Source organism: Pinus tabuliformis, chromosome J (assembly GCF_031772625.1).
Source record: "Pinus tabuliformis cultivar Carrire ecotype Pingquan chromosome J, CPIR1, whole genome shotgun sequence".
Lineage (NCBI taxonomy): Eukaryota > Viridiplantae > Streptophyta > Pinopsida > Pinales > Pinaceae > Pinus > Pinus tabuliformis.
Window position 1 is genome coordinate 1,500,172,518 of NC_142295.1, and position 72,089 is coordinate 1,500,244,606.

Sequence of the window (72,089 nt, forward strand, 5' to 3'; positions counted from 1 at the left end):
TTGATGTCAATGAATTGCTGTTTTTATACTTGACTGCCCCTTTTCTTGTTTGACCGGAGGAGCCTGACCTCTCCTCCCATAGTCATGTCATGTCCCTCGTTGGGATGGGGCGGGATCTGGCCGAAAAGTTCTCCACTGGGTGGGCCTTGCCCATGGCTTTGCCTTACTGCTATGTCCTCCTACTTGGGAGTCATTAGTCTCTGTCTTTCTCACCCCTGAGAAATGATGAGGTGTGGGGGGGTCTCTCTCTCTCTTTTCCTTGTCACATCCTCCTTTTGTGGTGTTTGGAGGACTGATGTGTCTATATTGGTGTCTGTCCTGGGAGGCACATTTGTTTGAGGTGCTGCTCACTGTGTATTGCCAGGTTGATCTGTCCCCTTTTCCTGCTGCAAGGTTGTTCACTGGACTGTGACTTTTCTTGTTGCTGCCCCCAGTTCCTGCTGTTCCCATTATTTCTTGATGCTGTTAGCATCAGTGTGTCCACTTGTTCCTCTGTCAATACAGGTGGCTGTTCCACCTGTTTACCTTTGTCTTTGCTTGCTGCGCTGGATGTTTCTCAGTTCTATTGTGCTTGCTGTGCTGTGCTGCTGAAGATACCAGCAGCTGTTCCACTTTGCTTTCTGTAGGAGTGGAGGGCGACCTGTGCACAGTTTCAAGTCAGTTTCCTTTTGTACATTCCTGGCTTCTTCTCAAGCAATTTCTACCTCAGTGAGTTGTTCTATTAGTGTACCCTCTTCTCCAATTAGTGCATTGTGCACTTTTCTTTTTATTTCCGTTGTCTTTTTATGTGCATAGTTGCCCAGTCTGTATCTAATTCTCCTGAGGGAAATACTATGATTGGGTCATAAGGAATCCACTCAAAACTGGTCTGCAATCTGAGGCCTTCAGCATGCTGTGTGCCTCTTTCCATCCTTCCTCTTTCTTGTTATACAGGAAGGGAACTAGCTGACTTCTTACCTTCAATTGTGACTTCTTGTTTCTACTCTGAAAGTGAAGGTAATCTGAGTTCCCAAACTGCCTGAAATACTCCAGGGCGCAAAAAGCCTCATGGGGACATACCTTGGCTCAATCTAAATGGGTTCAATTCACAGCCATATATCCTAATGACTGTGTGGTTTCTGGTAGAAGTACCAGTTGCCAATATTGTAGGATTTGTCAGATGTAGAATCCTCCTCATTTCATCGGTTAATCTAGGAGGAGGAGTACCTTGCAGAACTGTTAGGGCCGGATGAACAAATATAGATCAATGAAACTCACAGTATGTATAGGGTGATACTGAGGTAAAATGAAACACAGAGGTCCAGAAAACAACTGATCTTGGGCTTCCTTGGGCATTGAGTGGCCTCAAAGGAACTGAGAAGGTAGCTGGCTGATAGAAAAGAAATAAATGATAGATATATGAGGAGTACCTAAACAGTCTCTCCCTTTTCAAATTCATGAACTGATCATGGAATTTTCTCTGCTATGTAAGTTGCATAATCATATTGCACAACTGGAGGCTTACTTAGGGGCAATAATGGACAGCATTGCCATTATACTTTCATCTACATCTTCCAGCCCCTGAACCCTAGGACATAGCTAATTAGGTCCACCAGCATTCTGCCCAACTCATTCAGACAATGGTACCCAATAGGAGGGGTTCTGACTGTTTCAGCGCCTGATATGACAAACAGTTGGTTGATTTTGATAATCTGGTCACTGGACAGCTTGATCCCTGTGTTAATCAGATTCTGCATGGACAGAGGGGTCAATTTCTTGGCTGTATTGAAGTGCAGCATCTGGTTTATGCTCTCTGGGGTGATCTGGAACAGGACTAGGCCTGTGGGGCTTATGACTGCCCTTTGGCTGGGGTCATAGCATTCCTGGCAGCTGTAAATGAGCTCTGGCATTGGATTGACTTGGGAAGGGTTGTTTTATGGGCAAATTTGACTCCCAAATCCCCAAGATATTTCTGCTCACTGAGGTGCTGGGCTCTTAGTTCATTCAGCATTAACACATTATACTTGGTTCCCATGGGAAACCAATCCAGCATTTGGTAGTCCATGTCTCCCAGGGGCTTTCCATGCTAGCTCTTGGTGAGGTGCATTGATGGGCTTAATGTTTAGTGCAATAGGGGTCTCCATAGCTGTTCAGGTTACCAAATTGCAAATAGACAGGTGGAATGGTGAAAACACAGTCTGGAGACAGTCTTCTGTGGAAACAGTTGAGGTTTTGAGTATTCAAGGGGAATTCTCTCAGTAGCAATTGAAATACTACTGGAGTCTAGTGATAGGACCTCTCTGTGGTGTGACTGAACTCTCTAACAGGGTGAATATGTCTATTAGCAATTCTGCAGGGAAAACGCAGAATTACAGAGGTTTAATGGGAATTGCAGGTTTTTTAGGGCTCTGCCAGTGTTTCTTGGCCCTCACAGTGACAATGCTGGATGAATGAAGGGGAATGAACGGTGTAAATCTAGTCTTTGTGGTTCTATTATCCCTGTGAGCAATTTTGAGCTTAATGAAGGTCGTTATGGAGGGCGAAATGGTCTAAATACCTGTAATTCGACGAGCAGAGGTTGAGACACAGGTGCACAGGTGCTTTCTGAGGAGGTCGCCCGGGCTAATCGACTGGTTGGCGAAAATTCGAGCTCAAACGTGGTCAAGCAGAGCGCTCAGTAAAAAACACAGTGAAAATGGTAAAAAACACGGGGAAAATTTGGTAAATATGGGTCATTTTACCATTTGGCGCTTTTTTCTGCTGACGTCAGCATGACGTCATTGGTGGGTCATGGTGAGGTGACGTCAGCTGACGTCATCGGGCGACGTGGCAGTGGGCGACTGGTCAAAGGGTGAGGCGTGGAGGTGAAGCCAGTCAGCAGTGAGGTGGGCCAATAACATAAGCGGGTACGGGCAGGCAACGACGTGGCGGTGAATTAGCGGGGGTAGGTGGCGGTTAACGTGTAACGGTCACGGTTAAGGCCTTAACCGTCGCAGTCTCCCGGGGCGGTTAAGGTACGGCGCGGAGGATGTCAGAGCGGGCTCCGAGATGGTTTAACGCCCGACGCGTGGAGGAGGCGTGACAAGGCGCAACGTCACTTCCCCGGAAGTTAACGTGCAGTCACGGGAGGCGCTCCGATATTGCTGTAAGCCGTCGGATCTGGTGGGCTTGATCCGACGGCTGGCGGAGGGTAACATGCGCCTTTGATATTATGGGCGGAAAAAATCAAAATTTGTGGGTTTTATGTGGGTTTTTTCAAATGTTTTGATTAAACCACAATGCGGTAGGATTGGGAAACGTGCCAGAGGCGGGCATTTGACCTTTGCAAAGGTTTTATAGGCAAAATGGGTTTGGAAAGTGGGTTTTAGCAATGCAGAGGTGATTTGAAGGCAAATTGTCTTGCAGCAAAAGGCAAATGGGTGGAATAGGTTCACCAAAGTGGCCAGATGCCATTTGGCCCCCTTTTAAAAATACACGGCTATTATGCCTAGGGGAGGGAATATAGATAAGATTTGGGGTTTTATACACCTTAGTGTTAATAATATTAGGGGTGGGGTAAGATAAGGGAGGTTATATAGTAGAATTAGGAGTTAATATGAATGAAGGAGGGAATTTAGAAAGGGGTGTTAGTGATGGAGTAGAGAGGGAAAGAGAGGAAGTTAGTGATGCTCTTTGCTGTAATTTCATGAACTTCACCACTTTGCTTGCTGACAGATTGATTGCCTTGGCAAGAGACCTATTGATACTTGTGTAATGGTGATCATATTCTTTCTGCAACCACAACTGCCTACCCAACTATTTTGCCTAGCATTTTTTGTTTCTTCTTGGAGGGGCACTTGAACTTGCAACCCTCAATTGCCTTTTCTTTTCTTTGGCTTTTTCCTCTTTTTCTCTATCTACTTCTACCCTTATGTCCTCCAAGGTCCCAGATTAAACTTTTGGGAACCTTTGCTTCTCTACCTGAGCTACTTGTCTGCCAAGATTAAGCTGTTTGGACAGACCTCTTTCTCTATTCTACAACTCAAAATTGAAACATGGCATGATCCAGATTAGACTGTTGAATCATCCACAAAAATTGAAATAAGGTCCTCAATACTTGAAACACTTACCCAGCTCTTGCTTTCTAGGAAATATGGGATCTTTGGGATACCAAAGCAGAGCATATTTGGCTTTTCTCTTGCCAATCATGAAATATGAAACCTATTACTATAGGTATCCAACAGTGGCTCCACATGGGGATGGTTTTTCTTTTGAAAGACCAAGAACAGCAGGTCAGATTGCCTTGTTGCATGACTGCCCATCTTTGTCTTTAAAATCTGCTGCATATAATCTGTCAAAATAGTGTGCTTCTTTCTTGGAGAACCTCTGATTCTATCTGCCTGTTGCTGCTAGGTGCAGCATTTGGGAAAACCTCTTTATACAATTTAAATCACAAGAGAATATGTACAATTGCATATATACAATGAACCTCTGAATTTCTATCATAGTGAACAGTCAAAATAGTGCTTGAGCATCCTGCCATTGACAGGACCTTCATCCAGCTCAGTTATAGTCAAGCTTTTTAGGAAGTAGGTGTTATTACCTTGTACTGCTTGGACAGCAAATGGTCCTTTCCATAAAGAATCAAACTTCCCATGTTTTCCTTTCTCTTCTCTTCTTGCATCCCACTTTAAAACTTTGTCCCCCACATTGAAATCTTCAGCTTTAGTTCTTCTGTCAAAGGCCTTTTTTAGTTTCTCTTGTAGTATCTGCACTCTGCTGAAAACTTGTTCTCTGGTCTGCTGTAGACAAATTATCTGGTTAATCCTTCTTTGCATGTCATTTGGCTCTGCTTGGCTTTCTTGTAGAAGTTTCATAACTGGCACTCCTAGTGATGAAGGAAATCTGGCCTCTAATCCATAGACTAACTCATATGGGCTGGTCCCAATTGATCTTTTGGTGGTTAATCTGTCTGCCCATAAAGCATTTACTAGTTTCTTATGCCAGTTCTTTTTGTTCTCTTCCAGCACTTTCTTTATGATGTTTATCAGGCTTTTGTTTGATGATTCAGCGAGACCATTTCCTTGAGGATAGTAAGCTGTAGAATGGCCCAAAGTAATGTGAAATTTATGGCAAAAGTTTACCATCTTCTTGGATCTGAAGGCAGCAGCATTGTCTGTTATTATCTTGTCTGGGCAGCCAAATCTAGCCAGTATATTGTTCTCCAAAAATTGAATGATTACTGAATCATTTGCTTGTCTGCATGGGGCAGCTTCAATCCACTTGGTGAAGTAGTCTGTTGCTGTTAGAATCCATCTGTGTTGTCCTGAAGATGAGGGGTGAATTTCTCCAATGAAATCCAAGCCCCATTGTTGAAAAGGTCTCTCTGTTGCAATGGGCCTCAAAGGGAGTGGCAGCAATTGTCTTTTGCCTTCAAACAGTTGGCACTTGTGGCATGATGTTGTGAATTTCTTCATATCTGAGAACATAGTGGGCCAGTAATAACCAGCCCTTAATATCTTGTCCACAGTGGACTTCCAGTACAAATGTCCACCACAGTCTCCAGCATGGAATTCTTGCATAATATTGTCAGTTTCACTCTCAAGAAGACAGTGCAGCAAAATACCTTCATGGTTTTTCCAGAGTAGATTCTCATCTATCACACAAAATTTAGATGTTTTCATTTTTAGGAACCTAGACTTAGTTCTGGACAGTCCTGGGGGAGCACACAGGTTTTGTAACACATAACAGATATCAGAGTACCAGGGAGATTGTTCAAAGGCTACATTGATCTTTGGAGTCGCCAGCTCTGTTTCACTGTCCATTTGGTTGATATCTAAAGCTTGGAAATTTGCTTCTGTCATTAACTTGGCCAAACCTTGCCCTTTTATCAGCTTTGTAGGCTTTATTTCAATGTCAAATTCAAGTATGTTTGCAATCCATTTTCCTCTCCTTCCCTCTAAGTTTTCTTGTGTGAGAATGTTTTTGACAATAGGACTTGGTACATAAGCTACAACATGGGAGTAAAGGATGTAAATCCTAAAGTCTTTGATGGCTTTGATCAAGGCATAGGCTTGTTTCTCCATTATTTGGTACTTTAGGGGGGCATCCTAAGAGCTCTGCTGAAAAAAGCAATGGGCTTTTCATTCCCTTGGTCATCTTTCTGTAATAAAACAGCAGCAATAGTGTGTTGGGAGGCAAAGGAGAAAATGATGAAGTCTCTGTCAAACTGAGGGTTAGTTAACACTGGGGTTTGAGTCAAGGCCAATTTTATACTTTCAAAAGCTTGTTTTGCTTCAACAGTCCATTTGACCTTTGAATCTTTCTTTAGCATATTGTTTAATAATCTGATTAACTCTGCTAAATTTGGGATAAACCTTCTCAAAAAGTTGATTTTTCCCAAGAATCCTTGCAGCTCTTTGACATTCCTTGGGTGAGGCATTTGTAGGATAGCTTGTATCCTATCTGGATCAATTCTTATGCCATCTTTCGAAATGATGTGTCCTAGAAGTTTCCCTTCTTCTAAGCCAAATAAAGACTTCTTGGGGTTTAAGGAAATACCATATTTCCTGCATGTTATGAAGATTTGTCTCAGATGTTTCAAGTGTTCTTGGTCAGATTTTGAAAAGGGTGTAAGATCATCTAAGTAAATGACCAAGAAATCATGAATTTCCTTTGCAAAAGCAATGTCCATTGCTCTCTGAAATGTTGCCCCTGCATTTTTCAATCCAAAGGGCATCTTCACATACTTGAAAGTACCCCATGGGGTAGTAAATGCAGTCTTGTCTTGATCATCAGGGTGTACCAGGATTTGATTGAAACCTGAGAAGCCATCCAACAATGATATTCTTGAGGCTCCTACTACTCTTTGAAGGATGTGGTCCATTTTGGGTAAGGGATAATTGTCTTTGAGTGACACTAGGTTCAAATTCCTTAAGTCTACACAAAGTCTAATCTCACCAGTTTTCTTTCTTGTAGGGACCAAATTTGAAATCCACTCAGAAAACCTGATTGGTGCTATGATCCCAGCTTTGAACATTTTTTGTAATTCCTTTTCAATGGAAGGAAGAAGCACAGGATTGATTCTTCTCAATTTCTGTTTGAATGGTTTTTGATCAGGCTTGAGGGGAATGGTGTGCTGGATAACAGAGGTATCATAAGACTTCAAGTCTTCATAACCCCAGGCAAAGACATCTTGGAACTCTTTAAAGAGATCAACATATTTGGGTTTTTGATCAGGGGGCAAAGCAGCAGGTAGCTTTATTATTTTAGGCTTGTCAGTGGTACCAATGTTACATTCTTCAATTGTTGCATCTAATGGCTGCATCTTTGGTTTCCTGGGGACATCATTTGAGTCAAAAATGTCCTCTAGTGGGGTAAGGCCTGCTGGAAGAAGATTGTCTTTGAGTTGTATGATTTCATCTTCAGCGTTGCTCAGCTCTTCACAGTCAATTTGGTGAATTTGCTGAATGTTTTCTTTGTTGAAAATGGTTGGACTGAGTAGTTGTTTTGCTGTCCTAGGTGACATTGGGTGGGCAGACTGTTGAAACTGTAATTGTGATTGACTTGCTCCATCAACTATTTGAGATTGACTTGCTGTCTCAAGGTCAATATTTAATCCTGTAAACTCTTGTTGCAAGGTTAAAAAGTTGTTTATTTGCCTGTCATTCTCAAATACTTGCCACTCTTTGACATTGTTTGGAATAGAAGGCCTATATTTGACCTCTGCTGTGAAACAATTGTTGGGTTGTAGTGGGAATTTGAAGGTGCTGGCAAATGTTGCCAAGCTGTGAGCATGGAGATTGCGGCCCCTTGGAATCTTCGTGAGAACAAACTCGGAGAAAGTTTCTAGTATTTCAATTACAGCAGACCTATAGGACCTTAATCTTTTGTCATTGGTGACAAAATCCCCTTTTACTTGTTGAATTACTAGATCAGAGTCCCCCATGATTGAGAGGCTATGTGCTTGTAATGATTTTGCAATCTTGAGGCCTAGTAGCAGAGCTTCATATTCTGCCATATTGTTAGTGCATTTAAAGTTCAATCTATAAGCCCGGCCTTGTGCACAGGCTTTCTCTTTGTTATGTATCCATACTCCAGCTCCTGCCCCTAACTTGTTAACTGAGCCATCAAACTCTAGGACCCACAGACTATCTTGCTGGTCAGGAGATTTTAAATTCTTTTCATGGGATGGCCATGTGAGCATGAGTTGAGGTTTCTTTTCCCATTTGTCTCCTAGGATAATTTCATCATTTGTTTGACAATTTTTGACAACTAGAGAAGGGTTAATGGGTATTGTTGGGCTGATTGAAATTTGGCAGGTGCCACTTGTTTGATCGATGTTTTGTTCTTGTATGGGTGTTTCGGTCTTAATGTCATTGCTTAAGGAACTTGTGCTGTCATTGAAAAGGATGAAGGAGTCTATGTCCGAGTGGACAGCATATATTGGAAAATTTTGAGGCTTTTCTCCACTGCTGACCATATATTTCATGAGTGTTTCCCTATAAAGTCTCTTGGGTTGTCCAAAGACAGAGATGGTTGCATATGACATGTCTAATTGCAGGGAGCCTTGGAGCTTGGCTCCCCATGATCTTGATAGGAGCATTCCATATTTGGGTGGGATATCAGCAACAACAACATCCATTAGAATGGTTTTGTTGGGGAATTGAACCAGGGACACACATAAATCCTTAATTAGGCCCAAGCATTTGACTTGACTAGAGTCAAAAGAAAACAGGTCTTTGTATGGTCTTGTTATATCCAAGTTTAATCTCTCCATGACTGCCTTTGGCATAAGGTTGTGAGATGCACCTGAGTCAAACATTGCATTATGCAGTATTTTATCATGAACATGCAAGCTGACATAAAAAGGCAAAACTCCTGTGACTACTGTTTTTCCATCTACCTCTGGGCCAAACAGTAATTCTGGAGTGTCATCTAGCACATTTACATCATCTTTGTTGTTGGTGAGCTGAAGGGATTTTTTGATCTGTTGCTTATATATGTCATGCTTGGCTAGCTCTGAAAGGGGAATTGCTATCTTTAACTTGCCAATTTTTGTTCCTAGGTCAAAGGGTTTATCCACCTGAATTTTAAAGTCACGGATAGCAGTCCTTTCTTTGTTGATTGAATCTTCTTGTTGGATTTCATCTTGATTTTGGAGCCTGCCCCTCATGTTGATGTCTTGAGGGGTAATGTTCGGATTTGGGTGGGAGGATGAGGTTGCCAAGGGTTGTTGTGGTGTGGACAGTATTTCAGTGACCTCCTCAACCACTACTTCTTTTGTAGGTAAGTTTGTTTTGTCATTAGGTTCAGTGACTAAGGTTTCTTTAGATTGCTGTTTCTCCTTTACCTTCTCAGGCTGATTTGCATTTACAGTCCGACTTCTTAGTTTGTATTGTTTATGGACTTCATAGACAGCAGTATCATACCCTTGTTTAAAGTCAAAAGACTCTCCTGATTGTGTTTGGAATGTTTTGTTTTCATCCTCCTCATGGTCTTCTTGTGTTAAGAAAACATGGCTTTTACCATCCAGACCTATTAAGTTGATGTCAGGATCTTCATTGAGCTGATTAGCTGAAGAAGTTTCTGCATAATTTTCTTGAAAAGGGGGTCTGATATCTTGGTCAGCGCCTGTCTTCCCTATATTGGGGTTCTGTGTTCTCCTAAAATTTGGGTTTCTAGGAGGATTGTTTTGTGGTGCCTCCCATGATGACTTTCTTTCAACTGATTCCACTCTTTCACCTAGTCTCTTCATGCTGTTTAGTATTGCATCCAACTTTTGATCAAAACCTGAGGGCTCTTCTTTGAAACCAACCTTCTTTTCCAGCTTTGCCCTGTTTCTTTTGGCAATTAGGTTGGCCTCTACAGTGACTGCAACTCTTTGGGCTTCTGCAAGGGTTGGAGGGTCTCTTTCTCTCAACTGATAGGCCATATCAGAATCAAAACCATCAGGGAAGTTATAAAGGGCCAAATCAGGAGGGGGCCTTAAGTTCTGGGGAATAGCATTGTATATGTTGTTAAACCTAGCACAATACTCCAACAACGTTTCTTGGGGACCTCTTTTAATAGTGTTATATTCACCAAGTATATGGTGCGGATCTCTCTTTTTCTCCCATCTGTTGGTGAATTCCTGGTATAGAACTTCAGGGGTTGCAATGGAATTTGCATTTAAGGATCTAAACCAAGTTCTGACATCCCCAGTTAAGCTTTGAACAACAATTCTCATCCTAACACTGTCATCATCTATTTCATAGGTCTCAAAGTGGTCTTGCATCTTTTTAGCATGCTGGATGGCTGTCAAAGGGCCATGGGAGTCAAAAAATGAGAGTCTAGTTTGGTAGTCTTGGGGTAGGGCTGGAGCATTGGCTGGTATCTGCAGCGGTGCATATATGTTAGCCATGTTTATGGGATTTATAGGGTTAATAGGAACAAATGGGACAACAGGGATTACAGGTGTAACCGGGTTAAGAGGATGGGTAATAAGTGGGGAACTGGTTGAGGGAGTGTGTGCAGATGGTGAAGATGGGAGAGAAGGGCTGTGAGGTGTTGATGATGAGCTAGGGGAATTAGGTGTGGAACGGAAAAGGACTTTACAAGGAGTTGGAATGAGGATAGGTTGGTCTAAACTTATATCTGAATCAGCAAGCTTCTCCTGCTTTTGCTGCCTCCTTATGTTCTTTGGTATGATATTTGGGTTATCGACGATGATGGGTTGATTAGGGTCAGGGTTTGCCCTAGTGTGCCTTGGGTTTCTTTTGGGAGCCAGCTTCTAAGTATTCTTTAGAACTTTATACAGAAAGTTTTGTATGTACAAGGACTAGGTAAGAATTCTGGAATGACTATATATTTCTCAAAGCTAGGATGAAGTTTCCCTAGTTAGCTCTTCCCTAAAGCTGTCCCTGTGTTTACAGAAACAGTCCTGAGGCCTCTTGGCTAGTTTCAGGCTTGATGGTAGCTTTTGGAAATAGATAGTAATTGAAGAAATCTTAAGTCCCCAGTGGAGTCGCCATTTATGTTAACACCCAGGTTGTTCCCTATGACTCCCAAGGGAATACGGCCGGGGTAACCACTAACCAATCTTTGGATCACTGTTCCTAGCCAAACTGTGATCAGAGAGGGCTCTCTCTTTATGATTTGCAACTGTTTGTAATAGGGTTTTAGGCTAGCTATTATGTACTGATTTTTTGTTTATGTTTTGGTTGATGAAACTCCTTTTAGATTCTATTGATGTAGTTTTCAGAGAGGTTGAGTACCATTGGGCAATGGAGTCTGTGGCTATAAGTGTTTGAAACTTTGAGATGAAAGATGGAACTTACAGGGCCATTAGAGTGCTTAATAGAACAGGTTTTTTGATTAAATTACTGGAAACAGGTAATGCAACAGTGAAAGCATTTAAGAATTTTCACTTGTTATCTATATGTTCCCAACAGACAGCTTTAAGAGGAGAAAACAGAGGTCTTAGGGGCAAAATTGAATCCCTGAGAATGACTGTCACAGTAAAAGACACAGTTTTGAAATGCAGCAATTAAGAATTACAATTCTGTCACTGTATCTGAGGAAAACATGTATAATAGCTCAGTTTGAGTCCAGGGTAAACATTGTTAAATCCTGGGACTATCCTTTCACCTTGCTATCAAGTGTAAAAACATTTGAACAACAAAAGAGAACAAAAGACTCAAAAACACATAACAAAGAGATTTGAGAATACTTGTTGTTTTATGCAACACCCTGGAATCCTGTAACATTCATCTTTCACCACCATACATCAAAGAACACCAAGCCTTGGAAATTCCATTCTTCCTTTGTATTAATTCTCTGAAAATCTTACAATGAGCTAGAGCTTTTCCAAAGAAAATAACAACAACCCTTTTTACTGCTGTGAAGGGGGAATATATACTTGCGGTCATTTACAAAATATCTGAGTCCTGAGTTATCTCAGATTTTACTTTCTTACCAACTACTTAAGATATTATGGCCAAAATCTAATGCAGCATTGACTACAGAGTACAGGCATTTTAATGCTCTGTCAGAAGATATTTTAGCCTTTGGAGACAGCTAAGTCGGTCGAAATATTCTGAGTAAATGCTGGAACATCTGTCTTTAATGCTTTGTACGCTGTGCTTTGGACTTGTCACCTGTGACTGTGACTGTTTCTTGTGGTGAGTCAATGGTCCAGCTGAGTTGGCTCAGCCTCTGCTTCTTCCCTGTATCTATCTTTCCTCAAAACTGTGCCTGCGCATGTATGCTTATTTGCCTGTAGAAATAGCGCTACTGATTCTGGCCTGACAGAACTGTTTGTGTCAAATTTCTCCAGGCATCCTGTGTGGGCAGCTGGTGTGCTAAGATTGCACCCAGAGTTTCATCTGCTTCTGTAAATTTGAAGAAGTTAGGTGGTGTATCAAACAGATGGTCAACTTCATTCATGAGGAAAAACAGGTTCTCCACTCTGTCATACATACTCTGCCCGGTGGCTGGCCCTGGTTCTGCTGAAGTGCTGGGCGGTTGTGCAATCTCTGCTACTGCCTGGGCATCAATTCTCTTGTTGTAATTCTCTAGGGTGAGCAGTCTTCCTACACTGCTTAAAATGCTGGGGAGGCCTCTGTTCTGTAGTGCCACGAATTTCTCCAGGGATCTGTTGATTTCAGTTTGCATATCCTGTGTCCTCCTCTCCAGTGTTCCAACCAAGTTCCTCAATGTAACGACTCTCTTTGCTACAGCAATTGCTTCTGTCCTGTTAGTGATTCCCATGACAGCTAATTGAGAGCTAGTCTTATAGTTCAGAGTGTTGATTATCCTTGTAGCAGCTTCTGGCATGTGTCCAAGGCTCGCCCTGGCTCTCTGTATTTCTTTGTTTGCTTTAGTGATGAGCACCATTTGCTCATCCATGGTCTCAATATATTGCCACTGTTTGGCAATGGACCTTCCAATGTTGCTCCATAGCACTGCTTTCATTTCAGCTGTCACCTTTTCTAGTGCAAGCTCCTTCTCTAGTTCAGCAATTCTTCTCTTAAGAGCTTTTACCTCTCTGTCCTTGGCTGCCTCATTCTGTTTGCTCTTGTCAAACCTTTCATTTACCTTATTCAAGGTTTTCTTAAGCTCATCCAGCTCTTTGATTTGAGATTCCATGGCTTGGATCTCAGCTTGCAGCTTTTGCATGTCTAAGCTAGCAGCCTGTTCTGATGTTGTAGTTGTTGCTGCTGTGGATGGTGCTGTAGTTTCTGTTTGCTGAGGAGGAGGAGTAGTCTTTGGAGGGATTTCCTCAAGATTTATTATGACAGGAGGAGGCTGGGAGGGTTGGCCCTCTTCTCTTTGCTTCAGTGTTTCCTGTAGTGCTGCCTTCGCAGCTTCAGTTTGTCCCAGCTGGTCTTGAGTCCTAACCAGCTCTTTGTATAGGGATACCAACAGATCTGTAGCATCCTTTTCTTGCCTTTGCTGGGCAACTTCATCTGTTTGTGGATGGATGGTGGCCGGGAGTTTGATTTTCTTTCTTAGGGCTGCCATGTCTGCATCCCTTATCTTCAGGAGCTCTTGGATGCCTTTGACATCTTTAGGATCATGCCCTATCTCTATAATTACCTCTTCCAAGGACTTGATCCTATTGTCCTTGGCTTGTGATGAAGCTCTTTCTAACTCCAGCTGAGAAGCTGTGTTGTCGAGGCTGCTCTTTAATTTATAATTCTCCAATGTCTCATATGCCAGGGAGGCATACACCATTTCACCAGTCTGCTTATGTAGTTCAATCTTGTCCATGGGGTGTATGTCTTTGGCAAGAACCTCCATGTTGGTTCTTAGATAGTCTAAGGTGGACTGAGGCTGCAAAGTTGTAGGCATGAAGTGGCTCATTATCATTTTGCCTTCGCTCACATCGAAAGCAGACATGAGTCTTTGCTGGTTGCTAGGAGCTAGGTTCAGCAAGTGATCGTACAGCTGCACTTTTATGGGATCACTCCTCCTCTTGATGTCAATGAATTGCTGTTTTATACTTGACTGCCCCTTTCTTGTTTGACCGGAGGAGCTGACCTCTCCTCCCATAGTCATGTCATGTCCTCGTTGGGATGAGCTGGCCGAAAGTTCTCCACTGGGTGGGCCCATGCCCATGGCTTGCCTTACTGCTATGTCCTCCTCTTGGGAGTCATTCAGTCTCTGTCTCTTCTCACCCCTGATGAAAGATGAGGTGTGGGGGGTCTCTCTCTCTCTTTTCCTTGTCACATCCTCCTTTTGTGGTGTTTGGAGGACTGATGTGTCTATATTGGTGTCTGTCCTGGGAGGCACATTTGTTTGAGGCTGCTGCTCAGTATTGCCAGGTTGATCTGTCCCCTTTTCCTGCTGCAAGGGCTGTTCACTGGACTGTGCCTTTTCTTGTTGCTGCCCCAGTTCCTGCTGTTCCATTTCTTCTTGCTGCTGTAGCAAGGTGTTCACTTGTTCCTCTGTCAATACAGGTGGCTGTTCCACCTGTTTACCTTTGTCTTTGCTTGCTGCCTGGGATGTCTTCTCAGTGGTTTGCTGCTGTGCTGCTGAAGATCCAGCAGCTGTTCCACTTTGCTTTCTGTAGGAGTGGGGCACCTGTGCACAAGTTTCCAAGTCAGTTTCCTTTTGTACATTCCTGGCTTCTTTCTCAAGCAATTCTACCTCAGTGAGTTGTTCTATTAGTGTACCCTCTTCCCAATCTAGTGCATTGGCATACTTTTCTATTTCCGGTTGTCTTTTATGTGCATAGTTGCCCAGTCTGTATCTAATTCTCCTGAGGGAAATACTATGATTGGGGTCATAAGGAATCCACTCAAAACTGGTCTGCAATCTGAGGCCTTCCAGCATGTTGTGTGCCTCTTTCCATCCTTCCTCTTTCTTGTTATACAGGAAGGAACCTAGCTGACTTCTTACCTTCAATTGTGACTTCTTGTTTCTACTCTGAAAGTGAAGGTAATCTGAGTTCCCAAACTGCCTGAAATACTCCAGGGCAAAAAGCCTCATGGGGACATACCTTGGCAATCTAAATGGGTTCAATTCACAGCCATATATCCTAATGACTGTGTGGTTCTGGTAGAAGTACCAGTTGCCAATATTGTAGGATTTGTTCAGATGTAGAATCCTCCTCATTTCATCGGTTAATCTAGGAGGAGGAGTACCTTGCAGAACTGTTAGGGCCGGATGAACAAATAGATCAATGAACTCACAGTATGTATAGGGTGATACTGAGGTAAAATGAAACACAGAGGTCCAGAAAACAACTGATCTTGGGCTTCCTTGGGCATTGAGTGGCCTCAAAGGAACTGAGAAGGTAGCTGGCTGATAGAAAAGAAATAAATGATAGATATATGAGGAGTACCTAAACAGTCTCTCCCTTTTCAAATTCATGAACTGATCATGGATTTTCTCTGCTATGTAAGTTGCATAATCATATTGCACAGCTGGAGGCTTACCAGGGGCAAACATGGACAGCATTGCCATTATACTTTCATCTACATCTTCCAGCCCCCTGAACCCTAGGACATAGCTAATTAGGTCCACCAGCATTCTGCCCAACTCATTCAGACAATGGTACCCAATAGGAGGGGTTCTGACTGTTTCAGAGCCTGATATGACAAACAGTTGGTTGATTTTGATAATCTGGTCACTGGACAGCTTGATCCCTGTGTTAATCAGATTCTGCATGGACAGAGGGGTCAATTTCTTGGCTGTATTGAAGTGCAGCATCTGGTTTATGCTCTCTGGGGTTATCTGGAACAGGACTAGGCCTGTGGGGCTTATGACTGCCCTTTGGCTGGGGTCATAGCATTCCTGGCAGCTGTAAATGAGCTCTGGCATTGGATTGACTTGGGGAAGGTTGTATATGGGCAAATTTGACTCCCAAATCCCCAAGATATCTGCTCCACTGAGGTGCTGGGCTCTTAGTTCATTCAGCATTAACACATTATACTTGGTTCCCATGGGAAACCAATCCAGCATTTGGTAGTCCATGTCTCCCAGGGCTTTCCATGCTAGCTCTTGGTGAGGTGCATTGATGGGCTTAATGTTTAGTGCAATAGGGGTCTCCATAGCTGTTCAGGTTACCAAAATTGCAAATAGACAGGTGGAATGGTGAAAACACAGTCTGGAGACAGTCTTCTGTGGAAACAGTTGAGGTTTTGAGTATTCAAGGGGAATTCTCTCAGTAGCAATTGAAATACTACTGGAGTCTAGTGATAGGACCTCTCTGTGGTGTGACTGAACTCTCTAACAGGGTGAAATATGTCTATTAGCAATTCTGCCGGGAAAACGCAGAATTACAGAGGTTTAATGGGAATTGCAGGTTTTTTAGGGCTCTGCCAGTGTTTCTTGGCCCTCACAGTGACAATGCTGGATGAATGAAGGGGAATGAACGGTGTAAATCTAGTCTTTGTGGTTCTATTATCCCTGTGAGCAATTTTGAGCTTAATGAAGGTCGTATGGAGGGCGAAATGGTCTAAATACCTGTAATTCGACGAGCAGAGGTTGAGACACAGGTGCACAGGTGCTTTCTGAGGAGGTCGCCCGGGCTAATCGACTGGTTGGCGAAAATTCGAGCTCAAACGGTGAAGCAGAGCGCTCAGTAAAAACACAGTGAAAATGGTAAAAACACGGGAAAATTTGGTAAATATGGGTCATTTTACCATTTGGCGCTTTTTTCTGCTGACGTCAGCATGACGTCATTGGTGGGTCATGGTGAGGTGACGTCAGCTGACGTCATCGGGCGACGTGGCAGTGGGCGACTGGTCAAAGGTGAGGCGAGGTGGAAGCCCAGTCAGCAGTGAGGTGGGCCAATAACATAAGCGGGTACGGGCAGGCAACGACGTGGCGGTGAATTAGCGGCGGGTAGGTGGCGGTTAACGTGCAACGGTCACGGTTAAGGCCTTAACCGTCGCAGTCTCCCGGGGCGGTTAAGGTACGGCGCGGAGGATGTCAGAGCGGGCTCCGAGATGGTTTAACGCCCGACGCGTGGAGGAGGCGTGACAAGGCGCAACGTCACTTCCCCGGAAGTTAACGTGCGGTCACGGGAGGCGCTCCGATATTGCTGTAAGCCGTCGGATCTGGTGGGCTTGATCCGACGGCTGGCGGAGGGGTAACATGCGCCTTTGATATTATGGGCGGAAAAATCAAAATTTGTGGGTTTTATGTGGGTTTTTTCAAATGTTTTGATTAAACCACAATGCGGTAGGATTGGGAAACGTGCCAGAGGCGGGCATTTGACCTTTGCAAAGGTTTTATAGGCAAAATGGGTTTGGAAAGTGGGTTTTAGCAATGCAGAGGTGATTTGAAGGCAAATTGTCTTGCAGCAAAAGGGAAATGGGTGGAATAGGTTCACCAAAGTGGCCAGATGCCATTTGGCCCCCTTTAAAAAATACACGGCTATTATGCCTATGGGAGGGAATATAGATAAGATTTGGGGTTTTATACACCTTAGTGTTAATAATATTAGGGGTGGGGTAAGATAAGGGAGGTTATATAGTAGAATTAGGAGTTAATATGAATGAATGAGGGGAATTTAGAAAGGGGGTGTTAGTGATGGAGTAGAGAGGGAAAGAGAGGAAGTTAGTGATGCTCTTTGCTGTAATTTCATGAACTTCACCACTTTGCTTGCTGACAGATCGATTGCCTTGGCAAGAGACCTATGGATACTTGTGTAATGGTGATCATATTCTTTCTGCAACCACAACTGCCTACCCAACTATTTTGCCTAGCATTTTTTGTTTCTTCTTGGAGGGGCACTTGAACTTGCAACCCTCAATTGCCTTTTCTTTTCTTTGGCTTTTTCCTCTTTTTCTCTATCTACTTCTACCCTTATGTCCTCCAAGGTCCCAGATTAAACTTTTGGGAACCTTTGCTTCTCTACCTGAGCTACTTGTCTGCCAAGATTAAGCTGTTTGGACAGACCTCTTTCTCTATTCTACAACTCAAAATTGAAACATGGCATGATCCAGATTAGACTGTTGAATCATCCACAAAAATTGAAATAAGGCCCTCAATGCTTGAAACACTTACCCAGCTCTTGCTTTCTAGGAAATATGGGATCTTTGGGATACCAAAGCAGAGCATATTTGGCTTTTCTCTTGCCAATCATGAAATATGAAACCTATTACTATAGGTATCCAACAAGACTTACCATCTACAGCCTTGAAGGTGAAAGACACAATTGTTTCCCCTTAGAGGTAGACCAGGTCCTTCGTCCTCTTACATTCCTAGTGGACATAGACGTAGTAAGTGGATAATTCACACCTCCATTAACTTATTCTCTAAATGGTTATGCACATTATTCTATTCTTAACACTTAATTGTTTCATATTCTATTACTATTAATAACCCTATAGAATTTTCCATACAGGTATGACCAACGCCACCCCTTTAAGCAATCTCAGGTATTTGGCAGTGGGTATGGCTCTACCCTGGTGTAGTAGTGTCACTGTACTACATTTATTTCATGGCAGTCTATCTATGTTTTTCTTCTCCAATATCGAGGCTTGTATTTGATGGTCATGAGGTCTCTTGTATTACAATGTTCTACTATTGATGATATGTTGTATTTCACTATTTGTGTTATTATATTTTTTACCCTATAAGGCATTCGAGAGAATTCCTATGCCTTATAGTTAGGAGTGTATGCTCTTCGCGAGTCCCAATTCCATATGTAACATTCCTCCTTGGGACGTTAACCTTGCAATGAGAGTTTTCCTCGTCTTCTTTCATCACCTTGAGGACATGTGACCACACGGGTGGAATTTGGACAATGGGTATGGAAAGCTACATATCCACAGTCACAATGGTTTGATGTATAACCCTAATCACTTGGTCCGTGTATCCTTTCTCTATCATACTCTCCTTCCAGTGGCACATCTCTGCGCTCTCTATTCCATCCTTGTAATTTGGCTTTCTCTAGACATATAAAGGTTATGCAGATGAGTGAATTATGAACACCTTCTATGCTCATCAAACAAGGCATTCCTACAGGTAACAATTTCCATTTAAACCAATGTATTTACTTTCATCCTTTAGAGTTCCTTTGTGAAGTGTTTCACTAAAATTTTCCACCATTTATTTTCTTTTTAGGGTTGCTCACTGTATTCTTGTTCCAATTTTTAGGGGTAATTCCCTGTCCAAAGAATGTGTCCTGTCCATGCTATATCCTAGAGACTTCAGGGTAATTTCCATGGAATCATTTGGGGTTCCGTTTCTACAGTTGTGACAGAAAAATTTCTCCATCTCGATTTCCTACAGGAAGCATAAGGGCATTGACCCTTTGACTACCATAACCATAAATGTGCGAAGGAATTCTAGGTTTGGGTGATGTAAATTAAAATTCATTTCCTTCTTATGATTTATCACTGGCCACTGTGTCATAAGATGGAAACTCATAAACTCTTCACCTTTTCAAAACTCAGAGTTTGGTTTCTTTTTTCCTTTTTGTTTGGTAGAGAAGACAATGATGCAAAAATTGGTGATGTTTCTGAATCTGTGTTTTCATCTTCACATAGTTTCTAATAAGCACAGAAGTTCTTCGAGTGCCCACTATTCATATCCTCAACAAGGTAATGTTAACTACTACCCATTTGGAGTTTTTTTCTTTTAATTTTTTTTCCAGCACGTGAAAACATTTTTTTTTTAAATCTTATTAGCGAAATTATGATTAACTCTTTCCTCATGTCAATTGCCACTTTCCAGATGGAAGAGAAAAGCCTCATGCAATAGATTGTATGACAGGTATGTCATCAGACTCATTAAATATAAAAAAAATCTTGTTATTTGAAACCATCTTACATTTTAAGAATGTGTCTCGAGTATGTGTACGAGATTTAATTCCGGACTATGATCCCTTTCATAAGGATGGATATCATTTTCAGACCAGACTTACTTGCCTCTCTTTTGCTTTATATGAGTATTCTTCAAAAAAAAAATTCACCTAATAGCACTGACGTTGCTACAAGTTGGATCAGTATATCTATTCGAGGGATGGGTTCTTATCAAACGTTTTCTAGAAATATTTTTCTCTCACTGCCTCACTTCAAGTGCGACCTGTGATTCATTATGGAAAGCTTAAGGTGAATAACAATTACGCTCTAAGATATTATCTTATGGAGGGAATTATTTTAGTTATTCTTGGAAGGGATAAGTTTGTACTTCTTGTATTTATAATATCTGAACATAGTATTTCAGCTTGACATACGCGGCTTCTTAATTCCAAATTTTATGATAATTATTCTAAATTGGTGGTTCTAGCCATTGTAGCTAGCGGTTAATCCAACATGGACCTTGTAATGCATACTCAACTTGTTAACATTAGATCATTTTATGTTTTAATATGTAGATATCCCCATCAAATCTTATTGTACCTATTTTCCCTACAAAATTTGGTTTACTACTCACACTATCAACCAATACTGACCTTATCATTCCAGCTAAGGTTCAATTCCACAATTATTTGAAGCTAGGAATTATATCCTTGTATTTTTCCCATAGCTATTGAGAATTGAGTTGTGTTTATTTATTCTTTGCTAAACATGCTATGATAGTTTATCATGTATTCATAGTTCATGCATGGATTAAGTGATTTAATTGTCTTGGTGAATGAGCTCCATTATCAAACTGAACCGAGTTTCCATTTCCTAATACTACCACATACTTACTGATTTAAAACTATGGCTATCTTCTGCTACCTCATATTAACATCTTAGGGCATGTCAACTTTGTCCAATTCCACACATTTGCACATGCTTTTATTTTAAGATATTAATACATCTAAACATCTATTCCCATCTTCTATATTATGTTTTGAACCTTCCAGAAACCAACAAGTTGAAGATAAGAACACTTTATTGGCGATGGTTATCCTCATAACTCGAGGTTGACACATTCACCCCTGGTCAAGCTTAACATCTATTGCTAGGGTTGGCCCTAACGAACTAGACTGTCATAACCCCAACCAACCACCAACCAATCTTGCAAGGGGTTGATTGGCTGAACATCATATCAAAATATTCCTTATTACATATTGACTCAAAAATAACTCATCGAGAAAACTATCCTATTAAAACTAGTGCTTACATTACCTAAGGAAATGTAAAGCATCTTGGTGAACGCATTAAATTTATCTACATAACCACATATACAACAGATTTAGCGTAGTTTGCTCTCATGTGATTACTTCTAGGTCTCGTACCTCCTTTCCCAACAGGACCAATACCCATGCATAAGATAAATTTCAATAAAAATGTATACTCTATTTAAATTTATCTTAGGCCACTACTAGTCAAACAAATATATATATATATATATATATATATATATATATATATATAGTTATTTTCACAACTCTCCTAATCCCATGATTTTTCACAAATATGAATAGACTAATTGCCCTTTTTATCAAAATATAAATAAATTAAACAATATTGTACATTATCAATAGAATTGGAAAATAAGTTAATAATGTACGTACCAATAGAGTTGTTAAATAAATTAATAGATTACATACCAACAAGTCTCCACATATCACAATACAACTTGCTTTTCTTATAGTATAATAAAAATAAATAGCCATAACAACTTCCTAGTCAATTCCCCTTTCAATTCACAAAATTACTATTCCAAATCCCCATATACATACATCGCTATCATATGTTCAAATTATAGAGAACTCAATTTCCCTACTACAAGTAACTCTTGAATGTAACTAACTCTGAAATGTAACATACTCATAGAATTTTTCAAATGCAATCTAATAATACTTAATTCAATTTGATTGACCATTAGGGATGACAGAAACATTTAAGGATGAGAATTTTTCGTAAAGATTAGAAACCTTGGAAATCCTTAGTAGTCCCCAAATTTAAAATAATAAAATTCTTGTTGATATATTTGTAAAAACATGAAAATTTTTAATAGTTTCATATATAGTGTTTATACAATTTTGGTAATTTTTAATGTTAAGTTAGTTTTATACTATAAAATCTAGGAGAATCACTATTAGGAAAGAATGGAAATTAGTGAATCTTTTTTTTGGAAAAACCATGGAAAATTAGCCCACTTGCAAATATTGCCGGCTAAAATTTTCCATGTTAGGGATACATGGGAATTTCACACCTTTTCAACCCAACCTAGAACTATCCCTCATGTTCACCTTGAGCTAAGATCTCCTTGTGAGGAATCAACCCCACTTGCTCCCCTTCTCAATTATTAAATACTTGTCTTTCACGACAAGGTTTCCTTCTATCACCATCCCTTTTTTTGGATATTCTTGTCCACGTTCCTAGGATTTTCTGTAAAAGCCCACCTTTCTCTCCCATGCTACTTTTAGGCTTTGGTAAACTTAGCACCTTTCTCTAACTAAGAAATGTAATGGATATTTCTCTCCCATCCATAAGCACTTATATATGATTTTATTATAGAATACTTATCATGAAAGAATTATCAAATCTCATTTATCATTGAGATTTTATCTTAGTTTTATTTTGGCAAGAATCTCATTTTTAGGTGCCTCATTACCAAGTACATAAATCTCATCCATTTATTTATTAATAAAAACCTATTTACATAATTAATTAAATATTATTCTTTGACTTTTCTGCCATTCTTCCTCACCCAACTCGATCTAACCACACTGGTTTTATCGTAACAAATTGAGAATTGGCTATAGGAGCAGATGAAGAAGAGATCATCGTGATACCTCCAAGAGGTGATGAAAAACTAACGACCATGACACCAATGCCACCACTGAGATGAAACCTAAATACTAACACAAGAAGTACTTGAATAAAACAAACACGAGGAAACCCACACTAGAGAACTAGATGGGACAAAGCCTCCTCACAACCGAGTGGAATTACGAGAGAAGAAATTTAAACACCACCCAAAATGAATGGAGTAACTTTTATGACTTCAACCAAACATAGAGACTTAGACCACATTCCGAATTTCACAAAGAACAAGATATTACATTCACTCCAGAACAAATGAGGAGGAGTGTGGAACATTAAGACCACAGAAGAATGTCTTCCAACCCACATGTTATCACTGAAAATTCTGTTGCCAAAATTTTTTTTAGCCTAGCTTATGGACAAGGTGTTTTCGCAGCCCATGAATCGTTTTTAGCAGTTTCGCAGCGCTACCTGTTTGGGTGATTTCGTAGCGTGCTACGAAATTGGGGATTTGTTCAAGTTTTCAGTAGAGACCCAAAATCCTAGCATGCCTATTAAACAGAGTTCTGAAGGAGGGAGTTAGAAACACTGAAAAGGCGCTTGGAAGAAGTGGCGGTGTTTATGTTCCTCCTTTCAAGCTGGCGCAAATGATGAAAGGATTTATAATATAAAAGCAGCTTGGAATATCAGTGTATGTCTTGGGATGCTTTTTGTAAAAATGTCATGGGGTTGTAAAAAGTGAACGCATCAAACATTAAAAGTATTATTTCAGCTTAGATGCCTTTCTACTAGCCGGCAGAAGCATTACAGCACGGTTGTCTGAGTTTGACATTATAGCAAAACAGGTGGAAGCAGGGGAGCTTCAACATTTCAGAGTTTCAATGTCTGTTTCGACTGTTGCTGTCCTGTTTTGGAGACCAAGTAGCCATCCGCCAAGGCCCGGAGAGCAGGGTTGTGAAGTGGAGCAGTATGGAAAACTGGGGGCGTTGAAGAGTGGAATGGGTCCAGTTATGGCATGGACAGAACCTCAAGTCACTCAGTCTCAGATTGTGAATGCTGAAAGGGAGCGGGGGGATGTTGCAAGCGATAATGAGCACTCGAAGAGGCCGTTGCCTTCGAATGCCGATGGAGCAGTGAGTCATCACTCAACGAGCCATCATTCAATGAGCAGTACTTCTAGTACCAGCCCTACTTCTACTTCTGCTCCTCGTCCTGCCTCCTCCCCTTCGTCCTCATCGCTTAGAAGGTTTCAAAGGAAGGAAAGACACTATTAGTGAGTTTAAAGTGATGGTTTCAACTCTACATAAAGAGATGGGTATGATGCAAGCACATTTAACTAAATTTAAGGAGACAGCCTTTGAAGTTCATTCATTGCGGGCAGAGGTCCATTCCCTCACAACTATACTTAACAGAAAGTCAAATGAATACAAAAAACTGTCAGATAAATGTGCAGACCATGCAGCTAAAATAAAATCCTTGCAGGCTTTGGTTACGGATCTAAGAGAGACTAAACAAGAGCTAAAGTTAATTCTGGAGATGTATGGACGGGAAACCACAGATTCCAGGGATGTCATAGAAGCAAGGCAGGCAGAATGCAAAGCTTGGGCACAAGTGCATAAGCTAAAGTCTGCCCTTGATGAGCACAGTTTGGAATTGCGGGTCAAAGCAGCCAATGAAGCTGAGGCAGTCTGCCAACAGAGACTTGCTGTTGCTAAAGCTGAGATAGCTGACACAAGGCAAAAGCTTGATGCTGCAGAGAGGGACATATTGGAGTTCACTGAGGCTCTGAAAGCTAAAAATGAAGAAGGAGAAGTGTATATAGCTGAAATTGAGACTATTGGGCAAGCATACGAAGATATGCAAACTCAAAATCAACGATTACTTCAGCAGATAACAGAGAGAGATGATTACAATATCAAGCTTGTATCGGAGAGTGTGAAGGCAAAGCAGGTTCAAAATTCTCTTCTTATGGAGAAAAAGGATATGGCAAAGCAATTGCAGCAGGTTGGTGCTTCAGCAGAGATGTATAAACAGAAGATTATGCGTCTTGAAGAACAGGTGAGGGTTCACTTGGATCAAATTGGAAAGGTTACTGAAGATGGTCAACAGTATGCACTTACTCTGGATAGTACAAAACGAAAATTGGTAGATGTAGAGAAAGAGTCACAATCTCTTAAGGCTTGTCTTGAGGCTGTGCAAAAGGAGGCTGAACAGTGCAAACACAGAATTACTGATCTGCAAGTGGAGTTGAAGAATGAGAGGTTCGGGAAAAAGAGAATTGAGGAAGAACTGGTCGTTTTGAACATAAAATTTACATGCCTCAGTTCCCTTAACGATGGTGAAACAGTAGTAGAAAGACTTCAAGAAGAAATCAAAGAGTACAAGGCAATTTTAAAATGCAGTGTTTGCCATCATAGGCCCAAAGAAGTTGTGATTACCAAGTAGTTCCACTTGTTTTGTGGCCCTTGTATACAACGGAACTTGGAGACCCGGCACCGCAAATGTCCAGGATGTGGTACAAGTTTTGGACAGAAAGATGTGCGGACTGTATACATATGATTTAGATGGTCAATATGATCTGGTTTTTGAACAACAGAGAACAATGTAGAGGTTAAGAGCAAAGTTGGACTTTACAACCAGATTTTGTTGGTAAAGATGTACCCAAAAATAATTCATTGGGTAGAGCAGGTCCGAGGACATACTTTTGTGTTTTAGACCATCTCCTGTTGAAAGTCATGTAAAATACTAACTGAAAACAATGATTCATGGTTTACTGTAACCTTCCCCCATTTCAGGAGGATTTTGTTTTACTGCTAGGTTTTTCTTTTCTTCGTGACATGCCAAGAGCTGGTGTAAATACCATCCATCCTTCAAAGTAAAATCATGGAATTGTAGGTGCAATGTCTTTCGGGTTTCAACATTAGAGTTGTTGGGGTGGATTTGCTTGCTCTGTGTATTATGTCTATAACTGACTGCATATTTAAGAAATCAATCAAACCAGTTGACGAGATTAAGATAAAATATTGGTCAGGCCATTGCTTATATGAGAGTGGTGCCTTATTCCAAAGGTGTCAGTCATGCCCCTTGGAGGCTTCAAGGGAAGCTCACCTGGAGCTCTTATAATTTCAGAAAAAATGGTGTATACTTTATGATATAATGGTGACTTGTGAGAAGAAAGTATGGAGTTTGTCATGTTGTTGCAGAGAATGGCAGTGTTAAAGACACACATCTTATGCTGCACTCTTGAAAGTTGGGTCACAGATAATGGACAAACTGGAGATTTTACTCCATTGTGCCAAAATCCCAAGGAAAAAGAATACATTTCCAATCTCCAGGCAATGCACAGAATCGAATGTTGAATAGCTGGTAGTATTTGACAAAAGGTTTCTCCTAGGAAAGCTCTCTCGTCCGCACAATTAATGAAATTCATTTGTTTAGAGATTTTTCTGCTGATGAATTTCATTTAACTATAATGTCATCCGCTCGAGGATTTGCAAGAATTTCAAGCATGAATGTTATGAGCATTGATAAGTTATTTGTGAGCAAGGTGGCAGAGCAGTTAAAATCTCAGGGGAAATTGAAATTGTTTAAAACAGTTTCGCAATTTCGTAGCGCGTAGGTGTTGTTTTGAAACACATATAACAGGTTGATGGCAGAATCAAAAATTTGCAAAGGAAACAGCTCAGTGACATGAAAGGGATCAAAGGAAGCTGCTACAGCCATTCAACATACGCCATGTGTAGCTTTAACAAAAGGTGAAAGATTTTAACCTAAGTTTGGAATTTTTGGTCATAAAGTCACTTTAATCTCGGTTATTAGGGTTTGGAGGAAGCTGCATATGAAAATTTTCGGTTGGCACACCTGTTCATCAAAGAAGCTTCCAGCATGTCAGTAAACATATCAGTAACATGGTAATATCCTATATTCTTGGGTTATTAAAGGCTTAAGGTAACTACTGCTGCATACTCGGTGATGGGGGACCAGAACCGAGAATTTAGGGTTATTCTCAGCCAACACAGAACAGATCAAAGCCTTCAATGTTCAAAGCCAACATGGGACATTAATTGCTCATTTCATGCCATCTCAGCCAAGCGAAGAGGAAGATCTTTGGATTCGAATATTATGAAGCACATCAAAGACCGACAAACAGGGGCCTATGTTTCAGGGTAACCGAGAAGATGTGTCATTAAAGTCAAACATGGAGCATTAAAGGTTCATCACAGCTATCTCGGCCCAGATTACAGATGTCAGAGAACGAAGGGGATTGAAGATCAAGGCTGTTATGGAGTTTAAGTTCTATTTAATTTAGAAGTCTAGAAGATTTAGTGGAATTAGAATTTTAATTGTTTTATGACTCCACCGCTGTCAATTAGTGGTCACCTGTAATTATTAGTTAGTTTAAAAGTGAATAGGTGTCATTGGAAAAGGACTTCGAGTTCCCCTCAGAGGAATCAGAGTCAGGTAGAAGAATTTTATAAATAGCTAAGAGAGTGAAGTAATAGGGGTTCGAGATTTTGATAAAGAACAAGTCTATTTTGGTTTATGTAAAAAAGCAGATTTCAGTAATACAAACAGTTGTTGTTTCTTCTCAAGATTCTCAATACACCTTATTGTTCAAATGTATGGTGGTTTATTCTCTTAGTGTTCTTTTACAGTCTTGTTACAGCATAATCACTCAGAATTCATGTTTTATGCTCTGACTTCCCGTATACTTTGCAAGCTGTGTTTTATGTAAAGTATGTTTGAACATCTGATGTAAAGAGCCTTGATTTCCATGAAAGATAGTGTTTTTATGTGCTGAGATGTGTGAGACTCCATAAGCCCAATGGAGATTAACTTAATATTTGTCCAACCAGCTTATTTTTCATGTGTTGTTTAAAGAGTTAGCCATCTATCCTTGTCATTAATCCATATTCATAATCTGTGAGAGAGCCCTCTCTGACTAAGGAGGCTAAGCCTTAGTCTAAAGCCTGGTTTGAAATAGTTACATAAGATCTTGCTAAGTGGCAGCCCTTAGTACCTGATTTTGTGATAACATTTTGGTGCGTCTGCCGGGAGTCTGAAGATTACTCATTCCCGAAATTATGAAGCTGAACTTCTGAAGGTAGCAGGAGCTCAAAAGGTTTTCAAGGCTGCAGATCTACCTTGGCGACTCCATTGTTGAAGAATTCAAAATTCATACATTCATGGTGATTCCACTGGAGTTATGAAAGACCCAGAAGCTACCATTCTTAGTTCAAGGTATGCATGCATAGATTTTTCAGGAATTCATGGTTTCCCAAATCATTTTCCCAAGGATGCATATTTTCTAAGGAATGGTCCCAAATTTAATGGACAAGATTTGAGTTTAACTCTGAAGCATATCTCAGATTTCTGTCATTTTGCTGAGCTTCTTAGAGTTAAACATGAGGATGTTTGCATTATGTTATTTTATGATTCACTTCAAGGGAAATGCAAACAATGGATTGAAAGTTTTCCTATCAAATCCGTTAAGTCATTTCAAGACTTATGGCTTATGTTTTTGGAGGAATGGATAGATAGGTCAGAGGTGGTGGTAAACTCTCCTTCAGTTGAGGGTTTCAAACAATGGAATGATTATCATATTAATGAAGAAATAGGTGAAAATTTTTCTTTGTCCTTTTCCTCGTATCTAAAGTCATTTGACTGTAAAGCAGAGGATAAGATCAGATTTTTGGATGAAGTTGCTGAGGACATTGAGAAAGAAATTGAAGGCTTAGAAGGTCAAATTCAGGCATACAGTTTTCATAATCATGATCATTATTTTCAGAGGTTTTATATGGCAGAACGCAAGGAGACAATGCTGGTCCCTTTCTCTTTCACGATTGAGGAACTGAACACTGTTGTTGAAGATCAGTTTGCACAACCAGAAAGTTACAAGAAAAATCAAGCTGATCATGTATTCTGGGATCCTATAGCTGATTACATGGAAGAGTTTTACACTCCAGTATTTCAGTTTTCCTATAAAGATCAGGGACAATTCCAGTGGCAGCGGTCATCACACTATCATATTGGCTCTGACCTCCGATGCAGTCAAAGAGGTCAAATATCAGATAAAACAGAGGATTGGCTACATTGGAAATTTCATATTGATTGAGCAGAAAGAAGTTGAAATTGTTAGGGTAGGTAGGTAGGTAAATGCAAATAAGCTCAAGGTTAACTGAGCATTTTTCAGTAGATGTAGCTTTCTTTCTCCTACAGTCATGCTTGTCAAGTAAGTTTCTGTTTGTCATAAATAGATAAGGCACTGGACCTGCAGGTTCTTAGTGTACCACAAGGGCGCACTATCCCAAGTGGAGCCACTGTTATCACTGAAAATTTTGTTGCTAATTTTTTTTTTAGCCTAGCTTATGGACAAGGTGTTTTCGCAGCGCATGAATCCTTTTTAGAAGTTTCGCAGCGCTACCTGTTTGGGTGATTTCGTAGCGTGCTACGAAATTGGGGATTTGTTCAAGTTTTCAGTAGAGACCCAAAATCCTAGCATGCCTATTAAACAGAGTTCTGAAAGAGGGAGTTAGAAACACTGAAAAGGCGCTTGGAAGAAGTGGCGGTGTTTATGTTCCTCCTTTCAAGCTGGCGCAAATGATGAAAGGATTTATAAGATAAAAGCAGCTTGGAATATCAACGTATGTCTTGGGATGCTTTTTGTAAAAATGTCATGGGCTTGTAAAAAGTGAACGCATCAAACATTAAAAGCATTATTTCAGCTTAGATGCCTTTCCGCTAGCCGGCAGAAGCATTACAGCACGGTTGTCTGAGTTTGACATTATAGCAAAACAGGTGGAAGCAGGGGAGCTTCAACATTTCAGAGTTTCAAAGTCTGTTTCGACTGTTGCTGTCCTGTTTTGGAGACCAAGTAGCCATCCGCGAGGGCCCGGAGAGCAGGGTTGTGAAGTGGAGCAGTATGGAAAACTGGGGGCGTTGAAGAGTGGAATGGGTCCAGTTATGGCATGGACAGAACCTCAAGTCACTCAGTCTCAGATTGTGAATGCTGAAAGGGAGCGGGGGGATGTTGCAAGCGACAATGAGCACTCGAAGAGGCCGTTGCCTTCGAATGCCGATGGAGCAGTGAGTCATCACTCAACGAGCCATCATTCAATGAGCAGTACTTCTAGTACCAGCCCTACTTCTACTTCTGCTCCTCGTCCTGCCTCCTCCCCTTCGTCCTCGTCGCTTAGAAGGTTTCAAAGGAAGGAAAGACACTATTAGTGAGTTTAAAGTGATGGTTTCAACTCTACATAAAGAGATGGGTATGATGCAAGCACATTTAACTAAATTTAAGGAGACAGCCTTTGAATTTCATTGATTGCGGGCAGAGGTCCATTCCCTCACAACTATACTTAACAGAAAGTCAAATGAATACAAAAAACTGTCAGATAAATGTGCAGGCCATGCAGCTAAAATAAAATTTTTGCAGGCTTTGGTTACGGATCTAAGAGAGACTGAACAAGAGCTAAAGTTAATTCTGGAGATGTATGGACGGGAAACCACAGTTTCCAGGGATGTCATGGAAGCAAGGCAGGCATAATGCAAAGCTTGGGCACAAGTGCATAAGCTAAAGTCTGCCCTTGATGAGCACAGTTTGGAATTGCGGGTCAAAGCAGCCAATGAAGCTGAGGCAATCTGCCAACAGAGACTCGCTGTTGCTGAAGCTGAGATAGCTGACACAAGGCAAAAACTTGATGCTGCAGAGAGGGACATATTGGAGTTCACTCAGGCTCTGAAAGCTAAAAATGATGAAGGAGAAGTGTATATAGCTTAAATTGAGACTATTGGGCAAGCATACGAAGATATGCAAACTCAAAATCAACGATTACTTCAGCAGATAACAGAGAGAGATGATTACGATATCAAGCTTGTATCGGAGAGTGTGAAGGCAAAGCAGGTTCAAAATTCTCTTCTTATCGAGAAAAAGGATATGGCAAAGCAATTGCAGCAGGTTGGTGCTTCAGCAGAGATGTATAAACAAAAGATTATGCATCTTGAAGAACAGGTGAGGGTTCACTTGGATCAAATTGGAAAGGTTACTGAAGATGGTCAGTAGTATGCACTTACTCTGGATAGTACAAAACAAAAATTGGTAGATGTAGAGAAAGAGTCACAATCTCTTGAGGCTTGTCTTGAGGCTGTGCAAAAGGAGGATGAACAGTGCAAACGCAGAATTACTGATCTGCAAGTGGATTTGAAGAATGAGAGGTTCGGGAAAAAGAGAATTCAGGAAGAACTGGTCGTTTTGAACATAAAATTTACATGCCTCAGTTCCCTTAACGATGGTGAAACAGTAGTAGAAAGACTTCAAGAAGAAATCAAAGAGTACAAGGCAATTTTAAAATGCAGTGTTTGCCATCATAGGCCCAAAGAAGTTGTGATTACCAAGTGCTTCCACTTGTTTTGTGGCCCTTGTATACAACGGAACTTGGAGACCCGGCACCGCAAATGTCCAGGATGTGGTACAGGTTTTGGACAGAACGATGTGCGGACTGTATACATATGATTTAGATGGTCAATATGATCTGGTTTTTGAACAACAGAGAACAATGTAGAGGTTAAGAGAAAAGTTGGAGTTTACAACCAGATTTTGTTGGTAAAGATGTACCCAAAAATAATTCATTGGGTAGAGCAGGTCCGAGGACATACTTTTTTGTTTTAGACCATCTCCTGTTGAAAGTCATGTAAAATACTAACTGAAAACAATGATTCATGGTTTACTATAACCTTCCCCCATTTCAGGAGGATTTTGTTTTACTGCTAGGTTTTTCTTTTCTTCCTGACATGCCAAGAGCTGGTGTAAATACCATCCATCCTTCAAAGTAAAATCATGGAATTGTAGGTGCAATGTCTTTCGGGTTTCAACATTAGAGTTGTTGGGGTGGATTTGCTTGCTCTGTGTATTATGTCTGTAACTGACTGCATATTTAACAAATCAATCAAACCAGTTGACGAGATTAAGATAAAATATTGGTCAGGCCATTGCTTATATGAGAGTGGTGCCTTATTCCAAAGGTGTCAGTCATGCCCCTTGGAGGCTTCAAGGGAAGCTCACCTGGAGCTCTTATAATTTCAGAAAAAATGGTGTATACTTTATGATATAATGGTGACTTGTGAGAAGAAAGTATGGAGTTTGTCATGTTGTTGCAGAGAATGGCAGTGTTACAGACACACATCTTATGCTGCACTCTTGAAAGTTGGGTCACAGATAATGGACAAACTGGAGATTTTACTGCATTGTGCCAAAATCCCAAGGAAAAAGAATACATTTCCAATCTGCAGGCAATGCACAGAATCGAATGTTGAATAGCTGGTAGTATTTGACAAAAGGTTTCTCCTAGGAAAGCTCTCTCGTCCGCACAATGAATGAAATGCATTTGTTTAGAGATTTTTCTGCTGATGAATTTCATTTAACTATAATGTCATCCGCTCCAGGATTTGCAAGAATTTCAAGCATGAATGTTATGAGCATTGATAAGTTATTTGTGAGCAAAGTGGCAGAGCAGTTAAAATCTCAGGGGAAATTGAAATTGTTTAAAACAGTTTTGCAGTTTCGTAGCGCGCTAGGAAACTGCGAAACTGCTGTAGGTGTTGTTTTGAAACGCATATAACAGTTTGATGGCAGAATCAAAAATTTGCAAAGGAAACACCTCAGTGACATGAAAGGGATCAAAGGAAGCTGCTACAGCCATTCAACATACGCCATGTGTACCTTTAACAAAAGGTGAAAGATTTTAACCTAAGTTTGGAATTTTTGGTCATAAAGTCACTTTAATCTTGGTGATTAGGGTTTGGAGGAAGCTGCATATGAAAAGTTTCGGTTGGCACACCTGTTCATCAAAGAAGCTTCCAGCATGTCAGTAAACATATCAGTAACATGGTAATATCCTATATTCTTGGGTTATTAAAGGCTTAAGGTAACTACTGCTCCATACTCGGTGATGGGGGACCAGAACCGAGAATTTAGGTTTATTCTCAGCCAACACAGAACAGATCAAAGCCTTCGGTGTTCAAAGGCAACATGGGACATTAATTGCTCATTTCATGCCATCTCAGCCAAGCGAAGAGGAAGATCTTTGGATTCGAATATTATGAAGCACATCAAAGACCGACAAACAGGGGCCTATGTTTCAGGGTAACCGAGAAGATGTGTCATTAAAGTCAAACATGGAGCATTAAAGGTTCATCCCAGCTATCTCGGCCCAGATTACAGATGTCAGAGAACGAAGGGGATTGAAGATCAAGGCTGTTATGGAGTTTAAGTTCTATTTGATTTAGAAGTCTAGAAGATTTAGTGGAATTAGAATTTTAATTGTTTTATGATTCCAACGCTGTCAATTAGTGGTTAGCTGTAATTATTAGTTAGTTTAAAAGTGAATAGGTGTCATTAGAAAAGGACTTCGAGTTCCCCTCAGAGGAATTGGAGTCACGTAGAAGAATTTTATAAATAGCTAAGAGAGTGAAGTAATAGGGGTTGCAGATTTTGATAAAGAACAAGTCTATTTTGGTTTATGTAAAAAAGCAGATTTCAGTAATACAAACAGCTGTTGTTTCTTCTCAAGATTCTCAATACACCTTATTGTTCAAATGTATGGTGGTTTATTCTCTTAGTGTTCTTTTACAGTCTTGTTACAGCATAATCACTCAGAATTCATGTTTTATGCTCTGACTTCCCGTATGCTTTGCAAGTTGTGTTTTATGTAAAGTATGTTTGAACATCTGATGTAAAGAGCCTTGATTTCCATGAAATATAGTGTTTTTATGTGCTGAGATGTCTGAGACTCCATAAGCCCAATGGAGATTAACTTAATATTTGTCCAACCAGCTTATTTTTCATGTGTTGTTTAAAGAGTTAGCCATCTATCCTTGTCATTAATCCATATTCATAATCTGTGAGAGAGCCCTCTCTAACTAAGGAGGCTAAACCTTAGTCTAAAGCCTGGTTTGAAATAGTTACATAAAATCTTGCTAAGTAGCAGCCCTTAGTACCTGATTTTGTGATAACACCACAAAGACGAAATCTTGAAACTGCACAGAAAATATGAGGAACAAAAAGACACAGAGACCTTACACTGATCATGAGATGGACAAACTCATACTTTCCATAAAATTGCTAACAATAGGGGTCATGCAATGGTGAGGAGATAGAACCATACACCACACACTCAGGTACGACAGTCTCCGGGGAAGACCAATAACAAAATACCATCCCAAACAAGAGAATAATGTTGCACTTATCCCTCCTTACCTTGGGTAGAAGCCCCAAAGAGACGCCATGGCACCTAACCCAAACACCTCGAACCTCCTCACTACCCTAACTCATTGCCCAATCTAACATACTCGATTGAAATACTCTCCAAACAATTGATATAATGAATAGCTATGGGTAATTAATCATTGCGCCTAAAATTTGATGAAGGGGATGACACATAAAGGCCAAGTAATTAAGCATGTGGCAAAGGTACAATTACCCATGGTATCACTTGGGACCCTCGTACCCTCATATGATCACCCCCATCAGAGAATTCCATTTAGTTATTATTAAAATTATCATAAATTCATTTTTATTTTTGATATGATATTTTAATTTTCGATTTATCATATATATAGATAATTAGAATCCAAACGTCATTTAATTATAAAGCAATTTGTTGAATAGATTTAATTCCTTACGATATTTGGTTGGCACACAATTAAATGGATCTATATTGATTATTAATAATAATATTTTTATTATAATTATAATTATATATAATTAATGATTTCTTTGATATTATAATTATCAAAATAATTTATCATTATTTTTATTTATATGATAAAAAGGGAATCAATGTATATGTGTGTGTATGTGATTTTTTCATGTTTATATATAGAGTATTTTTATTTCTAATTATATGTTTACTAATTAAATTTAAAGATATGTTTAATAATTAAATTACAAATATATGTATTTTTTTAAAATATGGTAAATATTGTAATTCCATCTACAAAGGAATGTACATGTATATGTTAAATATTTTAGGTAAGACTTTCACTATGGAGATTTAACCATAACCAAAATTTCACTCTCGTTACATAGGCATAAGGTAGTGTAATGTTAAAACAAATCAAAATGATTATACATATAATGAAAAATGGCTTAGATTAGACATGAGGATAGAGTATGACACTAGAAAATAAAATAAGCTTGTGCATAGCATAAGGTTTTGCAAATTCATCAAAGTACGTAGTTGCAACTTAAATGGGGTCCTCGTTGTCATTGGGGGTGCTACCTACTAAGAGAGGGATACGAAGGTGTTACGATATGTAATCAAGGTGCTAATCTAGGTCCCTTATATAATGATACAAATGAAAGATAACTTTGAGGAAAATGCAACTCTTGACCCAAAATTTTGATATTGGGGGAAATTTCTGTGAAGATTCGCAAGAACAGTCTCAGGATTTCAGAAAGAGGTACTATACATGTTTCCCAAGTTGAAATTGTGGAAGGGATAAATTTTAACTTCTATAACAGAATGGGGAAATGAGAAAGAAATTAGGAAAATATTAATGAAGAGATTGACATGATGAACCTGCGATTTTGGGTTGAAGTCCCGAATCCCACAAAAATTCAGAGAAAGATATAGGAAAAATAAGACATGAAAATCATGGGTAACAAGTTGCACTTTTGGAGAGCATAACTCCTAAGAAAAGTATTGGAATCGAGAAAATGAAAAACCAATGGATAGGTATTGATGAGAAGGATATTCTAGTGGACTTGAAATTTGGATATGGGGAGTGATTTGGAAAATAATTTTCTCCTTCTAGGTACAGGAGTATAACAAGATCATGAAGACTTGTAACATGACTAGAATCACTGAAGCATGGGTTGAGTTGAGTACTATGGACAATGAAAAATTGATAGTCATTCACATAAAGTTCTTCAAAGAAGGAACTATTTTAGGATTGTGATATTGAATGTGTCTATGCATGTATCCATAACAATCACAGGATTTGAAATAGTAAATAATTAGGTAAAATGATATCCAAAAGGACATGAATTTTTTTTGGATACAAATATGATGAAAATAGTAAAACGAGATGCACATGGATGGTGAAAGAATATGAATAATAATGAAAAATAAGACAATGAGACAACCATGCTATGGATTTTCCGATATAAAATAAATTCAAGGAGAGAATCTCTTTAACCTTCCCTTTATTAACTTTCCATGAAATATTAAACATGATTCATGAATTTATGTGCTATATATACACATGTGTGTGATGTATCTGTATGTGTGAATGTGATGTATGTGCACATGCTTGATGATTTCATGATGATTGACAACAATTTTCTCTAGTTATTGTGATGCAGTTATTTAGGAAGATGATTCTATATCTCATCTTCTATAATTTGCAAATCCTAATATTTTATGTTATATGAATTTTGAATCCTAGGAATACCATACCTATGGATATAATATTGAGTTTATGGGCATGCTTAGTTTGTAATAATTTTTTAGCACGATTGGCTCAAAAATAGGCTCGTGTACAATATTTAGATAAAGATATCATAGGTTTGTAATATGTATTGTCCATGGGAATGACTATTAGAAGAGTTTGGTGGGTTGGATAGAGGGACCTTATGTAGGTTGTATACAAGTTTTATCACATAGAATAAGATAATATGGAATGTGTGAAAATATTATAATACAATACTTACTATTATAATATTTCAAACAAAATTTTATGAGTGTTATGTTAGTATTTTGAGCACAATGGTAATCGGATGGGCTACCAAGCCTTGATTGGACTAAGGAAACATCAATGTTTGAACACTATTTTGCATACAAGGACTTCATATTGAGGTTTGTAGAACTATGAGGAGGAAGATATTACTAGAGCTAGAATAATCACAAGTTAACACTTACCGATGTGACTAGTTAGCGATAGTGATTATAATGGAATATTGAAAAGGACCTAAAAGAATAGGATACTAGTTGTATAGTAGGGGGAGTATCTCTTCCACTCACATATGTTGGGGTAGGGTTCACCATTGTAGTTCATTTTTGATAGCGGGAGCCAAAAGAACCTCATTTCTGTGGAGGTCATGAAATAGTTATACCTACCAACCACACCACACCCACACTTATACAACATCATGTGACTTCACAAAGAATGAAATATTTCCATTAGAGAACAATGTCATCTTCCCTACAACATGAAGCCCTTAATCGAAGAGGTACTATGTGATGTTAGTCCTCTTGAAGTTTGTAATGTATTATTAGGCCAACCATAATTATGGAAGTGTCATGTTGTGTTTGACTCTAGGCCTCACATTATTATTATTACCTTGGAAAATAAGTTATACAGGGTACGATAGGTTTCCCTGCCTACCACAATCTCTTTGATCTCTACTAAACAATGTAGTAAGATCATCTCATAATAAGGGAAATTTGTTTCATTTTCTATTCACTCTCAAGTTAAGGGGAATATTGTGGCCACATCCATGGCCCCTGTGAAAGGATTCTCTACGCAACAGAAGTAGGTGGATAAGTTCATGGAACAATGAAAGGACATCTTCTCCTCATCCATAGGAGTGCCCTTACACTGTTAGGTCAATCATTTTATTGATCTAACCGATAGAGAACCTCTAGCCAATGGGCTAATATACCACTGCTCCTTTCTGGAAAATGAAGAGAAGGAGTGGTATATCCAAGAGCTACTACAAAAGGGGCACATATGACCAAGTTCCTCACCTTGTGGGAGCCCGATTGTACTTGTGCAGAAGAGGGGTGGGACCTAGAGGCTATGCATTAATTATCAGGCACTAAACAAAATCATTGTGCTATGGATTGATGACCTTATTAACCAACTCAATGGGAACAAGTATTTCAACAAGATCAATATGTAGTCTGGCTATCACCACATTCCAATAGATCCCACATATATCTGGGAGAAAGGCTTAAAATCAAAGGAGGGCCTTTTTTATTGGTTTGTCATGCATTTTGGTTGACAAATTCACCTACTACTTTTATGAGGTTGATGGATAACATATTGTGTCCCTTCACTAACTAATTCATTTTTGTATATCCAGACGACATTCTTATCTTCAAAAAGGTTTAGGAAGATCACTTGAAACATATTTGACAGATCCTTTAGACCCTACAGCAACACAAAATATGTGATGACCATGTGAAATGCTCCTTTGGTATGAGTTAGGTCCAATATTTTGGTTACATCATAAATGAGCAAGGCTTGCATCTGCATCTGGCTAAGATCCAATTCATTCAATACCTTGCAGCCTTGATCACTCTCACAAAGCTTCTTAGCTTTTTGGGCCTTGCCAATTTTTATCGAAGGCTAATTTTAGGATGCTCCCATACCACTTGGCCTTTGCATTAGGTTATGAAGGGAGGAGTGAAAGAAAAGTTTTCCTAGTCTTAGTCCCAACAGAAGACATTCATTGAGATGAAGAACCACCTTTTCTTTGCACGTATACTCACATTTCCAGACTTGCAACAACCTTTTGAAATTGAGACACATGCCTCCAAGTATTCTTTTGGTTCAATTCTAGATGAGTAAGGGCATCGAGTGGCCTATCATAGTGAGACACTTTCTAGTACAATTTTAAAGAACACCACCTATGATAAATAGATGTATTCTATAAGGAATGGATTCCATCAATGGAAACATTAAATTATGGGGAAGGAAATGATCATCCACACAGATCACCAACCTCTTTGGATTATTCAAACACAAAGGAAGTTGCACAATGATCACCATCATAATTTGTATACATATCTGAAACAATTCCACTTGAACATTAAATACAAGAATGGAACCACCAATCATGTTGCATATTTCCTCAGTCGATCCCCATTTGTAGCACTAACTATTGTTCTCAACTCTTATGGTAATGAAACCTTTGTATGGTTGCAATTGTACAAGAATGATCTAGTGTTCGTGACCACTTATCAAATGCTAGTGGATGGCATGAAAGTTCCATATTTCCACCTCTAGGACACATTATTATATTGCATGGGACACCTTCTTGTTCCATCTAGCAAGGATGCCAAATTGATTTGGGAGGCACACTATAATCTAGTCGTAAGGAACTTTTGTGTGGAGAAAATGGTGGGAATACTATAGAAGTATTTTTATTATCCAAAACTTTTATAAGATGTTTGAAAACATATCGGATCGAATACTATGTGTGTTACCACCAAGACAACCATCTATAATCAAGGCTTATCCACTCCACTAGCTACTCCTATCTAGCCCCGAGAATCCGTCTTCGTGGACTATCGATGAGGCCTCCCTTCTACCAATCATTGTAATGACTATGTATTTGTGGTTGTGGGTACATTTTCTCAGATGGCCATATTTTCACCTTGCAAGAGGATTATCACAATATATTACACTACCAAACTCTTATTTGAATGAATATGGGTACATTTTGGAATCCTTCATGCCATTATATCAGATCGTTATAGTAGGTCCTTAAGCACATTTTGGTCAAGCCTATACATGTTATTTGACACTAAGCTCACCAAGTCGACTAAATTCCAACCTATGACTGATAGCAAGACAAAGGTCTTCAACATGATGATAGTGCACATACTATGCATGTACAGTTGTAAGAATCCATGAAACTAGGATGAGAGCCTTCCTTATGTGCAATTATGAATCTAGGGTGAGAGCCTTCCTTATGTTGTCTCACTATCCTTGACAAACCTGTGCTAAATTCCATGGAAATGACCTCTGATTTCCACTCTAGAATTGGGATTGGTTGTCGCAGTTCACATGGATGCTTACACTATGCCTTCACCTATTGACAATCCAAGCACCTAGCCATAAACTTTGCTATGTATCTCTTCAAATTTGGCCAATAATAGAATCTCTTCACTATTCTCATTTTCTTCTCATACACAGAGTGACTTGAATATGGTTTCACATGAAACTCCCTCAAGATCACCTTCTTGAGCTAATTTGTACCTACATTTGTACCTATACCTGTACCACTACATATATCTCTACCCATAGCACTACATGTACCTCTACTTGTACCTCAACCTTTAATATACTGCAACCTGTGCACAATCTCCAGATACCTATCATCCTTTTGGCCTACCTACAAGATCCTATCCTGTAAATCTGTCTGAGAGGAGCTCATACCTGCAATGTGATTTACCTATATCCACCTACTAAGAGAATATGACACCTTGTTTTCTTTACCTTTGATATACCTGATCTCAAAGCCGAACTCAATGATCATGAGCAACCATCGAGCCTACCTCCCATTCATATTCAGTTGGTCAAATAGATACCGCAAACAACTGTGATCACTCATCAATTCAAACCTCCTACTAAGAAGATAGTGCCTCCTCATTTTTAATGCATGTACAATTTCTTCCACATAAATTTCATGTGTCAGGTAGTTATACTCGTGATCATTCAGTTTTTGTGACCCATAGCATACCCTATGTACATCCTGCATAAGGAGTCAATGAGGTTCTCCCTTGAACCCATCTGTACATACTACAAACTCTTTATCTAGAACTGCAATCTTTAACATTTGTGCATGTGTTAATAACTGCTTGAGCTACCCAAAATTGGATGCACACTTCTCTTTCCACTCAAACTTATTACCTTTCCTCTACAATGATGTTATAGGATATGTAATCTACGAGAAATTCTTGATGAACCTCCTGTAATAAATTATTAACCCCATGAACTATATCACCTCATCCACATTTATGGGCCTTGCTCACTCCGTGATAGCTCTTACTTTTTATGGGTCCACTACTATGTCATCCTTAAAAACCACATCTCCCAAGTAGTGTACCTCAGTCTTGAAGAAATTGCAGTTGTTAAGCTTAACATACAAATGATTCTCTCTCAACAATATCAAAAGTGTTGCTAAATGCTCGGCACGCTCTTCTTCATTGTTAGAATATACCAATATATCATCAATGAACTCAATAACAAACTTGTCAAAATATGGATGCAACACACTATTCATTAAGCACATAAGGGTATCTAGAGAATTAGTTGAACCAAATGAAACTACATCAAACTGATGATTCCCATAACTGGTCAGAAAAATTGTCTTGTAGATGTCCTCTTCTTTACTGTGTACCTGATGATATCTAGATCTCAGATCAATCTTCGAGAACACTATTTCTCCCTCCAACTGATCGAGCAAGTCATCAATCCTTGGTATCAGATACCTATTCTTGATGGTCACTTTGTTCAACTCACTATAATTGATGCATAGTTTGAGAGTACCGTCCTTCTTCTTCACAAACAATATGGTATGCCCTATGGTGATATACTTGGCCTAATGTACCCCTTGTCAAGAATTTCCTTAAACTACAGCTTCAACTCTGTCAACTCAGGTGTTCTCATCATCTACAGTGGCTTTGATGCCTAAGATGCCCTTGGCACCAACTCAATGGAAAATTTTACTTCCTTGTGAGGTTAAACCTATAAAATATTTGTAGGAAATACATCCTAAAATTGATGTGGAACTGAGTACCTGCTCAAAGCATATGAATCCTCAATCTCCATTCCTTTGTCACTGGAAATGTACAATGCAAATAACACACACTTTTTCTTGTTACTGTGCTTGGCCTGCATAACTCTCAACATTCTAACTGATGTTGCTTTCTTATTGCCTCACAAGATTCTTCGTCCCCCATTTTCATCCAAGCACTCAACGACTTTATTATAACAATCCACCTTGGTTCTATGAAGATATAACTAATCCATTCACAATGATATATTGTATTATCCCAACGATAATACATTCAAATGTTCTAATGTAGTCATACTCTTCAAATAAGATGCACAATCTCTTACCCAATGATTAACTCACTTCTTTATACCTGTAGCCAACTACAATAACCAAGACTCTGCCTGCACTTATTTATTCAAACCAAAGTTATCTATGAGGTTGAGATTAACATAACTATAATTACATCTAGGGTCAATCAAAATATAAACAACTTGATCACAAAGTTTACCGTAGGTCTCACTGATAGATGCCTCATGGTCTACCTGAGTGTTATCCAGTGTTGCATAGATCCTAGGAATACTCTGCCCAACATCTCCCATTACCTGTGCCTCTTGAGCATTGTAGATCTGTGGTCTACCACCTAGATACTATGGACAATCTCTCCCACGATGCTCTCCTCAACAAGTCCAACATTGTAGATTATTCTATCATTCATCCTTATTATGCTCTTCACATCGAAGTTCCTATCCTCTCTCAGATGCATTGAACCTCTTAGACTATGTTACATTCTCTTTATTACATGCACCCTAAGGTCTTTCTACCTTCCTGTCCCATTTTTATTTTTTCCTTGCATTGCCTTTCCAATATATATTAGTTTTAGATCTATGCTTTGATTTCTCATAACAATGCTTTAGCTTTCAGATGGCCTCCTCTAATGATCAAGGCTCATCAAAATCAACCCTGTCTTCAAATGAAATTAGTAACCGACTAGTGAATCTATAAATCTTGGCCTTGTCCTTCTTGAGGTAAGGAACATACCTTAGTAGCTTTAAGAACCTGCTAGTGTACTCCTCATCTCTCATCGATCACATCATTAGCTCATAGAATACCTCTGACATTATTCACATCTTCCCACCAAATATCTTCTATACCTTTGAAACTAAATGTAGTTATTATGGCTTTCATGTTCTCTGAATAATCATGCAACCTAAAAAAATTCCTCATACTAAGAAACTATGCATCTACATCATGTTATTTCTTCATCTCTCCATCAAATGTAGGTAGCGTGGCTTTCTTAAACTCGTCAAGAAAATATTCCTTGTCACTCCTCGTGTAAGGATTATAATGATATTGATCATCATTCTTGTTAGAACGAGAACTAGACTAATACTTAAGTCCATCACCTCTTGTATCTTGAGTATCCAAGGACCTACCATATCTCATCGTGTTTTCTCTATCGTACCTATACTCTCCATGAGACTAGTTTCCATATGCCCCATTAGTTCTATCCTCCTACACATTGCTGATAGAAAGTGGTCGCTATCACTGCAATTATAACAAACTCTAAAGTATCACTACATTTACCTTTGCTTGTTTCTCTTGTGCCAGTATGATTTTTTCATTGTCTACCTTACGACCCCTTATGAATTCCTTTAAGCTTATAAGTGTATATTCCAAATCCAAAGAATTCCCAACACCATGTTGCTCATCTGATCCATAGGGCGAGTCTCAGGAATTATAGTTTACCATCTTGCTAGTCATCTTTGTTATTCTTACTGCAAGATATATCATGTTAGTTGAACCAAATCACAATAAACCAATGTACCTTAGCATAATTCGGGGAGGATACCTCATGTGCACGATAAACAAAATCAACGTAATACATGTATAATATAATCATGACAACATATAGAAATATAACACATAATAAAATAAGCATATAACCATCATTCTAGTTGGAGTCTACTCATTAATGCATGACGATATCAACTACACATTCCATACCCTCATGAATGGAAACAACAACCACATCACTGTACACTTGGCCACCTATGAATACTAACGTTCATAAACAATGGATAATCAACCATACACTGATGACGACACACTCCAAAACAACACCAACAACTTCCCATGGTGACCTCACTACAACCATAACCCATACCATACAAATAAAACAAGCAGATAGTCTCACAACACAAGAAATAGATTTGCAACTGACATGAATTCATGAATAACACATAGTCCATCCAGTCCAAGGGGTGAACCATGCTCTAATACCACTTTGTAACACCCTCCTCCCACAGCTACCTAAATAAATGACCAGCCGAGGTAGAAATGTGACGAGAAGTTACTATGATATGATTTGAATCCCTATGTGTCAGTTAAGGAAGTGGAACTAGATGAACACATCACGCATACCCTCCACATCAGCAAAAAAACTCCGAGGAGACATCCCAATTACTTAAGTAACCATCCCCTAATAACAACTAAGTTTCTAGACCATTAAACCCCTGCACGCTCCATTGACATGGAAAAGCATATGTTGAGGAGGCTACAGACACTCCTACAACATGGCTATGCATGTGTCTTAGGACTTTTCTCCTAAGATCTATGCTTATGACTCTAGGATTTGTGCCACTTTTTTAGCCACAGAGCTAAGGTCACTGCCTAGAACTTAATGACAGGTTCACAACTGAAATATAACAACATAATAGTGATACAAATGCAATTACTTGAACAAGTACTTGACTGGACCCCTACTAGCCATGACAAGCATTTCATCAAGCATGTTGTAAATATGTAATCTATTGGTTTAAACAACATATCTAAGCATGTGGGTCTCATACTTATGTGAGAACCATGCAGAAACATTGTTCCCCTATACCATTAGTTGCATTATCATCTATTATGTCATAGATACATTGTTCATTCATTTACAAATCAAAACATGAGGAGACCCATACATCATCACTATCATAATACAAGCTTATAACCAAGATAATAACAACATATATATCAAGGATATCTCAGCCATAGAATCCACATATAAACTAGTACATTTACACATGAAATAACAAGGACAAATAACCTCATATTAATGATGCAAAGGCCAACAAGATTTGGGACTTCCATGAACCAATTGATCGTAGACATGGCTAAGCCAAATATCTCTTCTGTCAATCACCCTTGTTCCATATTCCAAGCATGAATGTGAGATCTCATAAAACACATCAATCAAAACCATTCAAGGCTACAAGAGGCAAAACCACCTCAGCCCATCAAATAGTGATTCCACCTCACAGTCGCACATCACAAACCATCACTAGATTGGTCTCTATAGAAGCCTTCTAAGGCTAAGGAGGAGATCGAAAGAGGTAACCTCAAACCACTTGCAGTTCAACAGCTAGCCCTACTAAACCAGAGAGGGATCTCTCTAGATATTTCTCAGTCAATGACTAGAAGATAAATGGATTTTAGTCTAGATGTAAAAGTTTTAGTTGAGTTTTTGAAAATTTAGGGTTTTTTAGTTGCTTGACCACAAATTAGGAAAAGCAAATAGGTCAAGGTCTCAATGTTTGCAATAGTAGGCATAAAGATGAGCAAGATAGTAGTGTCTTGTGATGGATTGAGGAGTTTGATCAATGTAGTGTAGGTTTTGAAAAGCTTAGAAGGCTATAATGAACATGTATTACCATGAATTTATTAATCTAGAAGAAGAAATACATAGACATGATTTTCCACATAAACAGAGCTTTGAATGTAAAGAATTATGCCTATATAACAATAAGGAAAATCACATGAGGAAATAAAAACATGTTAAGGGAGATGGATTCTTTTATAAGAAACTAATATAGAAATAAAATAACATCATAAGCTCACTTCCCATGTATTCCTAAAAAATAGCTGCAACTGGTCGTTGATTAGCTCTGTGAGAGCATAAGACACAAGTCCTCTCCTTTGAAGTCCAACGATTATGTTTGAATGAGGAATGATACATATAGAATAAAAAAAAACAATTTCTCCACCTTGAGGGGTCGAATCCCTAAGTGTTGGAACAATTTCCATGAATCTCTCAACCAACAAGTGAGAGTAAGAATGTCAAAAACAAACTCTTCTCTTAGACTTTGATTTGAGTTTTACTTCATTTATGAGGCCTAATTAATCATAAAAACAACCTAGCATGCTAATTTATTTCATAATTACATCATCAGACATCAAAATACTGACAATACATCATCAAAACAAATATTTGGCAATGACATGCTCAGAAATACTACTACATGAAAGAGCACATCACATTCAGGAAAAAATGCAACACACCGAGGAAAAAGCGCAACGCCATATTGCACGAGAATTTTGGAGGACTTCCCTTGCACCAAATTGAAAACATGATACTTCATTAGAAATATATGAGTGTCTATTTTCCATTTGACAACTAAAGAAAGTGATTTGGACACTCGAGTTACGATAAAAACTATTTTTCCCAAGGTCACTCCAAAAATGCAATGCCTACTTCAAAATAGTGGCAGAAAGTGATTTTTTTACCTATTTTTGAGCATATTCTCCCAATATGTCTATTGATAAGCTTGCAAAAGTTGATATATGACACGTAGGAGTGATTATGTATCCAAGGATATAAAGTTTTTTGCATTTTTGTGGCTGAGTAAAAAGCGCAACACCAAGGCGTTGCACTTAGAGTAGTGTGTCAAATTTCTTCATTTTCTGCAAAAATAGGGCTCAAATATTGATAAATATCTCTCTAACAATAAATATTTTTGGAAAACTGAGAGACTATTTTTTATATATGGATTTTTTGATGCAAAACCTCTCTCATTTTCTGGACATTAATTTTCATTTTCTCGGAATTCATGCCACACAATCATGACTAAAACAGAAAATTTACTTGAATTTTTTTTATTTTCTCACATAGGTTTCCAATAAAGTAACATATAACCCAATATATGATACCAGTATAAAAATGGAAGGACATTTTTGTTCCTTGATATATGATTGAAAAAAACCTCTTCCACTTTTGTCTAGTTCATCTCCATTTCATCATAAACATGTTTTGAAGCAAAACCATACATGTGTGCTACAAATGACCTGTTGATGAGTTTGTGAGGAACTTATCTCTTTGATGTTCAATCATTCAATTCTTGAGACATGTACTCCATTATTTTACTTTTACTTTTCATTGTGTGTGGTCTTTGATTCCAAGGTGAAACCCTAACTCACTAGGAGGAAGAATTAGGGTTTAGTTTTATGAAAACGAAGGATTTTGAGGGAGGTTAGGGAACTAAGGAAAGTGTAAATTTAGAAATTGGGTGAGGAGAAGGGTTTCAAACAAGAGAAACATTGTCTAATGGTTTAGAAAGTGTGCTTTTTCTAGGGTTTAGGTGGAAATGATGGAATTTGAGGATGGGTTTGATGGAGGGTGTTTAGCAATGTGTAGTTAGGATATGAAAAGGTGTGTGAACATTAGGACACAAGTTTTAACAACAATTGACCATGGAAATCATGAAATCTAGAAGACTATTTTCAAAACCCTAGGAGAGAGAAATGAAGCATTGCAATCACAGTTAAGAGAAATAATATATTATTGAGCATCATGAGAGACCACCATCTTATATTTTCTCCAAAACAACCTGAATATAGTGGAGGAAATCACTTCAAAGAGGTTTGTATCCTTGGAATTAAAATGTAACAGTTGCGAGGATCTTTGAATGAGATGAAAATTTTTTACGACTTTGACCCTAATGACCTAATGGTGACACTTAGTTGAATGAGTACCATGATGATATGACTCAGATGATGATGATGACCTTTCAATCATGGCACATCCAACTGAGTGATGGCAATGACTGGAACATGAAAATTTTGAAAGGAGAAACAATAGACCTAGACACACTAGGGAGTGACCAAAATTATATTTTGAAAACCTAATGAAATGATAAAAAAAATGACTTTGAGACCATAAAAAAACATTGTAAGAGCATATTTGATCACTGGTGACTCGCTGGACTGACACGCACTAACATTAGCTCCAGCTGGAGATGATAACTCCTTGGAGGTGTCACGAACACTGTAGACCAGGTAGCCTTATTCATTGGGCATGGAGTCAAAATGCAAAAGAAAAAACTCAAACAGAAAAGTGACTGACTAAGTGAGTTTGAAAAACAATAAAAAACCAAACTCACTCCACTTACTTATGGTAGGAGACAATCAGATCTTAGGGCCTTCACCTCGGGCTCCAAATCTTGATGATAATTGCCCACGTGGTGAAGACATATATACATATATATACATATATGTGTGTGTATATATATATATATATATATATATATATATATATATATATATATATATATATATATATATATATATATATATATATATATATATATATATATATATATATATATATATATATATATATATATATATACAATCATGTGAAATGATCCCTCAAGTGTAACCAATCCATCACATGGCTACCTACTTGAATTCTACTTGTACTTTCCTTGAGAAGGTAGAACAAACAAAATCTAGGCAACTTCGAGTGTCCACTAAAGATGTGCTCATGATCCATAAATATAGGAAAGCCCATCTTCCCTGTTCACTGTCGTGAATGAGTGTAAGGATATTTAAAAATATGGAATGTTACCTTGTCTTGAAATCCATAAAAAAATACAAGTATTCCTTTCATTTTTCTATGAAAGAAAACTTGGATGTTGACCCATAGGAGGGCACAAGGAAGTATGAATTTCCCCTACCTGTTTGTTGGTTGTAAATTCCTCAAGAATCAACAACTTTGATTCTATCTCTCGCATACTATCTATCTTAGACTTATACTCTTCAAATTCATAGTCTAAATCATCTTTCAAAAGAAAACATTCTTCAAGATTATTAAACATGCCAGCCCTATCCTCTTCATGAAATAAAACAATCCATGTTAGTTGATCTCCTTGTAGGAAATTTATATCACAAATTGGCTTACTCAAAACAACTTCTTGTATAGTTTGATGAGTCTCATGATTGTCATCATTTAAACCCATGTTGTCATTTCAGTAATCGAGGAAATTTTATTCACACATTCTTGACTAGGTGAACACTGAAAAGATGCCTTAACATGGGTTGTAACATGGTTTTTCAGCAGCTGATCTATTTCGTCTTCACATAGAGGAGAACACTGAGTTTTATAGAAATAAACATTGGCTTCGTGATTTTCATTTTCAAGATCAGGAGTAGGCCTTTCTCTATTTTGATCCGAGTTTGTTTCATCCAGGGAGGAAGTTGTTAATTCTTGTTGGGAGGAAAAGTCATCAAGGGATTCTAATATTTTCTCAACCAACAAGTGAGAGTGAGAATGTCAAAAACAAAATCTTCGCTTAGACTTTGATTTAAGGTTTTCTTCATTTATGAGGCCTAATTAATCATCAAAACAACCTATTAGGCTAATTTATTTTATAATTACATTTTCAATACTTCAATATACTGAAATTACATCATCAAACAAGTATTTGGCAAAGACGTGATCAAAAAGACTACTACAGTGAAAAGCTCAACACATTCAAACAAAAATGCAGTGGAGTGAGGCAAAATCACAGCACCGTTTTACAGGAGTATTTTGGAAGCCTTCCCGCGAATCGAATTGAGAACTTGATAGTTGATTAAAACGCTTTGATTGTCTAGTTTTCATTTTACTGCTAAATAAAGTCATTTGGACACTCCAGCTAGGAGAAAAACTAATTTTGGCAAGGTCACTCCAAAAACGCAGTGCCTCCTTCAAAGTAGTGGCAAAAAGTGATTTTTTGACCTGTTTTTGAGAATTTTCTCCCAATATCTCTACTTAAAAGCTTCCAAAATTGGATAGATGACATGTAGGATTTATTATCTATCCAATCATATATTTTTTTGGCATTTCGATGCCTAAGGAAAAAGTGCAGCAACAAGGCGATGCGGTTATAGCACTGGGTCAAAATTTTTGGGTTTTCTACAAACATAGGGCTCAAATGTGGAGATATATATCTCTAACCATAAATATTTTGTAAAAATAAGAGATTTTTTCCTAGCTAAGGATTTTTTGAAGAAAAACCTCTCTCATTTCGTTGAAATTGATTTTTATTTGATTATAATCCATGCCACAAAATCATGACTAAAACACGAAATTAACTTGATTTTTATTTTTATTTTGTGACATAGGTCTCCAAGAAAGTTGCATATCTCCCCATATATGATACATGTGTAAAACCTTAAGGAGGTTTTTGTTCCATGGTATATTATTGACAAACACCTCTTCCACTTTTGTCAAGTTCATCTTCATTTGGTCACAAACATGCTTTGAAGAAAATCCATCTGCGTGCTGCAAATGACGGCTTCATGAGTTTGTGAGGCACTGATATCTTTGATGTTATATGGATGAACTATTGAGACATGTCCTCCATTATTTTACTTATTATTTTTATTGTGTGTGGTCTCTTCTTCCAAGGTGAAACCCTAGTTCACTAGGAGGAAGAATTAGGGTTTTCTTTTGCGAAAATAGGGGATTTTGATAGCAGTGAGGAAATTTAGGGAAATTAAAGGGATAGAGAAATGAAACAAATCTTAGAAACTTTGGTGGGATAGTGAGGGAACTAAGGGAACTAAGGAAAGTGTAAATTTAGAATTTGGGTCAGGGAAAAGGTTTCAAATAAGAGAAACACAGTCCAATGGCTTAGAAAGTGTGTTGTGTCTAGGGTTTAGGTGGAAATGATAGAATTTTAGGATGGGGTTGATGGAGGCTATTTAGGAAGGTGTAATTAGGATAGAAAAAGGTATATGAATAGTAGGACACAAGTTTCAGTAACAATTCACCATGGAAATCATGAAATCTGGAAGACTACTTTCAAAACACTATGATAGGGAAACGAAGCATTGCAATCATAATTAAGAGAAGTAAGAGATTATTGAGCTTCATGAGAGAACACCGACCTATATTTGATGCAACACAACCTGAATATAATGGAAGAAATCACTGCAAAGAGGTTTGCAACCTTGGAATGAAAACATAGGAGTTGCTAGGATTTATGAATGAGATGAGAAACTTTTATGACTTTGACCCTAATGATCTAATGGTAAAACTGAGCTGAATGAGGACCATGATGATATGACTAAAATGACGATGATGACCTTTCAATGATGACACATCCGACTGAGTGATGGTAATGATCAAAGCATGAAAATTTTGAAAGGAGTAGCAATATACCTAGACACACTAGGGAGTGACCAAATTTTTATTTTGAAAACATAATCAAATCATAAAAATTTAACTTTGAGACTAGTGACTAGCGGGACTCACATGCACTAACAAGTCCAACCAACACTCCAAGACTAGTAACTCAACCCACCAAGGGCTCCAGGGAATTTGTCCAACCATGGCTTGAGCACTAGCAACTCAAACCAAGTTGTTACAACACTCCAACCTGTTTCTCTAACCAAGCCTCCACAATCTAGTAACTCAAACCAAGTTAAAGGAAGCATGAGAACCAACTAGAAAACAAAGAAATGAACCCACAACACCATGGAAATCCAAGAAATGGCAAGTCTAGGAAAATCCATTGTCAATCTAGGAAAACCTTAATGCCAATGACATGTCATGACCAATAAATCACATGCATATGTGATGCATGCCAAACTAAGTTAGGAAAACCTACATGCAACTCGGTACCTACAAGAAAAACCCATTGTAGCTTCCTATCCCGATGTCCTCTTGCGCTTTCTTGCTCTTCCTTTGCATTCTTCCTCTAAAAGTCCATGTATTCCAAACTCCTCCAAGAGTGCTCCAAGAAAACTCTAAGTGTCCAAGAGTATGAGGGAGAGAATAGAGAGAGAGCTCTAAAATTGAAGTGACAAAAGTCTGTGAACTGATCCTCACAAGCCTTTTTATTAATGATACCTCTATTTTCTTCATTTTCCATTATTTTCCTTCATTTTCATCCACACATGCAACCTATGACCTTTCACCTCCCTTTTCTCCTAATTTCCATTATTTTCATAAATAAATGTGCCAAAACGCCAATTTTCCTTTCTAAATACTTTTCCATTTCCTTTGCCAATTTCCTTCACCATTAACCAACCACTACTAACCCCCATCACTATACTTTTTTCCAACACTCAGCTTGGAATAAGTGTCCCATCAGCTAAGGTTATTATTTTTCCTTTATTAACTTTTATTACATGGAATTTTGACCAAGGTTGTTACATTGTCACATGGGAGCCTAGTCATACGAGTACTCCACTATAGCTGGTAACCAATGTAAGTGGTTGTTAACTTGTCGATGTATGATGGTCCTACTAAAGAGGGAAAATGCGCAACAAAGGTGCAACCACACCAATACCTTGGTGGTTGAGACCCATGGCAAGGGAACCATATTTTAGGGATAACCATTTTAGGTGAAAGGAAAGAGTTGTAGCACTGTTGGAGGACACAACACACTGCATAGACTCTTGAAGAGACCTTGCAATATGAACTAATATCTCTGTATTTTAATAACAAAGAAAAGTAATTGAGAGTGAGAAGAAAGGAAGAACCAAATAGTAAATATTGTAGCAACTCAAAGGAAATGCACAACATTGATGCTACCATCCACCTAAGAGAAGGAATTGAATATTTCAAGAAAAGAGTAGATATGTTCCTTTGTGTTTTTCATAAAGAAAGTAGAACAAGTTTTCACAAACCCACATTCATTATTGAAGATAAACGCAAACATTCAAAAAAATTGTTCTTCTATGGTCTGAGAGAATAACTGTACTTTTCCCAATGACATTTTACAAGCCCCAAGATAAACGAATTGGATACATTATATGGGAGAAGTGTATGAGGCTATGTGATGAAGACTAACTAATTATTTCTTTAATTTGTGTTTTTTCCAGATATTTTTGTGTAAAATGGAGAAAATCAGTTTAAACAAGATTGTCACGAACAATTTTTTGCATGCATAAGAGAGTTAGATAACATATTTTGGAGGTCAATCTTTACTCATGGTGGTGAACATTGCATGTGGGTGGAGTACATTGAAATAACATATATTTTCATACTCATTAGTATCAAATAAAATTGCCATTTATTGAGCGTCAAGCTTAGTGTAATCAACATGTATGAATCACACTAAAGAGTAAGGGTTCTTGCGAAAGTGACATTTGTTCCCATAGCCACTACTCACATCTTTCCTAAGGAGGTAACATTAAATTCTGCATTTGGTTTCATGTAAAAATACGTGTTAATATGCTGTTGAGTTTGGAAATTTCGGAGTTGTCACATTCAATAAGCTAAGTGATATATATTTTGCTTTGGATTTGGAAATGGCATTTATTGAAGAATTTGGTGTAGCATGGTATTCCTTTCTTAAATTGAAGCCATAGTAAAAGAAGCTTCTAGAACTCATTGAGGCACATTTTTAGTGAAAACCCTTTTAGGGGTCTATTCTTTTTTAGATAATGGGTAGAATCAATGATTTGTTAGAGTTTTTAAACACACTAATAGTCTATATTGTTCATACTATAACAAAAATAAAAAAAATCACTCTTGTTCACATTCAAACATGTATACTAAATGCATAAGAGAAGATAGATTTTTTGCATCTTGACGCATAGTTCCAACAAGATGAGTTACAAAAGTGGGAGATTAATTTTTAACTTATTTTAGCTCAGAAAAAACCTTTATTCAACTTCGAGACAAACTCCCATAAACAACCAAAAACAAATCAAACTATTAAAGTTGATAATTCAATTCCTAGTGCAAGAGAAGGTTTTAATGGAGATGTAGAAATTCATCCACGACTTCCCAAACACGTCACGAGACCATTGGAAGACTTTGTGAGAAACAAACACATAACATGTCTTGGATATGACAAGAAGGTGTATTTTAAGACTTCAGATTGTTCGAAACCCGTCCAATTTTAGAGTGCTAGATTTCTTCAAGACAATGTATTCTCACCTACTCATCTTCCTCCTCCATAATAGATTTTCAGATGCCAACATTGTGATAGAGTTGGCCATGTAAAATATCATTAATTTTATCTTCAGCCGTGTGAGCATATCATAAAATTACTTATCATTCAAACAAATTCTTCAGAAATAATACTCTTACAAGAACGAAGATTCACCTTTGATGCATCTCTTCCTGTCTCTCTTCTTCGAAATTGACTTCAACAACCAATAGTATATTTCTCTCATACCAAGATTTAATCTTACTGAAAAGTCTTACAACTATGATCTATTCATCTTCTCACCTTGTATCTAACACGGGGCATGGGCGGGGGGGTCATGCAGGAATTGATGGTGATCTATAAGCTTCAAAGTTAAATCAAGCGAGTGTGATTCCCAACGTGAACATGTTGTCTCGTCTTAGAGCTAAAGAGACCCATATGTATATTCAAAGTTCTAAATAGAGACAGAAAATTACCTAATCATGCATTTGATTAATGTCCTTCCTTATAGCACCGTAGGTTTAGACTCCCCTTTTGAGGTTGAGGTTCTTCATCTTTCTATAGGTTGATACCTCCCTTTTCCAGGTTTATGGTCTCCCTCTTAAAATACTTAGGGTCACTTCCTCTAGCAAAAGAATAACAACTTCTTCCCAAATTTGGAAGTATTCTCGAAACTACACTAAGTGTTCTAGGTTGAGACCTCAATGTCTCCTTTTTCAAGACAACAGAGACCACTTCCTGTAGTAGAAGACTTAAACTTCTAGCAAGATTTGGAAGTGTTTCAGGAACTACAATAAGTGTTCCAGTGTTGGTGTTCATCCTTAAACCATCACCAATTGTTTCCTCAAGTTCTCACGCTTTATACCTTCATTTGAGAGAGCACATTCAACTATTTTTTGTCATGTATTTTTCTCTTATAGCTCTCTTCTTGGACTCATATATACCCATTCAGATTCATGGGGGGATGTTGCAAATCTAATCCACTAAAGGTTAGGGTGTGGAATTTCAAGAGTCACTGAAGCCCAAGAGTCACTGAAAGTCGATGGTCATGCACATTATCTAAATATATATCATTGTGAATATTAGATGAAACTCATGATTTATCTTATTTGGTTATTGATTCCATGTGTATGTTTAACATGCTTTCTCTACTTTGTGATTATTTTGATTGTCCCACTTTCTTCATATGTTCAACCTAAAATACCTAAAAATTACCACTATTTGGGAGTGAGGAAATGATGTAATGTAATATTTTTACTTCAAGATAAAGATTTGGTTGTGTAATCATAATTCAAACTAGATCATAACAATAATTTCCATAACTCTATTACAACGTGCATTCGAGAACTCCAATCTAAGAAAAAAACCATGAGAAGAATTGAAATCTTTACAAGAGTAAAATTATGGAATATATTTCCATGCTAATATTATACACCATATCATCATGGATAGTTGATATTTATGTCTTTTGCAAACTAATCTAAAGGTCAATATGTTAAAATAAACATAATTTTTTTTATAAAGCTAATGTCTAACAATGTAGGTTCATAATAATATAATATTATCATTCTTTAATCACAATTGATCTCTCTAAACCTCATTATTTACCTCCCATGTCAAATTAAGGTTAAAAAAAATTAAATTTATTTTCCTCATTCTAATAGTCATAAATATAATGTTAAAAAAATAATGTCATTCTCCTCATTCTAATCATCATAAAGATAATGTTGTTAATATATAGTAGATAGAAAATAAAAACCTTTCAGAAATCCTCACTTTTTTTCAAATTTATAACACCTTATATATATAATTTATGACATTTATATTGAAAGGTATCTTAAGAAATCTTATGCATAAAATAAATTATTATATTTTAACGTCAATTAAATATTTAATTTTTTTTTAATTTATATATTTATATATATATATTGGTTAGTAGTTTAGTTATATAAATTAAATGGCTTGTAAATTTGAATAGGCATAAATTTATCATAAGAATCAAAACACATATTTTAAGATACATGTCCCTAACATAGATGGCTTTGCACTATGGTCTACATGGAACAAGCGATGCTCCCGTAGAGGCATTGGGAGTATAGCTTGTTACTTTAAGAAGAACATCAACCCCCCATGCTAGGATTTGTAAAAATGACCCTTACAACCAATATTGTTGTTTAGAGATTACTCACATTAATGATAAAAAGGACGTACATAACAATGTTTTATTTCCCCCCATCAATTCTAACATCTATAAGAAAAAGAATCTAGATGAAAATAGTCCTTACAATGGTTTAGAGAATTATATTTCTAGCATAAGTAATGAAAGTAATATCCTTTGAATGAGTGAATTTAATGCTCGAAATTCAAGCAACCAAGCTATTATTCTAACCCTAATCCTCTTTGGTTAGACGAAGACCTTACTCTCACTAGCTCGTACGAAAGGAGCTCTGAAGACCTGGGGGAGAATTTGTTTGTGTCAGAGCTACTCAAGCTTTGTAGTGCTCAGGACCTTATAATTTGCAATAGTCTAAAGAAGTGGCCCAATTCTAGCCATATGACATGCATCCATGGGCTTGGTAGTAGCGTGGTAGAATATGTTATTTCCGATCTTCCTTTATCCAAAAAAATAATAAAATTTGAAATCATAAATGACCACGAGCCTCACTCTCATCATAGGCCTTTACTTATAACTCTCAATTTTGTCATGCATAGTGTTATAGACATTTTTGTGCCTTACAGCATGAAGCATGAAATGTCAATAATCTAAGGGATCCAAAGTCCCTAAACATGTTTTTCCTACCCCTAGAGGAACAAGGTCAGCAAACCACAGCACTGAATATCAGTTCTCCACCTGAAAACACTAAAAAACAAGCTAATTCTGGATCATGTGAACTGCTCCACTGAGCAGCTGCACTGAATGTCAACTGCAAAAAAGGCTACCTGCGCTGGGCGAGTTTGGCCAAGTGGCACAGTCATTCCTCAAGGTGTCAATGCCTAGGAAGCTTCCAAAATGACACTTTGATTAGGGAATTCGCCTAGTGATGAGTAAGAGGGTCTAGATCTCCAAGTGGAAGCAAGAACCTCCAAGTGGACTCAAGAACTGAAGAATAACTGAAGTGGGAGAGGACACTAGTGTCACACGGAATCAGTCAATAGTGCGGACACAACCGACCTTCCTAGAAGTCTAAGACATTCTAATGACAAACAAAACAAACTAGAGCTATCCTTCTCTAAACATGCATTATGATATGAGAAATCAAGTGTTTTGCTCTTACCTTTGTCCAAATGCTGTTGTAGAAGTCCAAGCTTTGTTGATCTGGATGAGCTCCTCCTTTTCTCCAAAACCTGCAATCACCAACAGTCAAACCATTAAATAGCACCTGATTATAACATAAAATAAAGCATATTCAACATATAGACCAAGGAGTACATGAAATAACTCATAAACAACAAGTTATTGAGAAGAATGGACTAATTTGCATTAAAGGTAATCAAAAGGAACCATTACAACCTGAGCCTTGGTGTTGTGCAAGCTCCTTCCAGAGTCCACAAGAGTCTTCCTTTACTTTGACAAATCTCACCCACTTCCAAATAGAACAAGCAAAGATGGCAATCTGTCCTCACAAGCTTCTAAATGGGAGTCCTAATTCCTGCAGCATTTACCCTTAGAAATGTATATCTTTCAACCTCTCCTCCTTCTGGCCCAATGCCTGTACTTATAGTGTTCAAGAGGAAGTTAATCAGGTCCACCATCAATGGGATAATTCCCTCTTTGGATGGGATAGCTCCCCTATTGATGGGATAAGTTCCTCTTTGGTAGGAGTGCATGAACCATCTGGAGGCGCTCAATACACGTCGAACAACCTTCTAGAATGCTCTAGAAATGACCACAAGTGACTTTTTAAAGATGAAACTTGCGCATTTTAACCTTTTCAAGGGGATGCACCTGCACCTTTACATACAGAGCGTCCAAAAACGCAGCTTTTGTGAACATTGGGTGCGTCCCCGCAGGTAAGGTTGAGAGAACCTGCGTCCCGAGAGATAAATACATTTAGAAAGACTTTCTCTCTTTTTTGGAGTTTGACATGGAAAGCAGAGGCATAAGACTTGCCTAAGAGGGTAGCATGACTGTTGATAGAGCCATCCTAACTGTGAATAGTCATGGTGACATTTTTTAGTGTAACAGATTGCCCCCTAAAGTGCGAAGCCTGAAATAGATTAGGGTTTTGTATTATCTAGGAAGGGTGAAGCGCTTTATCATTTCAAGGATTATCTCGTGGAGAGCCTAGTTAGAACCTGCAATTTTCAACACAAAATACATGTATAAGATTATATCATCACTGAGGTAGGCATTCCCATACTCAGATTAAAACTTTAACTAACAGACTAACTACTCTGATACAGGAATGATCTTGCAGTACATCATAATCATAGACTTTTGTAGACACAGTATGGGCACAACCATCTGTTTATGATTAGTCTACTTAGATAATGAATACAAAACTCCTTGCAGCCTGGATGGTGGAAACTAGATCCAGGGTCTTCATTTCTACTTCTCGAATTGGTACGATTCTAGCCATGCGAATAAATGAGTTGATGTCGAACATGGTAGAAACCACTTGATTACCAGTCGATGATGTAAACTGTTAACAAGCATGAGAGAGACCACCAGTAATGTCAATGGTTCTCAAAGTACCCAGTACAATCCATGAGATGTGAATGAATGAGTTGATGTCGAACATTTCACGGAATCCTTCGATCGAAAGTCAATGATGTAAACTGACGTCAAAGGCGAGAAACCTGCCATTGATGCATGCAGACTTCAAGGTACTGATGATTTCTAAGTCATCTCTCTAGATAATGTGCTGATGTCGATAGAAAGCGACCCGTTGCAGGCAAGCCCACAACACGAAATCATTGTTCAAGTTGAAGAAATGTTGCTGTAAGGACTGACTCAGGGATGGTCAAATGGATGACAAGTATTTTGCAGATGAAAGTTTTTCTTGCAGACCTCTTGAACATATAACAACACGACAGATGGCTTGGTGATAAATAACTCAAAGTTAATCCCCGAAACCCGGCTGAAGACTTTCAAAGTGGTTTGATCAATTGTGAGGTAAAGGATTTCCCAACCCAGGTGAATGAAAAGTGTCGTGTCCAAGAGTGGTAATAAAGTTCTTCTGAGACAAAAGATAACAAATAGGCTCATTCTTCTCTCTTTTTCCCCACCATTTCTGGCAAGTACCTCTTTATTTTTAACAAGCTTGAGGAGGATAACATATGCTTGATTATAAGCTCATCCTTCGGATGAGTCCAACCTAGTTTTGATTCGAACCCTAGGAAGGAGTGGTTCGTTCTTGTTTGTAATTGAATAGGTCCTTTACTGTGAAGTTTTAACAAGTCCAGTATAGGAGAAACTCGACGTTTTTCAATTTTAGAGAGTCTGAAAAACTTAAGAAGACTCCGAGTTGAACTTTTTCGTAAATTTGTGTCCCTCAAGCCCGAAAAAGTATAAAATAATACCTGGGGGAACCGCTTGATCTTGCGACCAAGGAGTACTTTCATAATTAGTGCTACTGACCTGAAAAGTAAAAAGCGATCAAGGACACGTCGTTTTATTTCGAGTATCGAGTTTGAAACGACAAAAACCCGGCAACCTTTTCCTGTTTTTACGGTCAGAAAAGGGCTATAAGGGGATCGTCTTTTAATTCTATTTTAACGAGTTTAAAAGAAAAACTCGGCGATCTTTTCATGCTTTAGGAGTCTAAAAAGGGCTTAAAAGAGAACTCCAAGGTTTCAGTTTTTCGTAAGTTTTAACGAGTTCGAAAAAATGATAAAAATGTACTCATGGTTTTCACTTTTTCGTAAGTTTTAATGAGTTCGAAAAAATGATAAAAATGTACTCATATGGCCGACTTTCAATTTAATTTACGAGCAGGAAAATACAGAAAGAACTCGGCATTTTCATTTGTTTTACGAGAATGAAAAATAGCAAAATAATCTCAGGATTTTCATGAGTTTAACGAGTCTTGAAAATAACTAAAATTGACTCGAAATAGGTTTCATTTTTACAAAAGCTCGAAACATATAAAAACTATGCTTCAAAGTAGTTTCATTTTTACACAAGCTTGAAACAAACAAAAACTGTGCTTGATGCCCCCTAAGCGTAACTGCTAGAGCGCATGCCCCCCAGCTTCATTTCATTCAAACAGTTGGATGAAATGAAGGTTGAGTTACGAGATCATTTGAAAGACTCGACCTAAAACTTTAAGAAAATCATGCAAAACACTGAAATAACTAACGTAAATATACAACTTAACATTTACGAGATCTAGTCAATCTCTCGACTCAAGTAGAGGAGGATTTGTTTCATTTTTTAACGAGCTTGACACAGGAAAAGAACTATGCTCGGATTCGGTTTGATGTTTACAAAATCTTGAAACGAAAAACTATGCTTGTTATAAGTTCGCATGCCCCCAGCATAATGATGCAAAACGAGGTACATGCCCCCCAAGCTTCATTGCATTTGATGAGGTGGATGGAATGAAGCTTTACTTTCAAGATCTTGGAAAGACTTGTGGGAGATGTTTCATTTTTTAGTGAGGTTGACACAGGAAAAGAACTATCCTCAAAACCCTTGTTTCATTTTTTAAACGAGCTTGACACAAGATAAGGAACTATGTTCATAACTACTCTCTACAATCTACCTAACAAAAAACTCTACTCTAAAAACCTTGATTCATTTTTTTAACGATCTTGACACAAGACAAGGAACTATGCTCTAAAATCCTTGATTCATTTTTTAATGAGCTTGACACAAGAGAAGGAACTATGCTCAAAAATTTCGCATGCCCCCGGCACAATGATGCAAAGCGAGGTACATGCCCCCCAGGCTTCATTGCATTCAACCAGCTAGATGAAATGAAGTTTTACTTTCAATATTTAACTTGAAAAGGGAGGTGTTTCATTTTTTAACTAGGTTGACACAAGAAAAGAACTATCCTCATACTTGATTCATTTTTTAATGAGGTTGACTCAGTAATAGGAACTATCCTCAAACCTGATTCATTTTTTAACGAGGTTGACTCAGTAACGGGAACTATCCTCAAAACCCTATTTTCTACAATTCTACCTACATATCCTAAAATCTAGATGATTCATTTTTTAATGAGGTTGACTCAGTAAAAGAACTATCGTCATACTAACCTGTTTCATTTTCTAATGAGGTTGATACAGGAAAAAACTATCCTCGTACACACTGATTCATTGTTTAACGAGGTTGACACAGTAAAAGGAACTTTCCTCACTACATCCAGTTTCATTTTTTAATGAGGTTGAGACGGGAACAATCTATCCTCACGGACACCTGTTTCATTTTTTAACGAGGTTGGCACAGGAAAAGGAACTGTCCTCGCGAACACCTGTTTCATTTTTTAACGAGGTTGGCACACGAAATGAACTATCCTCGCACATACTGATCATGTCTTCCAACTGGAAGAAAGACATGTCAATGGACACACCTTGATCATGGCTTCCAAAAGGTCTTCATCAGAAGGAAGAATAGTTCTCTGGAAGGAACACATGTCAAGGGACTCAAAAGGTATAAGAACATCGTGTTCAAGTAATCCCAAAGAGTTTTCCATGTCAATTACCGGATCTAAATTAAAGGAAGATGAGCGAACAGTGAGAGGCTCACTTACATCGGTAACTGAAAACATGGGACCAGTTGCCACATAATTAACCCGTGGCAGGGTAGATACCACTTTAGAATCAGGAACATTTAGGGTTGTCATATTATTGGTAGCTGAAATAAGACTAGGGAATGAAAGCTGGTCTACAGTCACAATACTGCCATTGTGAGGGAAAGACATTACGCGAAAGAGTGTCGATACGACAGCTTTCATTGCATAAACATAGTCTCGTCCAAGGAGTAAATTGAAATCCAAGGGACCTCGAACTACCATAAGATCAATACAGACAGTTTTACCTTCCAAGGTAATAGAAAACTTAGGAAGGATCCCGAAAGGTTCACTAATGGTTCTATTAAAAGCTTTCAGATTCTGCGAATAGGCGCAAGCTGAGGGGAACCCAAAGCTTTCCAAACAGTTGAGGATAAAATACTAACAGAAGCACCTTCATCCACCTGAGTACGATGTATGTCCCTACCATCACCCTTGACAATGATTTGGAAAGGGATGGAGGAAGGAAGACGAGGTTCTGTTAGTCTATTCCAATCAAAGGAAAAGACCTCAGTGCTTGGAGGGAGTTCTGTAGAAACAGGTGAAATGCCCCCCGGCATAGAAGAATCTGATGTAACAAGAAGAACCTGAGCGGTATGAAGTTCACTGTCTAAAGGGAAAGTGGGATCGACTGAATGTGAAATTGAATCGACCACTTGATCAACTAATTGATCATCAACCTGAGTGACATGAGTTTCACTCTCCAATGGGAGAGTGTGATTGACTGTACTTGAATTTAGAGCAATCACTCCGTCAGTTGACGGTAGGTTGGGAAAAAGTTTACGGTAACCAGTTGGAAGTTCTTGCTGTGGAACAGTAAGGTTTTCCAACAATGTTGAGGCTTCATCCATGTGAGGGCAAATGTGAGTTTGATGACTCCCTTTGCATAACTTACAGGGAAACCTAACTTTAACCTTTTTCCCACGAACCTGACTATCACTGGTTGATGGATCAACAGAAAGTTGATGAGATTTTTCTGACCATACTTCCAAGACCTTTGGTATACCAGGACAATTGACAAGGAAGTGGTCACCCTTACAAAGCCTGCAAGGGTATTTGGGTTTACGGTGCATGTTGGAATTTTCCTCAACACAACTAACACTTACAGCCATGGTTGGTTGGTTGACTTCTTTCTTATCTTGCTTCTTCTTCTTCTTCTTCTTCTTCCCTTTCTTCTTCTTCTTAGCCTCCTGGTTACTAGCATCAAGTCTTTTACCAGGCGAAGAGGAAGAAATGGAGGAAGAAAAATTAGGCGAAGAAGGTAAAGGGTCAACAGAAGGTTGGTGATGTTGAGATGGTGAACTCTGTTGAGGTGAAGCATCCGGTTGAGATGGAACAATTGGAGTATTTTGGGCCAACGAAGTTGAAAATAACCATATCGGTAAACCTATTGTAAATCCAGGTAATGACAAAGTAGCCATATAAGGAGGACCAACATTTCCAAAGTAAGGAAAAGTACTAGGATTCTCGTTAGGAGGGGTTCCTAGGTTGGTAAATTCTGGAACACTTGCCATTATATTCAACTTCAGTGAATTTTATTAACAATTTAAAACTAAAATTAACAATTCCCAATTCACACCTAACAATTAAAATTCACAATTCACACCTATGGTCTCTAAAAGTAAAAACAAAAAAATTAACACGCGCTATCAAATCTAGGAGTCAAACCATACACAAATAGTAGCCTTCCGAACCGAAAACACTAGTTGGTGATGAAGCCCAACATCGCCGAATTCAGTACAGAAGTGGTGGGTGGAACAGTTACCCTGACAACCTGCTTAATGAATAGACTGGACCAAGTTCCTCCACTTTTAACCGTCTCGAGTGAAGTGAACCCCCCAGAAAATCCAAGTGAGTCTATCCGACGTCTGCTCCAGGTACAGTGAGATCTTCCCTCCACCGTCACCTTGGGTAGAACCCTAAAGATAATGGTAACTAAGGTTACCAACAGCAACAAATGCACCTGGGGGAACAGTCTACACTCCGACAGCACGCAAGGGCAGAGTATCAAGCTCAATCCCCTTGCCGGCTCCTTGACAATAATCCAAGGTTTACCGACAAGTGACCCCTGGCTCCTCGACAATGGTTAATCCGAGGTTTACCGTTTGTAATACGTGCGTGTCTGGCGTCATTCCCAACGAGGGAGGATTGATCCCCTCACTGGTTCGGACACGAGCTCGTGCTTCTCCTTTAAGAGGAGCTTTCCCAGAGTACAAATGAAACAGTTGGATTTATCCTACCACAAGATGAGCTACTTGTTTGGTTTTGCTGTCTTGGAGAGTTAATTACTCTCCTACTCCAAGACACTAGCCTAAGCTATGTTGGTGTATCAGAGCCCTAGAAATGTAAAAATTACTAGATGAATTTTAATTAAGCGTTGTGTTATTAAGGCTGTTATTACTCAAATGGGTAAATGGAGATGAAACCAATGGTGTTATGACCCGACTCAACTGAATGCAATCGAATATGATAATGTGATCTTTTCAATTCGATGAATCCTAATTAAAGTAAGGAGATAGTTTCCATTCACTTCCAACAATGCAAAAATTGATCACAAAGAGAAAATATAACAAATTCCCTAATGCACTAATTTCATCAAGAAAAACTAATGCAAATCAATTCCAAACCAATTTTTTTTTTTATTTTCGTGTAAATTCAAATCAAAGAAAGTTGATCTTAATCTACGGTTGATTTTTCAGAATGTAAACTATGCAATCGTAATCTAAGCACAATTCACTTGAAAAGTATGCAAATGTAATCTATGCACATTTTTCATTCATATTCTGAAAATGAGAATTCTAATTATGCAAATGTGATCTATGCAAGAGAATTCTCAAACACAAGATGATTCTAATGTGATCTAAGAACTAATCAAGTGCAAGTCGAGAAAATTGGGTGAGAGTTCCAAAGTTCAAAAAATAAAAACACTCAAAGGCGATTAACACTCATACACAATGAGAGAAACCTCCAAGTAATGACCAAAGGAAAACAAATCAAGAATTTCTCAAGAAAAGACTCAAAACACCCAATTGATGAAAGCTTAAAGTAGGAATGCCTTAGGTGAAGATTTATGGCAGGTAACCAGTGGATCTGGGCAGAAAAAACTAAGAAAAAGCAAAATCTAAGAGGAAAAAATGCAAAAAATGGAATTTTCTTAAATTTTAGCAGGGGATGCAGGCAACCAGTTAAGCCAGGTGCGGGCCCGCTCTGTGCACACAGCGACAGTGCGTGCAGGGATGCACTGTGCAACACTCAGAGGGTGCGTCCTACTGGAAAATTCAAGAAAAACTAAATTGAATCTAACCCTAAGCTAACCCACCCAAAAACAAAGTCACAGAGCCAAAAACCTGAAAATAAACGACTTTTCTCAAAGCAAATTTGCATAAAGGAAAAGACTTTTCACATCAATGGAATCCCCAGTGGAGTCGCCAATTTGTCACACGGAATCAGTCAATAGTGCGGACACAACCGACCTTCCTAGAAGTCTAAGACATTCTAATGACAAACAAAACAAACTAGAGCTATCCTTCTCTAAACATGCATTATGATATGAGAAATCAAGTGTTTTGTTCTTACCTTTGTCCAAATGTTGTTGTAGAAGTCCAAGCTTTGTTGATCTGGATGAGCTCCTCCTTTCCTCCAAAACCTGCAATCACCAACAGTCAAACCATTAAATAGCACCTGATTATAACATAAAACAAAGCATATTCAACATATAGACCAAGGAGTACATGAAATAACTCATAAACAACAAGTTATTGAGAAGAATGGACTAATTTGCATTAAAGGTAATCAAAAGGAACCATTACAACCTGAGCCTTGGTGTTGTGCAAGCTCCTTCCAGGGTCCAGAAGAGTCTTCCTTTACTTTGACAAAGCTCACCCACTTCCAAATAGAACAAGCAAAGATGGCAATCTCTCCTCACAAGCTTCTAAATGGGAGTCCTAATTCCTGCAGCATTTACCCTTAGAAATGTATAGCTTTCAACCTCTCCTCCTTCTGGCCTAATGCCTGTACTTATAGTGTTCAAGAGGAAGTTAATCAGGTCCACCATCAATGGGATAATTCCCTCTTTGGATGGGATAGCTCCCCTATTGATGGGATAAGTTCCTCTTTGGTAGGAGTGCATGAACCATCTGGAGGCACTCAATACACGTCGAACAACCTTCTAGAATGCTCTAGAAATGACCACAAGTGACTTTTTAAAGATGAAACTTGCGCATTTTAACCTTTTCAGGGGGACGCACCTGCACCTTTACATACAGAGCGTCCAAAGACGCAGATTTTGTGAACATTGGGTGCGTCCCCGCAGGTAAGGTTGAGAGAACCTGCGTCCCCAGAGATAAATACATTTAGAAAGACTTTCTCTCTTTTTTGGAGTTTGACATGGAAAGCAGAGGCATAAGACTTGCCTAAGAGGGTAGCATGACTGTTGATAGATCCATCCTAACTGTGAATAGTCATGGTGACATTTTTTAGTGTAACAACTAGTTAGCTTCATGCCAGCCTCAAGCTGACTCATCCTTTCTCCAAAACTCCTATATATAGAGCTCTCTCATGAGGTCTAGGAAGGCTGGAATCTTGTGAATGTAAGGAAGTGCTGTTGGTTTGAGCATAGAACTATTGGGTGATTTTCTTGAAGGAGGTGAAGAGGAGATTTCTTTCTGCTGGGAGGTGATGCTGGATTGGGCCTTTTATGGTTGTATCACTTCCTGAACTTTACTTCTTCCATTAATAAAGAATTTGAGGTTCTTCTATATGCATGTGTCTCAATGGTGTATTGTTATACTTGTATATTTGATTTATTCTAATCCTTGAATCAATTATGAATGTATGCTTCTTGTAGTTTCCTTCTCTTGTGATTTTGCAGGATCTTGGTGTAGCTGGGCCAGTGAAAGAGCAATGAGCTGGGAGCAAGTAGCAAAGAGAGAAGATTGGATCAATCATTAGCAGAAGACATCGGTTAGTGGATCTCTTCCTCCCCTCTCTTACATCTCATAAAGAAGTAATCTCAAATAGCTTTGCTTTGATTGTTGCTGAGGTACTATCACCCTTAGAGTGGGATAGGGTCATTCCGTATTGGATACTTTTCCCAACAACAAATTGGCGACTCCGCTGGGGAGTGTATCTTGTTGGTTGTTTGTGTTTTTTCTATTCATTTCATAAACACAGGGAGTACCGAATCGAACTACATTTGGATCTTTCAAATGCAAAGTAGAGGGCAGCTACTCTAGCTCAGTTTCTGGGCATGTTTATGATTTGAAGAGCTGATTCACAAGGACTCTAAATAGCTCTTAGTGATAGCTTTTCATCCTCCTTTTCATCCCTTAGTGTGTACTTGACTGATAGCTTCTGATTTGGCCAAAAACTGTGAATTTTTGAGCAATCTGTGACCCGGAAACTGAGAAAAACGAAAGTTTGAGTCTTCAGTGCAGGCACTGTGAAGGCAGTCTACATTTCAGCGCAGTTCCCAAAGGGGCTACCTGCACTGAAGGTCAAACTGCCAGTGTACTACCTGCGCTGAACCAGTTTTGCCTAGTGCTACTGGGGTTCCCTCCTGTTTATTGCCCTGTTTTCACCCTTGTTTTTGCAGCCTGTTACCAGTCAATGTACCTATCTGAAACCAACTTTCCTTGCCACTATTCCGCCTCGGTTGTATAAAGAAACTGTGTTTGTTCTTTGTGTATTCTTTGTATCATTTCCAGTTTCCCATAACGAAGGTGAACTAGTCTTGCTGTGGCCTCTTAGATCTAGACTTGTGATAAAGTGTCGTTTTGATCTTAAGAGTTAGTTTGTTTGTTGTTCATAGCTGATTGAGCTTTTGCTTTCGTCATATGGTTTGAATTTATATATTTCTAGTGTCGAAACAGGTAAATCTTAAGGTGTCTTTTGATTTTGGACAAGCTTGTTTGCTTTCACTTGAAGTTGAATTCAAAATTATACAACAACTTTCTTTTTGTATTACACCAACATTAAGAAAGAGAAAAGAAATACTTGCATTGTGCATGTGCATTATGACAGTTTGCATGTCGATTTAGGAAAAAGTGCATTAGGGTGTGCTCTATGATCTGTGTGAAAAGATGATGTCTTTCTTTTCCCTCAGTAGTTAAGATTTTCAAAGTTGAAAGATTGAAAAGCTTGCTTATCATCTTAGACTGCATTTAGGAGTGTTACTATACATCTCGTGGTGATCCATAAAGGAAAACTACTAAACAAGATCAACCTTAAAATAAATTGAATTTACATAACAATGCATTGAAACCTAACGCAAACACATAGAGGTCTAAGCTAGAGACGTGTTCCGGCGTCGTTAAACGTGATATCTTAGCATTAAGTGGTTGGGTGATTCCTCCACGGTGAAGCGATAAGTATCAATACGGACTTGTGCTCCCACGTACCGTCGTGTATATATTGGGAGACCCCTATAGGAACAAAGCCTTTATCCATAGGAAGCCGTGTCGGCCGCCCTACTGATCGCAATGCAGTGAACACAACATTCACGAAGATCGACCACTCGTGCCGTAAAACGTATTCTGTGGTTTTGCGAAAAGTTTGGCACAGCCTCTGCCTAGAACTCCAGAGCAGTTTCTTTTGGCCTTTTTCAAACTCTATAACTGAAAAAGTCCATCCGAGCATTTGTCACTTCGGGCTCGTTAAAACATCGAAGGAGACTAGAGTCATCTTTAGCTTTTTCTCGACTCTTAAAAAGTGAAAAAGCAAGTTATGTCCAAAGCGTCGTTATAAAATTTATTTTAAACGGAACATAATCACCTCCTATTCCTGCGTTGATCTGTAGGTTGAGAACATGGAACGCCCCAACCAAGGAATTCCACATGATGGAAATCCTAATCCTTTCTCCTCTTGGGGAGAAGTTGGTACGCCCCACATGGCCACATTGTCGCTTCCAGGACTGACAATTGGCCTGCCAATTTGGCTATTCTCAACCAATGTAGTTCAGAACACCATGTTTCCTGAATAGTCGAGTCAACAATTAGATCAGTCTAGAGCTGCCCACCAGCCTTCTACTTCCTATAACTCTTCCTCCGATCCTTCATTTTCGCAAGGTAGAGCCGGCAAAAGCCAAGCTCCCATGGAGAAGAAGGAGAAGAAGAAGAGAGAGAAGAAGAAGATGAGCCTAAGGCGACTGGGGGCAAGCTAAAGACATCTGACAAAAATCCACACACAGCACAAACCGGGCCTAAATCGCCATGTGTCATATGTAAAGGAGACCACTTCCATAGAGATTGTCCCTGTATTCCCCGGATACTAAGGGACTGGTCCCCTCGTTTGCACAATTCGGGAGCATCAACCTCTGATAGCCATGTTGAATGCTTACCGTCAACCAATGAAAGTGAAGGTTCAAGACAAAAGGGGGAGTAAGATCCCCCTGTAGACTGTGTGAAGGCGATCACGCCATCCACCGTTGTCCCTTCTTAGACGAAGCAAAGAGAGTTTTGGAAGATCGCCCGGTTTCACCGTTGAGACTTCCTCCTGGATACAAAAAACTCGTGCCAAGTCCTTCGTTGGTTGAAAATATAGCTGGCCCGCTCAAGTGGTCAGCTGAAGTGTCAGTCATTGAAAATGAACCTACTAAATCGAGGCCAGACGAAAGTCTAAAGGTCGATACGGCAGTTGACCCGGTTCTTCCTTCAGAGGTTTCATCCTCAAATGACACCGTCACTGAAGATTCATCTTCAAATGACACCCTCACTGAAGAGAATAAGGATGACACCATCCAGATTCTTTTCATCAACACAGATTCTGATGAGCATCAGGGCAATGCGCCCATTCCTTTATCGCAGGAAGGAACATCGTCAGGGTCATATTCGGCCGTGTATTCGGTCCCACTGCCAAGCAACCTGGTTGTGTCCTTTGATTGGAACCAACTACGCAGACCCCGGTTGCCAGCCAGTATACCATTCAGAATCGTAGTCCAAATTTATATAATGGTAATGGCTGGCACTATCATTGATGAAGGGGCATCTGTGAGTATCCTTTCCTCTGTTGCTTGGACAGCACTGGGTTCCCCGGCACTTTTGCCTGAGATAGGAAATCTCTCGGGTTTTGATAAAGGAACCAGTCGACCATTAGGGATCCTCCCCAATGTGCCTGTTACATTGAAAGGGAAGACCGTTCAAATGAACGTGATGGTCGTTCAAGGACCCTTGGATTATAACCTACTCCTTGGACGAGACTATATATATTGCATGGGAGCTATAGTCTCCTCACTCTTTAGGGTAATGTGTTTTCCACATGAAGGAAGAATAGTCAAGCTCGTAGACCAACTTTCATTTCCTGGATCACGCATCACAAATAGTCATATACCAACCCTCAATGGTCTATTCACTCAAGAAATGTCTCCACCCCCAGTCCTCCTTCCCGATGAGTGCGAGTGATTCGGAAAGATGGGACTGGAACCCAGGGGGCATGCATCCTGGTCTGCTTCGGGCAGAGGAAACCTTGGGTATAAGGTAGAATTTCCGCGAAAGAATATGACTAGTCCGTACCCCGTCCGTGGATGGAAGAGGGGTTGTTCTAGAACATGATTCTTTTGTTAAGGTTACTTGTGTGACAAAGGTCATTCACCATTGTCTACTTCGGTAGATAGTGCCGAGGAAATGTTTTCGTTTGATGCTGTTAACAAAACAATCTTTGGGTAACCAGAAAGAGGTATGCCTCTCTCGGTGAAATGAAAGTTTTGGCGGAAAGAAGTAGGGGTAACCTTGAAACTCTGTCTTATACCTGGGGGCATGCAACCTTTTCGAGTGCAAGCAAGGGACGACTATTTATTTTTTTAAATTTTTAGGTCCTCCCTTTAAACCTATAGGTCTAACCCTTTAAACTCGTAGGATTAGCCGTTTCTGAACTTGCATAAAGAAAGGATATGAGGAGCATAACTTCGTGAGATAAAGCTCCATAAAAAATAGCTATCTCACAAGAGACATTCTTATCTTATGACTGGTATTTCGAGCAGTTTTAGCACATAGTTCATGCTCGTTAAAAAATAAACATAAGATCGAGCAGTTTTACCGCGGAATTTATGCTCGTTAAAAAATAGAAAAGCGAGATCCGAGCAGTTTTAGCACATAGTTCATGCTCGTTAAAAAATAAACATAAGATCGAGCAGTTTTACCGCGGAATTTATGCTCGTTAAAAAATAGAAAAGCGTGACCAAGAGTTTCCTCCAGAGTTTAAGCTCATTAAAAAATGAACCTATTCCGGTAAATAACCATTGTGATCGTAAATTTATTAGCCATAAAAAGCCTTGGTCGTGTTTGCACCTGCCACCTCCATTCCATTTGGCCGATCGTTCACCCCCATATGATTGTTTACCTATTTTGAGGAACAACTGCGAAGAGTGATTTCACCTAGCCATCCTTGTGACACTGCCGTGATTGGAAAATTCCAACCTGTACCTGGAATCTGTTGCTATCCCTGTTTATCACTCGTTCCTCAAAAGACGAGTCTTCTTTGAGCTCTTTTCTCCTGACTCGTAAAATATGAAAAGTTGACTCGTTAAAGTGGCCGGAAGAGCTATCCCTCCTCTAGATTTTAATCTTTTTGGACCTGAGGGATTATTACACAAAAAGGTCGAGCGCTTGTTTTATTCGGCTCATTAAAGTTATCAAAAACTCATCCCTTCTGTATTGTTTTATACTTTTTCGGACTTAAGGGATTAGATGACGAAAAAGGAATTTTGGAGTTAACTTTCTGTACCTTTTCAGACTCTCTAAAAATGAAAAGGACTGAGTTTTCCTTGTCGTTAGACTCGTTAAAATGATTAAATAGCGACAAACTTGTCTTTAGACGAGAACGAGTTTCCCTATCGCTAGGCTCGTTAAAACATAGCGATGGGCTTGCCCGAAGGGCAGGTTATAGAACAAGCATATGTTATCCTCCTTAAGCTTGACAAAAATAAAGAGGTACTGGTCAGAAATGACTGGGGAAAAATTGGGAGAACCTCAAAGCTTTAATGGTAGCAGGTCGCTCTTGAACATGACACTTTTCCTCCGTATCACATCAGGTTGGGTTGTTTCATTCACCGGTCTCATCACCATGGTCTTCGCCAAACCATCCACATTTGGGGTAATGCTACCGATCCATCGCATCAGTTTCATTATATGTTCAAGAGATGTTGTTCAGAAAGAGTCAACCGTGTCCCATCCACTGCCATACATTATCCTTCATCCACCCATGATCGCCACCCTGAATCATATTTCACAGATTGTTTTCACCTCCACTAAAATCATTAGCTCCGTTCCGTGTCACTGATGTGGGATTCATTAAGGCCCTCCTTTGACGGATCGCTTCTTGTCGACTTTAGCTCATTATCCAAGAAGTTGATCTAGGAACAACCCCTTCAGTACTTTGAAGCTTGCATGCCTCAATGGCAAGTTTCTCACTTCCGGCGACAGGTATACATCAATGACCTTCGACCAGAAGATTTTACGTGGTGTTCGACGCCAAGTCCTATATTCACACCACGTGAATTGTACTGCAGTACCTTGAGGGTCATTATCATTGTCGGTGATTCCTCTCGCGCTTGTTAACGGTTTACATCATTGACCGGTAATCAAGCGATGTCTTTCCATGTTCGACTTCAGCGCAATTCTCGCATGGATCGACTTGTACTTAGAGTGAAGATCGAACGAGTTTGAAGACCCCGAATCTAGTTTCATCCATCCGGGCTGCGATATATATTCAGGAAACATAAAGACATTTGACATGTACATCATTGTAGCAGATGATCATCCTACTCAAAGGATGATAATTTCAGCAGAGAATTATCAGTCTACCATCAGACGATCGTTTGTTCTATGTACTAAAATGAATTTATAAAGCTGAGCATGGGAATGCCCGCCTCAGCTAGATCATGAAAGCAGAATGTAAAAATAATGTATTGTATTGTATTTTATTACAGGTCACCTCTCAGCGATTGAATGAACTTCGGATCCTCCTCATAAAGCATTTCACCCGATAAACGACCTCATACTTTAGGGGGCAACTGTTATAGACATTTTTGTGCCTTACAGCATGAAGCATGAAATGTCAATAATCTAAGGGATCCAAAGTCCCTAAACATGTTGTTCCTACCCCTAGAGGAACAAGGTCAGCAAACCACAGCACTGAATATCAGTTCTCCACCTGAAAACACTCAAAAACAAGCTAATTCTGGATCATGTCAACTGCTCCACTGAGCATTTGTGCTGAATGTCAACTGCAAAGAAGGCTACCTGCGCTGGGCGAGTTTGGCCAAGTGGCACAGTCA

General features: G+C 38.8%; 1 protein-coding gene and 1 pseudogene across 1 annotated transcript; both read left to right on the forward strand.

Annotated features, from left to right (window-relative positions):
- The first annotated feature begins 23,862 nt into the window (after window positions 1–23,862).
- Window positions 23,863–25,160, forward strand: LOC149233113 (E3 ubiquitin-protein ligase BRE1-like 1). Its single transcript, XM_089379696.1, has one exon. The coding sequence runs from the start codon at window positions 23,892–23,894 to the stop codon at window positions 25,047–25,049; it is 1,158 nt and encodes a 385-aa protein (XP_089235822.1). The 5' UTR covers window positions 23,863–23,891; the 3' UTR covers window positions 25,050–25,160.
- A 916-nt stretch (window positions 25,161–26,076) lies between these two features.
- Window positions 26,077–31,208, forward strand: LOC149233114 (E3 ubiquitin-protein ligase BRE1-like 1 pseudogene; annotated as a pseudogene).
- The last annotated feature ends 40,881 nt before the right edge of the window (window positions 31,209–72,089 follow it).

Coding starts and splice junctions, on each gene's coding strand:
- LOC149233113 (XM_089379696.1), top strand. CDS start 23,892: ATGGTTTCAACTCTACATAAAGAGATGGGTATGATGCAAGCACATTTA.